Source organism: Leopardus geoffroyi, chromosome B2 (genome assembly GCF_018350155.1).
Source record: "Leopardus geoffroyi isolate Oge1 chromosome B2, O.geoffroyi_Oge1_pat1.0, whole genome shotgun sequence".
NCBI lineage: Eukaryota > Metazoa > Chordata > Mammalia > Carnivora > Felidae > Leopardus > Leopardus geoffroyi.
This window is the reverse complement of record NC_059332.1, coordinates 27,486,977-27,559,065: the sequence shown is the minus strand read 5'-3', so window position 1 is coordinate 27,559,065 and position 72,089 is coordinate 27,486,977.

Sequence of the window (72,089 nt, the reverse complement as noted above, 5' to 3'; positions counted from 1 at the left end):
AATGTAAATGGATTAAATGCGCCAACCAAAAGACATAGGGTATCAGAATGGATAAAAAAACAAGACCCATCTATTTGCTGTCTACAAGAGACTCATTTTAGACCTGAGGACACCTTTAGATTGAGAGTGAGGGGATGGAGAAATATCTATCATGCTACTAGAAGCCAAAAGAAAGCTGGAGTAGCCATACTTATATCAGACAAACTAGAGTTTAAATTAAAGGCTGTAACAAGAGATGAAGAAGGGCATTATATAATAATTACAGGGTTTATCCATCAGGAAGAGCTAACAATTATAAATGTCTATGCGCCGAATACTGGAGCCCCCAAATATATAAAAACAATTACTCATAATCATAAGCAACCGTATTGATAAGAATGTGGTAATTGCAGGGGACTTTAACACCCCACTTACAGAAATGGATAGATCATCTAGACACACAGTCAATAAAGAAACAAGGGACCTGAATGATACATTGGATCAGATGGACTTGACAGATATACTTAGAACTCTGCATCCCAAAGCAACAGAATATACTTTCTTCTCGAGTGCACATGGAACATTCTCCAAGATAGATCACATACTGGGTCACAAAACGGCCCTTCATAAGTTTACAAGAATTGAAATTATACCATGCATGCTTTCAGACCACAATGCTATGAAGCTTGAAATCAACCACAGGAAAAAGTCTGGAAAACCTCCAAAAGCATGGAGGTTAAAGAACACCCTACTAACGAATGAGTGGGTCAACCAGGCAATTAGAGAAGAAATTAAAAAATATATGGAAACAAACGAAAATGAAAATACAACAATCCAAACGCTTTGGGATGCAGCGAAGGCAGTCAGTCCTGAGAGGAAAACACATTGTAATCCAGGCCTATCTCAAGAAACAAGAAAAATCCCAAATACAAAATCTAACAGCACACCTAAAGGAAATAGAAGCAGAACAGCAAAGGCAGCCTAAACCCAGCAGAAGAAGAGAAATAATAAAGATCAGAGCAGAAATAAACAATATAGAATCTAAAAAAACTGTAGAGCAGATCAACGAAACCAAGAGTTGGTTTTTTGAAAAATAAACAAAATTGATAAACCTCTAGCCAGGTTTCTCAAAAAGAAAAGGGAGATGACCCAAATAGATAAAATCATGAATGAAAATGGGATTATTACAACCAATCCCTCAGAGATACAAACAATTATCAGGGAATACTATGAAAAATTATATGCCAACAAATTGGACAACCTGGAAGAAATGGACAAATTCCTAAACACCCACACTCTTCCAAAACTCAATCAGGAAGAAATAGAAAGCTTGAACAGAACCATAACCAGCAAAGAAATTGAATCCGTTATCAAAAATCTCCCAACAAATAAGAGTCCAGGACCAGATAGCTTCCCAGGGGAGTTCTACCAGACGTTTAAAGCAGAGATAATACCTATCCTTCTCAAGCTATTCCAAGAAATAGAAAGGGAAGGAAAACTTCCAGACTCATTCTATGAAGCCAGTATTACTTTGATTCCTAAATCAGACAGAGACCCAGTAGAAAAAGAGAACTACAGGCCAATATCCCTGATGAAGATGGATGCAAAAATTCTCAATAAGATACTAGCAAATCGAATTCAACAGCATATAAAAGAATTATTCACCATGATCAAGTGGGATTCATTCCTGGGATGCAGGGCTGGTTCAACATTCGCAAATCAATCAATGTGATACATCACATTAACAAAAAAAAAGAGAGAAGAACCATATGATCCTGTCAATCGATGCAGAAAAGGCCTTTGACAAAATCCAGCACCCTTTCTTAATAAAAACCCTTGAGAAAGTCGGGATAGAAGGAACATACTTAAACATCATAAAAGCCATTTATGAAAAGCCCAGAGCTAACATCATCTTCAACGGGGAAAACTGAGAGCTTTTTCCCTGAGATCAGGAACATGACAGGGATGCCCACTCTCACCGCTGTTGTTTAACATAGTGCTGGAAGTTCTAGCATCAGCAATCAGACAACAAAAGGAAATCAAAGGCATCAAAATTGGCAAAGATGAAATCAAGCTTTCGCTTTTTGCAGATGACATGATATTATACATGGAAAATCCGATAGACTCCACCAAAAGTCTGCTAGAAGTGATACATGAATTCAGCAAAGTTGCAGGATACAAAATCAATGTACAGAAATCAGTTGCATTCTTATACACTAACAATGAAGCAACAGAAAGACAAATAAAGAAACTGATCCCATTCACAATTGCACCAAGAAGCATAAAATACCTAGGAATAAATCTAACCAAAGATGTAAAAGATCTGTATGCTGAAAACTGTAGAAAGCTTATGAAGGTAATTGAAGAAGATATAAAGAAATGGAAAGACATTCCCTGCTCATGGATTGGAAGAATAAATATTGTCAAAATGTCAATACTACCCAAAGCTATCTACACATTCAATGCAATCCCAATCAAAATTGAACCACCATTCTTCTCGAAACTAGAACAAGCAATCCTAAAATTCATATGGAACCACAAAAGGCCCTGAATAGCCAAAGGAATTTTGAAGAAGAAGACCAAAGCAAGAGGCATCACAATCCCAGACTTTAGCCTCTACTACAAAGCTGTAATCATGAAGACAGCATGGCATTGGCACAAAAACAGACACATAGACCAATGGAATAGAATAGAAACCCCAGAACTAGACCCACAAATGTATGGCCAACTCATCTTTGACAAAGCAGGAAAGAACATCCAATGGAAAAAAGACAGTCTCTTTAACAAATGGTGCTGGGAGAACTGGACAGCAACATGCAGAAGAATGAAACTAGACCACTTTCTTACACCATTCACAAAAATAAACTCAAAATGGATAAAAGACCTGAATGTGAGACAGGAAACCATCAAAACCCTAGAGGAGAAAGCAGGAAAAGACCTTTCTGACCTCAGCCGTAGCAATCTCTTACTCGACACATCCCCAAAGGCAAGGGAATTAAAAGCAAAAATCAATTCCTGGGACCTTATGAAGATAAAAAACTTCTGCACAGAAAAGGAAACAACCAACAAAACTAAAAGGCAACCAACGGAAATGGAAAAGATATTTGCAAATGACATATCGGACAAAGGGCTAGTATCCAAAATCTATAAAGAGCTCACCAAACTCCACACCCGAAAAACAAATAACCCAATGAAGAAATGGGCAGAAAACATGAAAAGACACTTCTCCAAAGAAGACATCCCGATGGCCAACAGGCACATGAAAAGATGTTCAGCGTCGCTCCTTATCAGGGAAATACAAATCAAAACCACACTCAGATATCACCTCACGCCAGTCAGAGTGGCCAAAATGAACAAATCAGGAGACTATAGATGCTGGAGAGGATGTGGAGAAACGGGAACCCTCTTGCACTGTTGGTGGGAATGCAAATTGGTGCAGGTGCTCTGGAAAGCAGTGTGGAGGTTCCTCAGAAAATTAAAAATAGACCTACCCTATGACCCAGCAATAGCACTGCTAGGAATTTACCCTAGGGATACAGGAGTACTGATGTATAGGGGCACTTGTACCCCAATGTTTATAGCAGCACTCTCAACAATAGCCAAATTATGGAAAGAGCCTAAATGTCCATCAACTGATGAATGGATAAAGAAATTATGGTTTATATACACAATGGAATACTACATGGCAATGAGAAAGAATGAAATATGGCCTTTTGTAGCAACTTGGATGGAACTGGAGAGTGTGATGCTAAGTGAAATAAGCCATACAGAGAAAGACAGATACCATATGGTTTCACTCTTATGTGGATCCTAAGAAACTTAACAGAAACCCATGGGGGAAGGGAAGGAAAAAAAAAAAAAAGAAAAAGAGGTTAGAGTGGGAGAGAGCCAAAACATAAGAGACTGTTAAAAACTGAGAACAAACTGAGGGTTGATGGGGGGTGGGAGGGAGGGATGGTTGGGTGATGGGTATTGAGGAGGGCACCTTTTGGGATGAGCACTGGGTGTTGTATGGAAACCAATTTGACAATAAATTTCATATATTTAAAAAAAAAAAAAAGACCCAGCATGCAGCTCATGACCTCTCATGCTTTTGTGCATATACTGGTCTCAGCTGGGTATTTCTCATTTGGGGTCTTATGTGTAGATGTCAGCAAGGACTGCAGTCATGGAACATCTCAGCTGAGCTAGGTGTGCAAGATGGCTCATTCATTGGGCTAGAAGTTGATGGTTCTGGCTGTTGGCTAGGAGTTCAGTCAAGATTCCAACCAGATAGACTACACCAGTGGGAAGCCAAGTTCCATATGAATACTCCCCAAAGCAAGCATTCCAAGGTACCTGGGAAGACCTATAGGGTAGCCTTGAAGTTCTAGAATGTACCCCCACTTTGCATTAGCCAAACAAGCTGCTAAAGCTAGGTCTGACTCAAGGTCAGACTCTTGCTTTGAGGAACAGGTGTATGTGCAATGAGGAAGGCTTTGGTGGAAGCCAAGTATGAAGACTGCCTCATGGGTCCATCTCCTTGCTGGTTGACATCTTTGAGACCAGAGAAACCTGGCTTAAAATCCAAGACCTTAGATCTAACAACCTCAAAAGGCAAAGTGGTCCAGTCACACCTTCAAGTATATGTGATCTCATTTTACACTTGCAATAAAATGTGTTGATTTTCAATCTGTATGATCCCAAAATTGGCCTCCATCTCTCGCCTCCTCTTTGTCTTGAATGAATTCATCTTGGAAAATGGTGACTTTCAAGAGTTCAGAAACTTCCACTCTGAGTAGAGAAGTTCACCTAAAGAAGAATAGTAGTCTCAACAACTCTGTAGAATGCAATCTAGCACTGGCCAAACAAGACTGGACTGTCAAATGCAAAGTCTCCCTGGTGGGTTTCTAGGGAGCTGGACCCATCTTAAGGGGACAGGTGCATGTTGCAAAGCCTGATACACAGGGCTCTGTACAAAATTCTGACACATTCATGTGAAAAAGGAGGGGCATAGAGAGGTAAGGGTAGACTCTAGGCAGACTGAAGGCTACACAGAAACTTGGGAGAGGGTTAAGTGAGTCCAAGATACAAGGTGAAAGGGTAGATCAAGGACAGCAGGATCTTTTCCCAATACTGAACCCACTGCTTTCTTCAGCTTTCTCTCAGGTCCAGGTAACAGCAGCTCACTGCATTTTGAATTTCCTGAAGCACTACAGGGAACTCTGACACCACATTCTTGTCTGTAAGTCCCAAGGCAAGGACTCAAAGTAAGTTTTTTTTCATGCCTGAGACACTGTTTAACACATTATTCAATCAATCTGATAAATAACAAATCTTTGAAATTATATTCTTTTCTTCAACAATATAAAAAATCATTAATAAGTTACCAATTCCTATGACTTAAGGAAAATCCTATTCCTTAATAATTACAATCATTTTTTAAATTTTTTTTAACATTTACTTATTTTTGAGAGAGACAGAGACAGAGTGTGAGCGGGGGAGGGGCAGAGAGAGAGGGAGATGCAGAATCTGAAGCAGGCTCCAGGCTCTGAGCTGTCAGCACATATGCCAATGCAGGGCTCAAACTCACAAACCACGGCGAGATCATGACCTGAGCTGAAATCAGACGCTCAATCGACGGAGCCACCCAGGAGCCCTGACAATCTTTTTTTTAAATACTTATGTCCTAGTCACTGTTAGCTTTTTTATGCCTTCTCCAGCCTTCACCGAAACACTGCCAAACACTTGTTATTCATCCCCATTTTCTGCTGTTCACACCAGCGGAACCCTTTTCTCAAATGTCCTTTTGCATGGAAGCCCAAGTGCACAAGGGAAGAGGAAGAGTGGACAAGGGTGAAGCTGAGGGGCCCAGAGCCCTGCCCTCTCTCTGCACCTCCCAGCTAGAAAGTGAATGACCTAGCAAAGCAACCTGACTTTCAAATAAGAACTTCTTTAAAGTCTGGAACTGTCAAAGAGTGTCTGTGAGAAAGAATACTCTGTCATTCCCACCCTCAACTGGGGCTCTCCCACCAAATCCTTCAGGAGGATGTCCTCTCAGTTTCCCCCACTTTGCATAGGGTTATCCTACGATTGTTGTCAAAAACTGGAACACTTTTGAAAGACCAAAGGGGGGGTGTTTTTAATAATTACACCAGATTCACAGGGATTATTTGGGACTGTCCTAAGCAAACTGGGATAATAGATATCCTACTTATATGGATCAAGGAACCTAAAAGTTTTACCTGTCCTAGGGCTATTTATATCTTAAGAGAAAATGAAGAAACTAATTTATTTTTTTAATGTTTATTTACTTTTGATAGAACACAAGATGGGGGGGCAGGAGAAGAGAGAGACGGAGACCCAGAATCTGAAGCAGGCTCCAGACTCTGAGCTGTCAGCACAGAGCATGATGTAGGGCTCGAACCCACAGACCATGAGATCATGACCTGAGCTGAAGTCAGTGGCCCAACTGACTGAGCCACCCAGGCCCCCCTGAAGAAACTAGTTTAAAAGAGATATTTTCAAAATGTATTCTTAGCATCTGTGATAGGTTGAATAATGGCTCCCCCAAAGATTTCCCTGTCCTAATCCTCGAGCCAATGACTATGTCACCTTACATACCACATGCAGGTGTGGTCAAGTTAACGGCCATGAGATGGAGAGAGTATCCTGGATTATCCAGGTGGCCTCAATGTAATCACAAGGTCCTTATAAGAGAGAGGTGGGAGGATCAGAGCAGAGAAGGAGCTGTGACCACAGAAGTAGGGCTCAGAGTGACAGGAGGAAGGGGCTGCAAGCCAAGGAATGCTGATGGCCTCTAGGAGCCTGAAGAAGCAGGTGAACTAATCCTCCCCTGAAATCTCCAGAATTATCCAGCCCTGCTGACACCTGACTTCAGCCAGGCTAAACTGATTTTAGACTTCTGACATCTACAACTGTAAGAGAATAAATTTACTTCATTTTAAACCACTAAATCTGTGGTAAATTGTTACAACAGGTATAGGAAACTACTACAACATCCCATCAGAATAAAAATCTTAAACACCCACATGGTTCTAAATGAATCTGGATAAGAGCTTAGAGCTTGGATTCTCTCCTGGAGTTAAGTTTCATTCCTCCAACAAACTATTCTTTTGTATTTGAGTCTTAGATGCTGCAGGACAAAATTAGACTATATTCCACCCTACAAATCTATTTGCATCCATGAATTACATATGAGCAAGAAAGCCTCATGCACACAAGAGGCCAGGATTCCAATAATAATTGAGTGAATAATGAATGAATTGTAATCATAATAATAATGGCAAACACTGAAATTTATGTACCAAGTACTGTTCTAAGAGCTTACTGTGAAAAATCATGTAATAATCCTGCAGGGACGGCAGGATTTTCATTCCTGCTTTCAGATGAGAAAACTGAGGCAAATAGAGGTTAAATAGCTTTCTATAATAAATCCACTCACTGGCAAACACACCACTACCACACACCCTTCAAACCACTTGAACCCAAAAATCATAACTGATCTTTAGTGACTGTTTACCATGGCCAGACACTATTGTAAGTGCTTCAGATGTATTAACCCATTTAATCCTCAAAATGATCCCATGTGGTAAGTGCTATTATCATCCCATTTTGCAGATGAAAAAACAGACACACAGAGAGATGAGGAAATCAACCCTAGTTACATAGCTATGAAGTGACAGTGAGTTTCCTACCCAGGTAGATGGACCCCAGAGCTAAAACTCAGCTACTGTGTGATGCTGCATCTCTTGATATAAAAACAGCCTGAGGATGTGAAACATGCACACACCTGCTGGGTGCTGGGAGTGGGGAACAAGGCTGAAAGACCCAAAGAAAGACTTAATAGAAGGGATAGTGCCAGGACCAATGACCTGGGATTAGAAGCCCAGTCAAGGTAGTAGAAGGTATGGTTCACTCAGGCCACAGCCATTGATGGTGTATGGAGCCTATCACCACCTGTCTGCACCCAGCAGGCTTCAGCTGCCAGCCTCCCTGCCCCAACCTGTGGAGGCCATGGAGAAGATGGCTAGTTGTGAGTGAGTCAAAATAAGAATATTATATGGGGCCTGGCAGTGGGAATGGAGAACTGTCACTCACCCCAAAGAACTACTGTGGCTTGAAAACAGCTGAGTATCTATGAAAAAGCCACCAGGCAGTAGTTGGGACAGCACTGCAGAGTGGCTGGATGGAACCAGAGCTGGAAACCAGGCAAGCATGAGGGAGGCCTGCGGGCCCCTGTCCTTCCCTGCTGCTCCACATGTAGTATGTGGGTAGAGTTTGCAGATCACTGGTCCATGTACCATCTAACTTCCATTATAGGTTCCTAAAATGAAAATAAAGCGAGGCTTGAGAACTACTGGTTAAGAAGCCTAAAGCCATCTCTCAAAGTTCTCTAGAGTTTTAGGGATGGCCCCCTCAGGAGTCCTGCATTCTCACCCAGGACTCTTGGGCAGCCAGTTACCTCTTCTGGCCTTAAAGTCCTCATTGTCAAGTGGGGAGTCAGATGAATTCACCTCTGAACTCCTTCCAATTATAGCACACACAGTCCAAAATTTTATAAAAGGAAAACGCAAAGATAGGTGAGAACAGGATAGGAAGAAAAAAAGGAAGAGGAGGGCAGGGAAGTAAAAGGAAGGGAAAAGAAAGGAAAGGGGGAAAAGCTCCCTGTATCTCAAATGCTTTTTCCCTTCCAGCTATGAGTCTATCTATCCATAAAGATAAATCCCTCCTCAGTTTACTATTTGGTTTTTGGCTTTTCTATGTTAGAAAAGTTTGTTCTTATTCCATCTGTGCTTTTATTATGTGACCTTAATACATTTTGAAGTAGGCAGGGTATAAATAAATGAAACAAGGTAGGATCACAAATACCTCACTTCCTCTGTGTGCAATGATAAAGGTACCAAGGGACCAAGAAACAAGGACACAGCTGCTAGCAGGGACAGGTGCTCAAGCAGGGACGATACCAGCCCTGGACAGGAAGTCACTTGTCTCATTGGCCACATCTACATGGATGATGCTACCAGCACTAATGGCATCTTCATGCAGCAAGAACATCTCAGCTCTAAGGGTACTACAAGACCGCCCACAGCCCTTCCCAGGAATGGATTATTCCAGTTTTAGTGCATTGCCCATGAATGTCACATTCTATTATTGGTCTGAAAATTTACTGCTTGTTTGATACTTCTGCTAGAGGTTTAATTAAGACAAGGCTACAAATGACTGCCTGAAGATACCATGGCATTATTCTGGAATCTTCCCAGAATATTCTGGAATCTTCTTCATCATTCCCAATCAGGAATTGTGAATCATGGACTTTTATTGAGGGCACCAGGAAAAGTTGGGGAGTTGGAAGTTTCCAGGTGAGGTATTAATTTCATTGCCAAGGTCCTTCCATCTCCAGTATCCTCGGTGCCATTTACTTTTTCCTAATAATTCTTCATATGCACTAAAGAAGGAGGAGGACATGCATCCTCCGCTTCCATCTCTTTTCTTCTGTGTTCACGACCCCACCCCAATATTTACTACTTTCTAAAGGAAGACATCCCACAGCTGACTGAAGTCTGATCACAATATTCAGATAATAGAAAAATTTCCTGACCTGAAAGAATTCCTGCCTGTCAAGTAATTGATCATGTTTTGGATTCTCCTTCTTCCTCTACTCACACATATTTGAACTTCACCAGAAGAAGAAGGAGAAGGAGGGGGGAGGAGGGAGGGGGAGGGGGGAGGGGGGAGGGGAGAGAGAGACGAAGAAGAAGAAGAAGAAGAAGAAGAAGAAGAAGAAGAAGAAGAAAGAAGGAGGAGGAGGAGGAGAGGAAGGGGAAAGGAAGAGAAGGGAGAGAAGGAGAAGCGGGGAGAAGGAGAAGGTGGAGGAGGAGGGAGAAGGGAGAAGGAAGAAGAAGGACTGTATAAATATCAAAGTTCCATGTGAAAACTGAGGTCCCCAGTGTGAACAGGAACCATTCTGAGGTGAGGGAGAAATGTGCCTGGAAAGTATATTAGTCCACATTCAAGTTGATTCTTGACAAGTTTTATAATACAACCATGATGTGGACCACAGAGAGGAATGTTTCGTGTGTATTTGATAAAGAATATTAATTTTAGGCCATATTGGTTATGAAAGTACAGGGAACATCTGAAATATACCTTAGAAATATATATTTCCACATACATATAGTTCACAAATACTTTGTCATGTTGTGATAGTTTTATTTATGATAAGAGATCTATATCTGGTCTTTGTCCCCATTTCTGGCACAGAGTTACTAAAACCCTAGGAATTTCCTAAGTCATTTGTTAATTTTAATGAGGTGATATTATTTTTTCAATAAAATTAAGCTTTTCTATTACAGTTGCCATTAAGAAAAATAAAAGGCGGGGCACCTGGGTGGCGCAGTCGGTTAAGCGTCCGACTTCAGCCAGGTCACGATCTTGCCGTCCGTGAGTTCGAGCCCCGCGTCGGGCTCTGGGCTGATGGCTCAGAGCCTGGAGCCTGTTTCCGATTCTGTGTCTCCCTCTCTCTCTGCCCCTCCCCCATTCATGCTCTGTCTCTCTCTGTCCCAAAAATAAATAAACGTTGAAAAAAAATTAAAAAAAAAAAAAAAGAAAAGAAAAAGAAAAGGCAAGTTACAAACTGGGAGAAACCAATTGCAGTACATGTATCTGACAAAAGGTTTGTGTCCATACTACATACAGAACTCTACAATTAACCAATAAAAAGAAAACAACTCACTTAAGAAAATTACAATACTTAGTAGCTTCATAAAAAGATATATGAAATGTCCAATTAGTTTATAAATAATTCTTAAGTATCTTTAGTCATCAGGAAGTGCAAAGGATTATGTTTTTATAAGATCTGAACCCAGAGTTTATTAATAACTATATTGTCAACAATCAGAAAGTGATTTAAAACTCATTATTTTATTGTTTGTGCTTCTTCTAACTTTTTTAAAATTCCAGTACAGTTATCATATAGTGTTATATTAGTTTCAGGTGTACAATATTATGACTCAGCACTTCTGTACATAACAGTGCTCATCAAGACAAGTGCACAATGAGGTAACTTCTGAAAAGCTCTAAGGATGAAAACTGGTTGCCAATAGAGTCAACCATGTGATTAGAGTTGGAACTGTTAGTCCCATCCCCTGTCCTCCAGGGAGGGGACAGGGACAGGTGGCTGAGTCAATTGCCAACAGTCAATGATTTAATCAATCATGCTTATGTAATGAAGCCTCCAAAATACCCAAAAGTTGGGGTTTGGACAACTTCCAGGTTGGTGAACACATGGAGGTTCTGGGAGAATGGCACATCAGGAAAGAGTGAGACCATGGAAGCCCCACAGCTTTTCTCCACAGTTGCCCTGTGCATCTCTTCCACCAGGCTGTTCCTGAGTTATATCCTTATAAAATAAACTGGTAATCTAGTAAGCAAAATGTTACTTTGAGTTCTGTGACCCACCTTAACAAATTAATAAACCTGAAGAGGGCGTCTTGGGAACCTCTGGTCCATAGCCAGTTGGTCAGAAGCAAAGGCTATGACATGGGCTTGCAACTGGTGTCTGCAGTTGGGGGAGAAAGGTTTGTCTTATAGCCCTCAACCTATAGAATCTGATGCTATTTCCACATAGTGTCGGAGTTGAGTTGAATTCTCACTTTGCTGTTGTTTGAGAATTGCTTGGTGTTGTGTGGGAAGGGCCCCCTCTCCCAACACACACATTGGAATTGGGTTTGTGAAACCTAAAAAACAGATATAAATAGATAGATGATACATAGATGATAGATAGATGACAGATAGATAGATAGATAGATCATAGATCATAGATAGATCATAGAGAGATGACAAAAGAATTGAAATGTTAAAACTTGTGATTATTTGACTTATTTTTGTATATTTTTTAAAGTTCAAAAAATTACTTTGTTGAGTTTTTCATGAGCTGACTTCTCTCCTAATTTCATGGCATGAGAAGCTACTCTATCCCAAGTAAACACATACACTTTTACCCTAAGTCATAACTTACTAAGGCATCCATGGATAAGCTTTAAAATCAGAAAATCTGAAATAGGATATTCCATGGATCAGAAACCCTTTAAAATAGCATGCCAAGCTCTATGTGCATATGCATTTTTCTGAGAAGGCTATCTATTATCTTTCATTAAATTCTCAAAGGGGTTCATGTCCTTAGAAAGTTCAAGAACAATTCTCTTACATCAACCAACTTAAGACTTTTATTTGAATCATTTTATTATTATTAATAACTCAAGAGGTTAAAATTATCAGAACTTACACTATTTAATGTGATTTGGTTAAAAAATCTTAGGAGAATTTTTTAAAGAAATTCAATTTGAGGGGCGCCTGGGTGGCTCAGTCAGTTGAGCATCTGACTTCAGCTCAGGTCATGATCTCACAGTTTGTGGGTTTGAGCCCTGCATCAGGCTCTGTTCTGACAGCTCAGAGCCTGCAGCCTACTTCGGATCCCTCTTTCTCTGCCCCTGCCTCACTCACACTCTGTCTCTCTCAAAAATAAACATTAAAAAATTTTTTACAAAAGAAATTCAATTTGAGTATATTTAAGAAATTTAAGTAATAGAACTATACTTTGATACTTATGTCTAGCTGTTTAGGAAAATGTGAAAAATGAAATTCTTATTCTTTAAAAGTAAATGGATTCTTATCAAGCTTAAAGAGGATTTAAAATAATCAATTCTTTGTAAAAGTTTTTAAAAAGTTTTTAAATTTTCTTTAACTGTTAATTTATGTACCAAATTCTTTGTTTTGCTTGTAGTTCAAAATGAATCAATTCAACTTCTGTCTAAAATACTACATATGCCAACTGTAAGACTTTAGGTCTGTTGGTTTATATTGCACAAATACAAATACTTAACCAGATACTATGTCCCAAATCAGATAATGGCCAATGTTGAAACTAAAGTTAACATATACATTGGATAATCTCATCATCAAGAAAAACAATAAGGGGAAAAATGCATTCTAAAAACTAGACAGATAGCATCATTAGCCACACTTGGGAGCTGGAGAGGTAGACTTACCACTACCCGAATGCAAATGAATATTAGCCAAGTAATTTTGATACAAGCACACTCAGATTTTAAGCTAAACCATATATATTGGAATATTTGTCATTGCCTTCATACTTCCTCTTCTTTAAAATCTCTGGTATAAAGCCCTCCTTGATTCCACCTCCTCACCCCCACCCTCTCAGTTAAGTGTCAATATGTTGCTTACAGCATTACCTGCCAAGACACTGTCAGTGCTATTTTGTAATTGCCTCTTATTGCTTCTAATTCTAAGCTGCAAGACCCTTCTCAGCAGGATTCTTGTCTTTGTATCTGTGATAAACTGGCACACATTTGGTACTAAATAAATATTGTTGCTGAATGAAAAAAGGGCCCTTTGTAAAGCCATGAACAAATATAAAAGTGTAGAAAACAAAACATGCATTTGAATCTCATCTCATCTTTCTCTTGAAAGTTCTGACTCAAGAAAGGAACGCTGTGTAGTCTGATTTTAGTGGGGACCTTTTATGAACACAATGGAGAGATAATGCAACTGAGCCAAGAAGTTAACGCTCCCGTTTATGAGCTTGCTAGAGATCAGACACGTCACTCACCCACTTTCAACACGACAACATGCTTAGGGAGTGATAGATCTGCAGCTACAAGCCCACATTGCACAAGCCTGTGGGTTCCTGCTGCTTATGTCAACAGGGAGTCCTTTCCCCAGCAAATGATTTGGTATACTTTTCATCTTCCTTGACAATTAAAGCTCGAGTGTGGCATGTTTGTGTTTCAGGTGAAAGGTTTAAGACACTAAGAGAGAGTCACTCTTGTTGCATCATAAACAGCTAATTAGCTAGTATTATTTCCAAATAGCCTTTGATTAAAGCCTTTGAGACAGTGACAGTAAAGAACAACAAGGTCCAAGTCTTCGTTAATCAAACAAATGCCGCCCAAAACAGCCATCTCTTGGAGCTGACTGCCAGAAAAGTAGACCCACCAAAGAACAGACCATCATTCAAGATCATCTGAAAGCAATCTAGAAAAGAATCCAAAGAAAATAACAAGGTGATGCCCCAAACTGCCTAAAATGTAGAGAGGTTCAGAATTACTTTTCAAAGAGGCTACAAGAAGCTCTGGTATCCCTAGCAGAGAATACAGATAATAATAAAACATGGACCACTGTGGCAAGACCAGTTCTCAGGTATCTCCTTCCAAGTTGTATTTTTTGGCCAAAAGCTGCAGATTACAAACTGGAACATGCATCAAGTTGTACCTTCAATCTCTATCTCCTGGCTCTTCATGTTTCTCTGCCCTCAGCCTATTCCTGGACATCTGCCCTGTTCTTTCAGCCCCATGTAAACCTTATCACTTCTTCTCTCCTCTAGCATCTTAGTGAGATCAAAGATTGTGGTTCATCTCAATAAAGTACACCTAATACTAAAAACATTCAGAGGCATTATTGCTTTACCTATATCACCAGAGCTAGGTAATAAAGGAAAGGCTTTGTGCCTGGATAAAGGAGGGTGAGAAGAGGGAGGGCACAGGGCATCTTACTAGTGCCCTTTGAATGGAGTCACCACAGCTTCTGCTGGGACCTGTTCTAAAGCCTCTTCATTCAGTTAAGTATCCATTGAGTGCATGCTCTGTGTCAGGCACCATGCTAGGCACTGAGGATGGGAAAAAAATAATGGGCAAGACATATGCCTACTCTAAAGTTGCTTAGGTCTGTATGGATCTAGGTGTGGGGTTACATGAGTGATCTTGCTATATGAATTCAGAGGGAATGGTCAGCAAAAATAGCCTCTAGTCTATCCTTAGATCTCTTAGAGGGAAGCTTGACTATAGGAACATCTGTTCCAGGCTCCATCTGTCCACCTCCAGCCACAGCCCCAAAATCTCCGCAGAGAAAGGGCAGCTCTGTCTGCCTCTACTCCTTCTCCAGAGTTCATGGTTCCCTACTAAATCCACATCTCCCTCCTGCCTCCTGCTTCCTCTCCCATCAGGAATTCAAAATGTATTTCCCCAAGGTTTGCTTCTAACTCAGATCTTCCCTGATCCCATGTAGTGACAGCATTTCTCTATATTCAGTGGACACAGGCAGATTTCCTTCTTTAATTTTGTGCCAGTAAAATGTATGAATTTGCTTACATTTTCCTTTTTTTTCTAAGTTTATTTATTTATTCTCAGAGAGAAAGAGAAAGAAAGCATGATCTTAGGAGGGGCAGAGAGAGAGAGGAAGAGAGAAAACTCAAGCAGGCTCCGCTGTCAGCACAGAGCTGGAGGCGGGGCTCCATCCCACCAACTGTGAGATCATGACCTGAACTCAAACCAAGAGTTGTACGCTTAACTGACTGAGCCACCCAGGTGCCCTTGAATTTGTTTACGTTTTCCTGAAATCACATTAACAAGAAACTCCAGGGTTGCCCTGCTTCCAAACATGTTAGATAAAATTGTCAGGGTCTTAAATGATGCCACTAATAATTCACCAGGTGCACCGTTTACTAACCAATAATACAAGATTTGACCAAAGAGATCTAGCAAATTAAAATAAAAGAATGAGTGGGGAATCAAAAGTAAGATATTGACCCCCAAAGAGTGACTCATTAGATGTTAAAATATATTTGTCCTAAAATTTAAGACTCAAGTAATTGCTCTGACATTGAGAATCATGGTATAAAATCTTTGCACCTGGGATGGAGGCTTAAAGCTGTTATTTTTGTTGTTGTTTTTGTTATTGCTGATAATTTGGTAGCAAATTTGCAAAGTCTGGGGTTGGATTTCATTAATACACAATTTAAAGACACTGAATTCTTGCCTCTCAATCACAAATTGCTTCCCTCTAAAGCAATGATCCTCAACTGAAAGTGATTGCACCCCCAAGGGACATTGAGCAATGTGTGGAGACATTTTTGCCTTCACAACTTGGGGATGGGAGGTGTTACTGGCATTTAGTGGGTAGAGGCCAGGGGTACTTCTGAACACCTTACAGTGCCCAGGAAGTATAGGAAGCTGCAGGCACCTGCTGAACTCCCACAACAAAGAATTAGTTTTCACAAAATGTCAACAGTGCCACAGTTGTGCAACCTACCCTCAAGGAATCCATTAAGCATGTACAGTACGTCCCTATCACCCTGTCATTCATTAAGTGTCCCTCAAAGAATTACCTAAGGTAAGACCCTTCTAGCATTCTATACCATGGCTGGGGTCTAGATGGCTTTCAATCTTCTCTTCTATAGGAATATGCCTTTTCCTGGTGATGGGGATGCCAGAGTTGGCCAGCAGATTCCCATCAGCCTCATAAGCACTCTAAACCCTTGTAATTGTCAGAAGAGAATTTCAACAAGAGTTGAACAATTTTGTTTGTTTGTTTTTTTAATTTGCTTGTAAGTTTCAGAGAAACAAGTGGAATGGTTTATCTAGCAATACAGGCTTGGCTCTGTATTGCCTGGAATGTCACTACTAATCCACAATGGACAATGTATGTATGTATGTATGTATGTATGGTGTAAACAGACACTTTCTGAAGAACACTTGCAACCTGCCACATTCAAGGCCCCCTGATGAGAGTATTCTTATACAATTACATTTGGAACCTCACCACCCTGGCCATATTGACTGGGCCAAAGATATTGTCTGGCGCAAAGGTGGTCCAGAAGGGAGCCCAGAAAAAGTGTTCTGCTCAACATGAATTCTTAATACAGATAATCAATTGGCAGGAACTACCGTATCTTTTGGTTTGAAGTGTTTGTGCTATGTATAGAGAAGGACACAGACAGTTGAAAGAGAGAAGGCAGTGGATAGAATCCATGAATGGCGTGGGATATCAGCAAGCAGCTACATGATGCAGAAATAAGACAAATCTGTTATGTATTTATGCTTGTGAATCCCTGGTACTTAGAACCATCACTGGCTCATAGGTAGGTGTTCAATAAATACCTGTTTAAAGACTGCATTAATAAAAGAGACATGTGTGTTAGTAGTATTAAGAGATCAAGAGGAGTGGAGTCATATAGGAGAGCTCCTATACCATACTGTCTGAGTCCTAGTACAGGAAGCTGCAGGCACCTACTGCTAATGTGATCTCATATGCTATATAACATCCTTGCTTCCCTGAGGCCTGAGGCTGCCTGTGCTCTTTCCTTTTTACTTATGCAATTTCAAAATAAAATAATAATAACTTGGGTACCCTTGATTGTTTCTTGAAATGCAAGAAAAAGTCCACAAGATCTTGTCAAAGTGAGAGGGGCATTAAGTCCCTAAACCTGGAGAGATTTTTAAATGAATGGAGGGCCACTGAACTTGGAGTCCGAAGGTGTACATCTGCTCTGAAATTAATCTCCCAGACATCTTGATTTTCCTTGTAGTGCAGAGCATAGATTAATAATAGGACAAAATATCTTAGAGAGTAGAAGAAAGAAAAAATATTTTTCAGATGGCTTATTCCCTCCCCTGTTCACAACCACAGTATGCTTCTTGCCAAATCAATTATAAGAATTCTGTACCTTCTCCTGCATGATATAAATAGGACTGAGGATTTGATGAGCCCTATCTCAGCTGAGACCTAAGACAGACCACAACTCTGCCCAGCCCCATTCTGAATGAGTCAACACAAACTGAACCACCCTATAATCAAAGCATGCTTTTTCCTGGAGCCCTGAACCCACAGCAAAACATTAGATAATAACTAGCCTATTAATAAGAGATGAAAGTGTTATTTTAAGATTAGGTTAACCTAGAAAAAAGTTGACTCAATTTTGGCTTACTAAAATGAACCAGATTGTGTATATTAATGGCTCGCCTATTTGTGTGCTTAGCAATGCTCAAATTAACAGGCACATATCTACTCATAACTTCTTGTGGTGTCTGAAGTAATCACACATGATCTAGGTAAGACTTACCTCTATAAATAAATACATTTCTCTTTCCTATTAGAAAACATCTTGAAATCTATTTCAAATGTTGTGCAAACCAAGACCTGTAAGGATATTACAAATTCAATACAAGTTGCGCCCTGACTATAGTTTCACCCTGAATTAACATTTGCTCATTCCATTTTTCAGTTTTCTTTTCTGGGTGGATAGATGGTGAACATGGTCTTGACACAGTGCAAGAATGATTGCTGCTGCTTGTTTTTATAGTAAGATTTTTAATTAAGAAGTCATTTCTCAATTCCTACATTGAACTATCTTATAATGAGAAAGAATAATAAAGTTTTTTTCAGAAAAAAAATCTCTCTATATATATATATCCTTTAAATATTTTCAGTAGCCTTAGTAATTATACTTACTCTCTGCTTATTTTACAGATTTGAGACAACAAGACCCATCATCACAAAACACTTTATTTTTGATTCTGGAATGAAACCCAGTTTTTCTCATTTTAATTTCAGTACTATGACCTAGTTAACTCATTATCTGAGTAGGTTAAATGAGACCAAAGAAAAAAAATAGAATTTCTATCTCAAAATTGTTAATATGTTCATTTCTGGCTCTGATGGGGTAGCTTCGCTTATCAATCCAACCATGCTTTGAGAACAACTATAAAAGCTGGACAAAATACAAAATGAATTGTTGAAAGATAATAAACAACAACCAATTCAGACATGACTTGAGGGCCAGGATCTCAGAGAAAAAGAAAACACAGGTGAGTTCAACATTTTTCCTTGCCTTTTGCCTTGACACATTTGTTGTATCTTTAAGCAACACTCCAGCACAAGCAGAAAGCAGAGACTCGGAGCTTTTATCAGTTGTTACAGCACAGTGGAGATGAAATTGGTGTCCAGGAACTACCAAGGCAACAATACTGGAGAAGCCAAGAATCTAGAGAAACAGAAACCACAGATCAGTGAGCACAACATTTTGTATTGCATTTCACCTTGAGATATTTGTCAGTTCCTAACCTGTGTACAATGCGAGTCCAAAAAGCCAATAGGACGGTGTCAGCTAAGAGGCCACAAAACTTAGCAGAGCTTTCCAAAACTCATGGCACAACAGACAAGAAACACCTAAAGAGCTAGGCCCTTAGTAATAAAAAAACTAGAAATAGACTAGCCCACATAAAGACACAAAGCATTTCAATCCTTTATTGGGTCAATATCATCTGCCCTTATGTAACTGTCTGCTGGAAGAAAAGTAAATTCTTTGTGAGAAAAGATAACATAATTCAGAGAATCTACAATTTTTATAAACAATATCCAGCCTACAATCATAGATTATCAGGATTGCTAATAAATAGGACCAAATGAATGAAAATCAGGAAGCAAATATAGATAAAAGTAGCAGACCCACAGGTAATCTAGATACTGTTGTTATTAGATAGAATTTTTAAGTAACTATGATTAATACAGTCAAAAGAGTAGATGACAAGGATTGGGAGTATGTATTTTTTTAATTGATAAAAAATGAAAATGCTAAAAATGCTAAAAATAATTATTAAAATTAAGAATTACAAATGTACCCAACAATGAACCAAACAAAACAGTAGAGATAATTAGTGATTTAAAAAACAGGTTAGTAGAAAGACAAGTAAAGAGAGAAAAAAAGTGATAGGGTCTAATATATATGTAATTAGAGTTCCAGGAGAAGAGAGAGCAAGAAGAGAGAGAGAGAGAAAGGAGAAGAAGCAATATTTGAAAAGAAATTGTCCAAGAAGTTTTCCAAAATGGTACAAACATTAATCCACAGAATTAAGAAGTTCTACAAAATTGAAACAGGTTAAATACAAAGTGGGAAAACACATTTAGATGCATCAGAGTTACATCATGCTGAAAACAGCATAAGTCAACATGCTGACAATCAAAACCAAAAAGAACTCTTTGAAAAAGCCAGGGATGAAGGCTGGGAGTATTAAAGAGGGAGATACATCACATTCAAGGGAGCAACAATTATACTTAACAGCTAACTTTTCAAAAGAAACAATGGAATCCAAAAGATAATGGAATGGTATTTTTCAAATGCTGAAAGAAATTTTTTCCCAAACTCTAAACCTAGAAAAATATCCTTTTATAATGAAGGCCAAAAAGGTATTTAGACAAATCTATTGACACGTAGCATAGTAGGCAAAGCTGCAAATATAGAAAAACATTGGTGCAATACATTGTTCTGCTAACATATATGCTCCTTCCCACTTGGCTATAGGCTATACCTACAAGGAAACAGACAGGATAGGAAACCATAGATATTTTTAAGGGCAAGCAACTAATGTATCTCTTGTTTTTCCTTGCTCCAATTCATAACTTTCATCCAACTTTTACTTTTGTCTTCAGATATATAAAATGCTGTGCCTAAGAAACCATGTTTTTATGTAAATAATCTTTTGATATTCAAAAACATGAGAAAAATAAATGTAAATATTTTATCTGGCACCACACCATAACTGAGGAAGTGGGATTTACTTTGCCCTCTCTCTTTCTGCATTATGGTCCTAATGTTCCTGCACTAGACAGAAAAGGGTGAGGTGTGAAGTTGAATAGATGCATTATACATCTATTATTAACATGTTTTTAATAATTTTCTAGGAATGTGTTGCCTGATGAGAGGTAAGTTTAGACTCTCTGAAAACAAGATAGCACCTTTTCTTAATTAAGTCATGAAGTGTGAAGGAAAGATCATGGGCTTTGGCATCAAACAGGTCTTTCAGATGAAATCTTCACATCCATCACTTTCCAGCTGAATGACTTACAGCAAAGCACTTAACATCTTTGAGCTTTGTTTTCTTGATCTTTTAAATGAGAATACTAATTCCTACCTCAAAGCGTTGTGAAGATTAAACTAGATCATTAATATGAAGATTGGAGTACGGTGCATGACTTATGGTTGGCACTCAAAATAGTAAGATTTTTAAAAATTATATAGGTATATTGGTCTATCAGGTAGGAAGAGAGTACTGAATGACAAAGCACTAAGTGGGAAAAAGTAATAGATAAATTTATTGTCACTTGAGAATAATGAGGAACAAGGGCTGGGTACTAACAAAAGCAAAATGTTACTCATACATGCTGATTTCCCTATTCTGCAAGCTGTGAAAATTTGTTGCCTTAGAGATAGGGTAGTTATTAGCCACCAGTAAAAATAAGCATACTGCTGAGAATTTATAGGAAAATGCATTTAATTAAGTGCCATCTGAGCCACCCACACTGTGAACAAGGATTCTGGCAACAAAGGGGTTATTGTTGCCAAGTTCCTGCCAAATGTTATTTTCCTAAGTTAGTGGGTTTTTTTTCCCTGACCAAGGCCTGAACAAAGAGTTCCAGATGGCAACATAGAATGAGAATGCCCCATCACCACAGACCAAAAATCTCCCCAAATCCAAAGAAGATTGGAAAAACCTTTAAAAATATTTCCCCTGAATGGATGAAGGGGGTGTGTACCACATGCAAATATAAAGTAGGAAATAATGGTGATTAAACCTTAGAGAGAATTCTTTAAGGATGTTAAGTAGGGTTTTTGCATCTTTGAATGTGCCCTAGTGTGGGGCCCTTTAAAGGACAAGGTTCTTACAAAGTGCTGGTGGGACTGAATTGAACTGCTCACTAGAAAAGGCATTAAAGTTCACATTAACGACATAAACAACAATGACCAGTTTATTGAACCTGTATGTTTCAGTCACTGTGCTAAGCACTTCACAGGTATAATAAAATTTAATCCCTGCTATGACAACCTTATTTCATCCTTAATTTTTAGATGCAGCAACCCAGCTTCAGAGAGGTTAAAGCATTGCCTGTTATCTTGGAGCTAGTCAGCAACAGAGCTGGGCTCCAAATAAAATCTGTCTAAATTCAAAGGTTGTATTCTACCACTGCACTAAGAAACTGGGGCAAAGTTCTACAAATTCCACCTTTCCATGAATAGGTAATGAAAAAAATCAATCTAAAGATTAAGCTTGGCCAATAAAGAAATCCTGACCAATATGAGAATATAAATCAAGAAACTCAGAAAGGTATCTACTGTGTTGGTAAATCACAGGACATTCTGTGTAACAAAGAAGATCAGTATCATGAGGTTAAGAGTAAAAACATTCCAAAAATTCACTGAGATCCAAGTGTTTAACTCAGCCCCCATATTTGCACTAGAGGAGGAGAGTGTACATGTATACAGTTTTAAACCTCACATGGCTGTAAGCAGTTCTGTCATTTGTACACCCTCTTTTCTCCTTAACTAGCAGGAAAATGGGACGTGCAAGTTGCAAGTATAAATATGAAAACTATTTAATTCCTTGTTCAATTTTCTTCTGTGTGTCAGAAGTAGGGACAAAGAGAGATGATAGAAGTCTTATTTTTATTACTGTTTAGAAATAGAAAATAATGAAATATAGATATGGAAAGTAATTAAGTATGGGCTGTGAGTACAGTTTTGTCCCACAGGAGCAACATACTTCCACTTCAGAGTCTCCACCATCATCTAGACCTATCATGTCTTAACTAAAGACCCAGATATCAATCTCACATCTCTATTGATACATGGTCTTTATTACGTTGAGGTTATTATGTTCCTCTATCCCTACTTTGTTGAGGGTTTTTATCATGAATGGATGTTGTAATTTGACAAATGCCTTTTCTGCATCTATTGAAATGATCATATGGTTTTTATCCTTTCTCTTTTTTTTTAATATAATTTATTGTCAAATTGGCTAACATACAGTGTGTAAAGTATGATCTTGGTTTTTGGGGTAGATTCCCGTGGTTCATCGCTTACAAAAAACACCCAATGCTCATCCCAACAAGTGCCCTCCTCAATGCCCATCACCCATGTTCCCCTCTCCTCCACACCACCCCATCTACATTCAGTTTGTTCTCTGTATTTAAGAGTCTCCTATTGTATGCCTCCCTCTCTCTCTGTTGGTAATTATTTTTTCCTCTTCCCTTCCCCCATGGTCTTCTGTTAAGTTTCTCAAGATCCACATATGAGTGAAAACATATGATACCTGTCCTTCTCTCACTGACTTATTTCACTCAGCATAATACCTTCCGAGTTCCATCCACGTTGCTGCAAATGGCCAGATTTCATTCTTTCCCATTGCCAAGTAGTATTCCATTGTATATATAAACCACATCTTCTTTATCCATTCATAGAATTTATCCTTTTTCTTAATGATGTGGTGTATCACATTCATTTATTTCTGAATATTGAAACACCCATCCTAGGAATGAATCCTTCTTGATGGTGGTGAATGATTTTTTTAATGTATTGGTGACTTCAGTTTGCTAATATTTTCTGGAGGGTTTTTACACCTATGTTCATCATATATTGCCCTGTAGTTCTCTTTTTTAGTGGTGTCTTTATCTGGCTTTGGTATCAGAATGAACTTGGAAGTTTTCCTTCCTCTTCTACTTTTTTGAAGAATTTAAGAATAGGTATTAACTTTTCTTCAAATGTTTGGTAGAGGGACACCTGGGTGGCTCAGTTGGTTAAGTGTCCAACTTCAGCTTAGGTCACGATCTCATGGTTCGTAAGTTCGAGCCCCACATTGGGCTCTGCACTGACAATGCAGAGCCTGCTTGGCATTCTGTCTCTCTTTCTCTCTCTCCCTCTCTCTGCCCTTCTCCCACTTGTGCTTTCTCTCTCTCTTTCAAATTAAATAAATAAACATAAATAAATAAATAAATAAATAAATAAATAAATAAGGTTGGCAGAATTTGCTTGTGAAGCCATCTGGTCTTAGACTTTTGTTCATTAGTAGTTCTTTGATTACTGATTCAATTTCACTGCCAGGAATCAATTGGTTGAAATTTTCTATTTTTTTCCTGCTTCAGTTTTAGTAGGTTATATGCTTCTAGAAATTTATCCATTTCTCCTAGGTTGTCCAATATGTTGGCATATATTTTTTCTTACTATTCTCTTAAAATTGTTTATATTTCTGTGGTATTGGTTGTTATATCTCCTCTTTTATTTGTGATTTTTGTTTGAAACCTCTCTCTGTCTTTTGTTTTAAATGAATCTGGCCAGAGAGGTTTATCCATTTTATTGGTCTTTTCAAAGAACCATCTCCTGTTCCTCACAAAATTAGAACTAGAATTACCCTATGATCCAGCAATGACACTACTACTAGGTATTTACTCCAAAAATATAAAAATACCAATTAAAAGGGTTACATGCACCCCAATGTTTATAGCATTTATAGCAGCAGCACCTACAGCAGCCAGGTAAATTATGGAAACAGCCTCAGTGTCCATGAATGGATAAAGAATATACATATAATATTATATACATTATATATTATATTATGTTATATATTATATTTATTATATTATATATAATATTACAATATTACTCAGCCATAAAAAATGAAATATTGCCATTTGCAATAACATAAATCAGCTAGAGAGTATAATGCTAAACATAATAAGCATAATGAGTCAGTCAGAGAACAACAAATACCATATGATTTCACTCATACGTAGAATCTAAGAAACAAAACAAACGAACAGAGGGGGAAAAGAGAGAGGGAAACCAACAAACAGAATCTTAACTACAGAGAACAAACTTATGGTTACCAGAATGGAGATAAGTAGGGGGATGGGTGAAATTAGGTGATGGAGATTAAGGCATGCACTTGTCCTGATGAGCACCTGGTAATATATGGAAGTGTTAAATCACTATATTGAATACCTGAAACTAATATTACACTGTATGTTAACTAACTGGAATTTAAATAAAAACTAAAACACAAAAAAAGCGTAGAACCATCTCCTGGATTCCAATGTTTTTTAGTTTCTACGTCATTTATTTATGTTCTAATCTTTATTGTTTCCTTCCTTCTGCTGATTTTGGGTTTTGTTTGTTGTTCTTTTTCTAGCTCCTTTAGGTATAAAGTTAGGTTGTTGAGTTGAGATTTTTCTTGCTTCTTGAGGTAAGCTGTATTGCTATAAACATCCCTCTAAGAAATCTTTTTGCTGCATTCCAAAGATTTTTGATTGTTGTGTTTTCATTTTCATTTGTTTCCATGTAATTTTTGCTTTCTTCTTTGATTTCCTGGTTGACCCATTCATTGTTCAGTCAGATGTCATTTAACATCCATGTATTTCAGCTCTTTGCAGATATTTTCTTGTGGTTGATTTTATAGTGTTGTGGTTAGAAAAGATGCATGGTATGACTTTGATCATTTTGAATTTGTTGAGACTTGTTTTGTGGCCTCATATGTGGTCTGTTCGGGAGAATGTCCCATGTGCACTAAAAATGAAGCATATTATGCTGTTTTAGGACAGAATATCCTGAATATCTGTTAAATCCATCTGGTATAGTGTGTCATTCAAGGTCACTGTTTCCTTGTTTATTTTCTGTTTGGATTATCTGCCCATTAATGTAGGTGAAGTTTTAAAGTCCCCTACTATTATTATATTACTATTGATTAGTTCTTTTATGTTTGTTATTAACTGTTTTATATGTTTGGGTGCTTTCATATTGGGTCCATAAATATTTATAATTATTATATCTTCTTATTGGATTGTCCCCTTTATTATTAGTGTACTTGTCTCTCGATATAATCTTTGTTATAAAGTTTATTTTGTCTGTTATGAGTATTGCTACTCCAGCTTTCTTTTGACATCCATTTGCATGATAAATATTTCTCCATTCCCTCACTTTCAGTCTGTAGGTGTCTTTAGATCTGAAATGTGCCTCTTGTAGGCAGCATATAGATGGGTCTTGTTTTTTAATTCACTCTGTCACCCTATGTCTTTTTATTAAAGCATTTAGTCCACTCACATTCAAAGTAATTATTGATAGATATGTATTTATTGTCGTTACTTATTTTGTGGTTTTTTTTTTTTTTATTGTTTTTAATGTTGGAACACCTGGGTGGCTCAGTCGGTTAAGCGTCTGACTTCGGCTCAGGTCATGATCTCACAGTTTGTGAGTTCGAGCCCTGCATCAGTCTCTGTGCTGACGGCTCAGAGCCTGGAGCCTACTTCAGATTCTGTGCCTCCCCCTCTCTCTACCCCTCCCCTGCTCATGCTCTGTGTCTCTCTGTCTCTCAATAATAAATAAGCATTAAAATTTTTTAATTTTTTTTTAGTGTTTATTTTTGAGAGAGAGAGAGAGAGACAGAGCACGAGCTGAGGAGGAGCAGAGAGAGGGAGACACAAAATCAGACGCAGGATCCAGGCTCTGAGTTGTCAGTACAGAGGCCAAAGTGGAGCTCGAACCCATGGACCGTGAGATCATGACCTGAACTGAAGTCGGATGCTCAGCCGACTGACCACCCAGGTGCCCCAGTGGTGGTTTTTCTTTTCATTTTCTTTTTTTTTCTTTTTCTTTTTCTTTTTTTGTTTATTTATTTTTGAGAGACAGAAAGAGAAAGAGCAAGAGTAGAGGAAGGGGCAGAGACAGAGGGAGACACAGAATCTGAAGCAGACTCTAGGCTCTGAGCTGTCAGCACAAAGCCTGTTGCAGGACTCAAATCCATGAACTGCAAAATCATGACCTGAGCCAAAGTTGGACGCTTGACTGAGCCACCCAGGCACCCCTATGGTGGTTTTTATACTTTTTCTCTAATCCTTTCTCTTGCACTCTTTCATGGTTTGTTGGCTTTATTTAGAGATACACCTGGATTCCTTTCTCTTTATTCTTTGCATATCTATTACTCTTTTCTTGTGTGTCGTTACCATTAAGATTATATGTAATATCTTCTCCGTATACCAGAAGTTGATGGTTGCTTAATTTTAAAACCATTCTTTACTCTTTCCCCCAACCCACAATTTAGGTATATGGAGTCATATTTTATATACTTTTATTTTGTGAATCCCTCAACTGATTTTTAAAGAATTACTTATTTTTACTGCTTTTGTCTTCCAACTTCTTATATACTCTCACTTGTGGTCTTTCCTTTGTACTTAGAGTCCCCTTTAACATTTCTTGCAGGGCTGGTTTAGTGGTCATGAACTTTAGTTTTTGTTTGTCTGAGGTTTCCCTTGTATGTAACCATAATTTTTTCTCTTCCTGCTTAAAAATTTCTCTCTTTATCATTACTATTTACCATTTTAATTAGTATGTGTCTTGAGGTAGACTTCCTTGGGTTGACTTTGTTAGGGGATCTCCATCCCTCCTGGATTTGGATATCTGTTTCCTTCTCCAGATTATGGAAATTTTCAGCTATTATTTTTTCAAATAAATTTTCTGCCCTCTTTTTTCTCTCTTCTTCTGGGATCCCTATAATGCAAATATTGTTATGGTTGATGGAGTCACTAAGTTCCCTAAGTCTATTCTCATTTTACATAATTATTTTTTCTCTCATTTGCTTAGCTTAATTGCTTTCCATTACTCTGTCTTCTAGGTCATTAATTCATTCCTCTGCTTCCTCTTGCCTGCTATTTATTCCATCAAATGTATTTTTTTATTTCATTTATTATGTTCTTTATCTCTGATTGGTTCTTTTTTATCTCCTTGTTAAAGGTCTCACTGATGTCCTCACTCTTTTCTCAAGTTCAGTGACTGTCTTTAAGATCATTACTTTACATTCTTTATCTGGCATATCACTTATACCCATTTTGCTTAGGTCTCTTGCTGTGGTTTTGTCTTGTTCTTTCATTTGGGACATATTCGTCTGTCTCCTCATTTTTTCTGCTGTGTCTGTTTCTGAGTGTTAGGAAAGTCAACTATGTCTTTTCTTGAAGGTAATGGCTTTATGAATAAGAGGTCCTATAATGCAGTGTAGTCTTCCTTGTTCCCCAAGACCTGGCAGTTCAGGGAGTGTCTCCCATGTGTGTTGTGTGTGCCCTGCTGTTCAGTCCCGGCTGCTTTTTCATTAAGTAAAGTTGTCTGCAGAGGCTCTCTTTGCCCATTGTGGGCAGTGTTTGGTGCCAGACAGGGGTGAGACATGTCTTAACAAGGTTGTGCTGGTCTCCTTGGAGATAATACCTGCTGTGCCACAGCATCACTAGAACTGGGATTCCACAAAATACATGGGTCAGGAGATAAGGTATTGGTGGGGTTTGTGCAGGCCTTCTGTAGTATGGGGCTCACAGCAACAGGACTAAGGCTAATGTGACTGGGAAGGGTGGATCTGCTGAAGCACGGGTCAGGTGGGGCTAGGTATAAGCAAGTTATGTAGCGCATGTGGGTGCCTTGCAGGTGGTTCTGTGTTTATGCTGAGGGGCAGGAGAGAGAAATGGTTCCTGTCAACTCCTTTACTCCTGGAGGGGTTTCCCCACCATTCATGCCTCTCCAGGCCATGCTCTGAGATGAGTAAATAACTCTCCCTTCTGTCTGCCCTTTGTGTTTTTCAAACTACTGCTTCCACACTATATTTCCACTAACTTTTTTGTCTCTTTAAGTGTGGGAACTCCACTTGTAAAGCCCTTAGAGCTTTCCCAGAGTGAAGCTCAGCAATTTTTAAATTCTAGGCTTTAAGCCCCACTGGTTATAAGAACTCATGAGATTTAGTCCCTCTCACTTTCAAAACCAATGTTATGGAGATTTGTCTTCCCTGTGTGGGCTCCCTGATGTGATAGTCTATTTTTCACCCTTCTGTGCCCCCAATTCCCTCTCCACTGTGGACTGCCAAGGTCCATTTCACTCTCAAACCACATCTTCATCATTTCTACCTTCTTTGATTTGGCCTCTTCTCTACCTTTTGTTGTGAAGTTGTTCTGCCAATCTTTTGTTGTTTACAGGGGTATTTATGCTGATGTATGTGCTCTCTAGTTGTATACATTGGTTGAGGTGAGCTTTTTTGATGCCTGAGGAATATTCCATTGTGTGTGTGGATATATGTGATAAATATAGCACATCTTTTTTTTATCCATTCATCAGTTGATGGGCACTGGGGCTGTTTCCATAACTTAGCTATTGTAGATAATGCTGCTATAAACACTGTGGTACATGTATCCCTTTGAATTTGTATTTTTTTTTTTAATTTTTTTTTTCAACGTTTATTTATTTTTGGGACAGAGAGAGACAGAGCATGAACGGGGGAGGGGCAGAGAGAGAGGGAGACACAGAATCGGAAACAGGCTCCAGGCTCTGAGCCATCAGCCCAGAGCCCGACGCGGGGCTCGAACTCACGGACCGCGAGATCGTGACCTGGCTGAAGTCGGACGCCTAACCGACTGCGCCACCCAGGCGCCCCTGAATTTGTATTTTTGTATTCTTTGGGTAAATATCTAGTAGTGTGATTGCTAGATCAAAAGGTAGTTCTATTTTTAACTTTTTGATCAACCTCCATATTGTTTTCTACAGTGGCTGCATCAGTTTGCATTCCCACCAACAGTGCAAGACTCCTGTTTTTCCACATCTGTGCCAATACCTGTTGTTTCTTGTGTTGTTGATTTTAGTGATCCTTACAGGTGTAAGGTGACATCTCATTGTGGTTTTTATTTGTATTTCCCTGATGAGTGATGTTGAGCATCTTTTCATGTGTCTGTTGGCCATCTGGATGTCTTCTTTGGAGAAATGTTTGTTCATGTATTCTGCCCATTTTTTAATTGGATTACTCATTTTTTTAATGTTAAGTTTTATAAGTTCTTTATATATCTTGGATTAAAACTAACCTTTTATCAGATATGTCATTTGCAAATATCTTCTCTCATTCTGTAGTTTGCCTTTAGTTTTGTTGATTATTTCCTTCATTGTGTGGAAGCTTTTTATTTTGATGAGGGAGTGTACCTCAACATAATAAAGGCCATATATGTACCCTTCACAGCTAATTTAATCCTCAATGGGGAAAAACTGAGAGATTTTCCCCTACGGTGAGGAACAAGACAAGATGTCCACTCTCACCATTGTTATTTAACATAGTACTGGAAGTCCTATGCTAGCTATAGCTAGCTAGCTATAGCAATAAGACAACAAAAAGAAATAAAAGTAATCCAAATTGGCAAGGTAGGAGCAAAACTTCCACTATTTGCAGATGATGTGATACTATATATAGAAAACCCAAAAGATTCCACCAAAAAAACCTGCTAGAACTGATACATGAATTCAATAAAGTACAGAAATCTGTTGCATTTCTATACACCAATAATGAAGCAGCAGAAACATAAATTAAGGAATCAATCCCATTTACAATTTTACCCAAAACAGTAAGATATCTAGGAATAAACTTAACGAAAGAGGTGAAGGGCCTGTACTCTGAAAACTACAGAACATTGATGAGAGAAATTCAAGATGACAAAAAGAAATGGAAAGAAATTCCATGCTCATGGATTGGAAGAATATTGTTAAAATGTCTATCCTATCCAAAGAAATCTACATATTTAATGCAATCTCTACCAAAGAACTAACAGCATTTTTCACAGAGCTAGAATAAATAATTCTAAAGTTTGTATAGAACCACAAAAGACCCCCAATACCCGAAGTAACCTTGAAAAAGAAAAGCAAAGCTGGAGGCATCACAATTCTGGACTTCAAGTTATGCTACAAAGCTGTAGTAATAAAAACAATATGGTACCGGGGCAAAAATGGGCCCATAGATCAATAGAACAAAATAGAATACTCAGAAGTGAACTCACAACTGTATGGCCAATTAATGTTTGACAAAGCAGGGAAGGATATTATCCAATGGGGAGAAGACAGTCTCTTCAAGAAATGGTGTTGGGAAACCTGGACAGCAACATGCAAAAGAAAGAAAGTGGACCACTTTCTTACACCATACATGAAGATCAATCAAAATGGATTAAAGAGGGGCGCCTGGGTGGCGCAGTCGGTTAAGCGTCCGACTTCAGCCAGGTCACGATCTCGCGGTCCGTGAGTTCGAGCCCCGCGTCGGGCTCTGGGCTGATGGCTCAGAGCCTGGAGCCTGTTTCCAATTCTGTGTCTCCCTCTCTCTCTGCCCCTCCCCCGTTCATGCTGTGTCTCTCTCTGTCCCAAAAATAAATAAACGTTGAAAAAAAAAATTAAAAAAAAAAAATGGATTAAAGACTTAAATGTAAGACCTGAAATCGTAAAATTCCTGGAAGAGAACACGGGCAGTAACTTCTTTGACATTGGTTATAGCAACTTCTTTCTAGGTATGTACCCTGAGGCAAGGGGGGAAAAAAGCAAAAATAAACTATTGGGACTCCGTGACTGACTTTGACTTCTCTCTACTGTGTTGTGTCTGACTCTTCCACTAGAGTCCCGGGTTCAGATTCTATCGTCCTTCCTCTGAACTTAGCTGACCCAAGTCTCTGTCTCACAGGACCCTGCTGTCCACTACTCAACAGGAGCTAAGAGTTGTGAAAGAATGAATGAGCTCTTTGATAAGACAGTTATATTGTAAGTATTACCTTCTGGAGATAATGCTTTAGACCAGAGACTCCAAGATTGAAGATGTCAGGCACCCTCTGAGGGCAGATAAAGCTGGCCTTTTAGGACAGCTCTCAAGTTGCAAAATTTTGGTAGCTTCCTTTTGACTAAGTATTGGAAAATCCCCTACCAGGTGGAATCCATCAATACTCTAAATTATTTGCCTAAATAAGTCAAAATACTAAGGCCACCAAAAAGAAAGATGTCTTGCAAGGTAAGAAACAAATCTCATGAAACAATATTTTAATCTTCTGGTAAGAAACTTCAATCCAAGGGCAGAGTGTGAAAAGGCACTGGGTGAGTTGATGACTAAAGTGTCTCCTTTATTTCAATGATCTTCTGTTCCTGTGAATAATTAGATTATCACAGATCCTGACTTCATGTTATGACCTGATTGAAATCCAAACCTAAACCTGTCCTGGAGCATATGATAAACCAGATGAGCCTGGAGCTCAGTTGTCACCACCTTTTCAAATGCAGACATCTTAATTAAAAAATTATAAGCTAGACTTTTGCCAAGGAGTCAAATAAAAACATCAAAAAAGTGTCTTTCTTTCAGTTAAAGGCAGTTTCAAAGTTGGGGGTTGGGGTGAAAAATAACTCAGAAAGAGACCTGGGATGAAGACTGACCAAAGGTGAAGCATGTTCCCTGCCAGGGAAACTTTACCATTTGGGGAAGAAATTGCACTATACATATGGCCGTGTGTGAAAACAAGCCTCTTTCCTCCACTCCTAGAGATTGTCTCCAAAAACAGGCCTGTCCCAGCATGTGGGGAAAAACATATAAAGCATGTTGAGCTCAGATATGAATCTGAATGCTATGGAAAATAGCCAAAAAAGTGGCATCTTGTCAGCCACTGACAATACTTTAGATCCCTCTGTTCCTTTCAGATAAATGAGAACTAGAACTTAGCCTTGGCTCCCAGCAAAAAACAATTTAACACAGGGAGCATCTACATTCACATGGCAGTGTTCAAGATCCTAATAGATGCAGGAAAAAAAAAGTCAGATTTGTTAGTAGCAGAGGTCATCTTGGGATGAAACATCAACCTGAAAGCCAAGAGAAAAACATTCTGACTCCAGTAACATACTGACAGTAACCTGATGGTCTCCAAACATGTGGGCATTTAAATATACAGATTTTTGTAAAATGTCTAATTAACAGCTAATGGTTGTCAGTGAAGTCTGGAATATTGAGAAGAGAAATGGCTGCATTTAGTTTGTCTTGAGTGCTCTCAATTTTTACCTCCTCTATCTTTGCCTGTAGAATGACCAACCACATCTTGCGAACTTAAGTGAACCGAAGCAGAACCAGGGACAATGAGCAGATGACATTTAATGAGGGCTCACCCAAAACTCCCTTCACTTTGGTCCCCAGAATTGGGTCTTTTGAAAGATTCAGACATATATGCTTCTCCACTTAGAATTAGCTTTTCCCTTGAGACAGCAAAGATATTCCAGGATATTTCAGTCTATAAATAAACCTAGAGCACATATTCCTGAGCAGTGGTTGAACCAGAAGATTTAGGGGAAGATGGAATTAAATTTTTATTTGGTTTAAAAACAAGTCCAAGGTTTTTTTTTTTATATTAAAGTATGCTGACTTACAGGATTATACATAATTTGCAAGGAATTTTAATATAGAACATGAGATTTTAGTATATTTTACTTTGTGGTCAGTCCTGTGATGTGTCATCTCCACACCTCCTGTTGTACTGGTCCTATCTTTCCATTTAGGTCTAGAAGTCTGATATATATTGTTCTAGATGAATGGAGCAGCTCTGCTCCTGGTTCATTGCTCATTTTTCTTCACAAATCTCAGAGAAACCCATAAGAATCAAGCATCATTAACAATGACAAAACATGGATGGATAAGAAGTGTCCCTCTTCATGGTTTGATCAATTTCCTACCACAAGGTTTCCCAGTTATGTTATGGAGATGTCTCAATGGTAAATTAAATTAAAGATCAAGCAGACATGATTCTGGATGCTCACAGGTTGCCACACTTGATCATTGGTAGGATGTAGAGCAGATGGCAGAGAAATTCAGTCAGAGAATTGTTCTCCTGGGTGTTCCGTGGGCCAAATGGCAGCAGAACCAGCAGGCATAGCAAAGCAGAAACTTCCTGGGACTGCTTCCCAGGATGCCCAGCAGGTCAGACAACCTCTGGGGACTGGCCAAGGGCCAAGTATGACCCAGATCTGTCTCAGGTACTCCCACAGTTCTTCACTGCATACTCCTGTTGCCCTAGCCTCTCAACCCTATCTGGGACTACATTCTGGACCCAGGAGGGCAGGAAGAAAGGTTTCCTCTGCTTATGCCTTCTTTCCCTTTTTATCTATGTCCTCCTATTACTTCCTTTCTTGGTTTCTTCCCAAAATTGGTTTCTTTGGGTGTAAATTCAAAAACAAAAAATGGTATCATGTAACTATAAGAAATCAACATGTAAATAAATCTTCCATTTGGCTAAGGGAGAGGAAGATTGAAATGTTTGGTTTTCCCATTTTCCATTATCATGTGCACAAAAATGTGTGTGTGTGTGTGTGTGTGTGTGTGTGTATTCACTAATCTTTAATAAGTATTCAAGGAGCATCTACTCTGTGTAAGGTATGCATAAGGATGTGTGGTGTGAGTGAGTGTACATACATATTCAAAGATCACAGATTCCCTCTGTATGTCATGCCCTTCCCCACATATACACAGATAACTTCCTCATCTCCTTGAAGTGTGCTCAAATGTCAGTTTTTCCCAATTCCCACTGAACTCTTTCTTTTTCCATAACACTGTCAACTTTTTAATGTAGTATAAAATGCTCTGATTTAGTTTGTCTATTGTCTATTGTTTAATTCTCCTTACTGCAGTTCATATTTCATGAGGGTAGAGATCTTTCTTTTGTTCACCAAAGCACTAGAACAGGGTCTAGTGCATTGTAGATGCTCAGAAAACTTATGTTGAAAAAAATCAGTTTCATATGTTACTTTCCCAAATATTATTTCTGTAAATGAAACCAAAGCAAAGAAAAACACTTGAAAAATCATGAGAGAAATCTTCTCTATATGTTGATGGGATGTATTTAATCCTTGTCCATGATAGTGACAATTGTACATCAGGAAGTCAGCAAGTGCCAACGAGATGACACTAGAAATCAGGATTCCTGGGTTCCATTGTTGGTTCTCTGACTAATTACCTGGGGCAGAAGGCATGCTGGATGAGGTTTCACTTTCCTCATTTGTAAAATGACAGGATTGGAATAGGTCATCTCCAGGGTCCTTTCAGCCCTAACTTAATGTTGCTCCACACATTTCTGGAAATTTCAAGATCACCTGGATACCTCCTTATACTGGTGCAGAGATTGCGAATTCTTCTAACAGATGCTTGTCTGGGTGAACTTTCAGATCAATTAACCAGAACCATTACTGGTGAAAAACTGAGGCTGAGTGTTCAGAGCAGTTTCCAAGAATAAAACACACAACCAGTCTCCATATGCTGTGGAAGTCTGTGAATCCCCAGTGTTGCTTTCCAATGCCCAAAGCATGGGGACCCTCCAAAGAGGGTCAAGTAAGATCCTCCAGCTGAACAATTTCTCAATTCTATCTCCGGAGAATAAAAAGTCACACAACATTCAGGCAAAAAAATTTTTTCAAAGGACTCTGATTGGCCAACTAAATACCAGACAATTTGTTTATAAGTAAGGAAAGTACAACTGGGCTAGCCAGAGCCTTGGGAGAAACCCACTAAAACGAGCCTTGGGGAACCTGGTTAAGGTTAAGTATCCTACTCTTGATTTCAGTCCAGGTCATGATCTCACACAGTACATGAGATCAAGCCCTGAATCAGGCTCTGTGCTGACAGCATGGAGCCTGCTTGGGATTCTCTCTCCCTCTCTTTATGCCCCTCCCCCACTCGCACACACACACACTCTCTCTCTCTCAAAATAAATAAACTACAAAAATAAAAAACAAATAAATAAAAAGAAAGAGGCTTGATTAAAGACCACCTGGAAGAAGAGCCAAGAACACTTTGACCAAACTGGGCTAAAGGTGCAATAATTAATACAGCATATTGGAGTAAGAATTAGTAACAAATAAAAAAAAAGAATAACAAATCAACTGAACAGAATAAATGATAAGATCAGACCACCAAAAAATATATATATATGATAGCTTCACATATGATAAATGGTAAATGCATTATTTAATAAAGTACTTTATTCCTAACATCACACACCAAAATAAATTTCTAATGGATTACAGAGTTACATACTCAAAATTACTAATTAAAAAACTAGAAAACAATGTAGCTAAATATTTATCTGATCACTAGTAGATACAATGTTCCTAAGCAAATGCACAAATTTTATATATATATAGATAGATAGATAGATCTATATATAGATAGATATTTTATAGATAGGTAGGTAGATAGATAGATCTATATATAGACCTATTTATAGATCTATCTATCTACCTATCTCTCTCTATATGTAAAATTTGTGCATATGCTTAGAAACATTGTATCTTCTAGTGATCAGGTAAATATTATACGCACATACATACAAACACACTAAAAGAAAGATCAATGTGCAGGACTATATAAAAATTTGAAATTATTTGTATAAAAAGAGTATAAACTAAATGAAAAGATGAATAATAAACTAGGAGAGAACTTAAAACAGTATGATAGCCAGAATGCTTAAAATTCTAAACAAAGTTCTTAATCAGTTTGCATTACTAGCTGTGTGAGTTTGGGTGGGTCATTTAATCTTCATAAACTTGTATCATTTTAATAAGGATAATATTGAATATATCTCATAGGATTGTGAAGATTAAAAGGGATAATACATGACAGAATTCACACAGTGAAAGATATGTAGTAAAAGCTTACTAAATGTCATTCTGCTGTCATTGTGTCACCATTATTAAGATATTATCATAATAAATAATATTAAATATATATTATAAATACAGTAGAATTATGAATAAAGGCTTAAAAAGCTGGTTCAAACCAGAAGAATACAAATAAATAAACTAAATGGAAACTACTCATCATCTGTTGAAGCAGACATGTTAAAACAATAATATGTTTAAATGACAATATATGGAGTACAGGGAGTATTTTCATACCCTGTTGGTGAAAGTGTAAATTATTATAGTCTTCCTTAAGGGCAAGTTATCAAAATGTGTCAAAGCTTATCAAATGATATAAAAGGATATTTATATAACTTTATCTAATAATTCTCCTTCTAGAATTTTATCTAAGTAAATAATCAGTTATCTTCAGAGGAAAAAGTATATCAAGATTATTCATCATAATAGCAAATACCAGAAACAACTTGAGATCTAATAAAAGAATGCTTCTTCCATCCATGCAATGGAATTCTATACAGCAATTGAAAATCAAATTGTAGAAAATATTTGGAAGCATGGAAAAATGTTCAAAATACTAATTCAAAGGGAAGAAAAGTAACTTACAACTTTGTTCTATATTTCATCTCAACTTTGTAAAAAATAAATACATAGACATATAAATAAATGTACATATATACGTGTTCATATATATATATATATGAAACATAAATAAATACACTTTATACTTAGGTGGTGAAAATGTTATATATTTTTCATATTTTCTTTGCACCTTTCTCTATTTTCCAAAATCTCTGATTTATGTATATCAGCTACTTCCTTATTGGGAAAAAAATGCAATATATATTTCAATAGCCCCTAATATCACTTTCATTCTTATCTCATATTACTTTCCAAGCTAAATTTTTATCTGAAACTGGAAATCAAGAAGGTCCATCAATCACTCAGTTGAGGATCTTATTTCCACCCAACCTATGATATGAGTCCCTTTCTAGAGAGTAGTTGGTCCAGTAAGTTATTTCTGGACCAACACAATCATGTTGGCCACCTCTGCCAGTTCCCTTTTCCCTTTTTGGGAAGTAGAGGCATGTGCAAAGAGCTCAGGATTTGGAGCTTCATTCTCTTGGGATAGAACTCCAGCTTCCTGGCTCCCTTGACCTCAGGCTTAGTGTTGTGGATTGTGCATGTGCTTGGAAAGAACCTTGAGAACTGCAATACAAAATAGAGAAGAGCTTGTGATGTAAAGTCAATCTAGGGAATTTGGATTTTCTTCTATGATCAGTGTGAGCAAATGGAAGTTTTTAAATCAGAAAGGCAGTATAACCACTTGTTACTTAGCAAATATCTCTAGCAGCAATGTGACAAAAAGACAGAAATGGGAGGAGTAAATTGATGACTGTTGAATAGTTTGGGAAAGATAATAAAGAATGGATCCAAGATGCCATAATTAAAGAACAGATGTTGGATAGTGAGTGTATGAGTGGTTGCTTAGATGTGAAAGGAGAGAGAAAGAGGAACTGAGGATGAGTCTTAGATATCCCTCTAAGGAAATTATTGGGCTTGAGGTACTACCAATCTACTATCTACTCTCCCTACCTTCCCTAGTCACAGACCCCCAATTTCATTCAGGGTAGCAATATGCCCAGCTAAAAGATTAAGTCTCCCAGTCTCTCTGGCAACTCAGTGTTACCATGAGTATTGTTAATCAAGCATTAGTAGAAGTTATTAAGTGGAACTTCCAGGAGAATTTCTTAAAAAGACAATTGGTGTGCACATTTTTGGCCCCTCTATTCCTTTTTCCTATGCTCTACTTGGAACATGGACGTGATGTCTAGAGCTCCAACAGCCATCTTGGATCATGAGATAATAGTGTAATGGAATCCACATTTTTTTTTTTTTTGGAATCCACATTTTTAAGAGTGAAGGAACACAAAAATGTAAGTACATTGGTTTCCTGAAGACCACCATACTTTTACACTAGCTCTGTGCTGTCCTTATTCAAATGTCTTTTATATTCAATGTCTTGTTTAAGACAACTTATGTGGCTTCTTTCAAGTGCTAAATTAGTCACTGTGAACTAATATGAAGAATACAGGAAGTGGGCAAATTTAGGGAGATGGCAAGCTTGGTTTGTGTAATGCTGTATTTGAGACACTTATATGATACCCAATTAGACTTATCCAAAAAGAAGTTGGAAATGTGAGGTATTGATTACAACTGAAATTTTAAATATGATTATATCAGCCAGAGATGGTATATGCAGAAGAAACAGTTTAACCCCTAGAGATCACCAACATTGCAGTATAATTCTAAAAATGTATTCCTCTAATAAGAGAGATTCAAAATACATACAGTAGCACTGCAAAGAGAAACATACAAATTTACAATCATACTCAGAGATTTCAGCACTGCTCTCAATAATCAGTAGAACAAGTAAACAGAAAAGCAGTAAGGACATACAGGATTTTAATAACATTGTCAACCAACTTTACCTAATTGATATTTATAAAACACTCCATTCAACTTCAACAGAATACACATTTTTCAAGTGCACACAGAACATTTACCATGATAGACCATATTTTGAGCCATAAAATAAGTCTCAAACAAAGTATATTCTCAGACCACAATGGAATTAAATAATGAAAAAATAATGGAAAGTTATCTGGAAAGTCACCCAATACTTGGAAACGTGGTAACACGCGTTTAAATAACCTGTGGATCAAAGAAAAAAAGGTAATTGGAAAGCATTTTGAACTTTAAATAAAATAAAAATAAAAGTACATTTCAGAAATAGCAGGATGCAGATAAAGAAATATTTAGAAGAATATTTGTACTACAAAATTGCCTAAAGATGAAAGGTCTCAAGTAAAAAATTTCAGCTTCCTGCCTAAGAAACTAGAAAAAGAAGAGAAATGAAACTCAGAATAAGCAGAAGAAAGGAAATAATAAAGATAACAGAGGAAATCACTTAAATAGAAAATAGAAAGTGATAGGGAAAAAATTAATAAAACAAAAAGATCATTTATTGAGAAACTCATCAGCCAAGTCTCATATTAAATGTCTCCTTCTCACTAAATGCTTTCCCTTAGTGTAAAGCAGGTGTCCTCCTACTTTTATTCTTCCTCTAATTCCCTATTCTTTTGTTTTTATCATATATTTTAATTTGTAATTTTACTGTCATTGGTTGTTTAAGATTTGTCTCTTTCATACTCTAGACTCCATGAAGGCAGGAACTATACCCAGTTTTCTCATTACTGTATACCCAGCACCTAGGACAGCTTTTGACACATAGTAGGTACTCAATAAATACTTGATAAATTGATGACAGAAGAGTAATTGCTCAATTATGAGAGTTGTGAGAAGAAGAAAAAGAAGGAGAAGGAGGAAGAGGGGGGAGTTGAAGGAGAAGAAGAGGAAGAAGAGGAAGAAGAGGAAGAAGGAGAGGAGGAGGAGGAGGAACTGGCAGAGGAGGAAGAGGTGGAAGAGAAAGGTGGGAGACCCACGAGATGGGGAGGGGGAAGCTGAGGGTGAAGCTGAGGGGGAAGAAGGAGTGAGAGGAAGTGATGGAGAAGGAGGAAAAGAAGGAAAAGAAATTAATGAACATGCATAGAGGAAAATGAGGCAAAAAAGAGTAGCTTTTTTTCACCCTTTCAAAGTGGAGAGTCAAGAAGAATGATTTTCTTCAAGAGGCTAGGACTGATTGTCCTGAAACTATATGTCACTCATATGTGGAACTTGAGAAACTTAATGGAGGACCATGGGGAAGGGAAGGGGAAAAAATAGTTTCAAACAGAGAGGGAGGCAAACCGTAAGGAACTCTTGAAGGTGGAGAACAAACTGAGGGTTGATGGTGTGTGCGGGGTGGGGGGAGGGAATGGATGATAGGCATTGAGGAAAGCACTTGTTGGGATGAGCACTGGGTGTTTTATGTAAGTGATAAATCACAGAAATCTACCCCCAAAACCAAGAGCACACTGTATACACTGTATGTTAGCTAGCTTGACAATAAATTTTAAAAATTCAAAAAAAATATGTCAATATATGTAAGGAGATGGGATAAGAAATGAAAAAGAGAACATACTTAGAACAACATATACAGGTTAAAGAGGAATAACAGAAAATTACACATTTGAGAATATGCCGGTAGTTGGACATGGCTAGAGAACAGAATACTAGAAGGGAAAATAAGACAGGATATGGTCTAGGTGACATAAGTGAGATTTTGAGCTGTGTACTATAAGGAGTTTGGATTTCATCTAGTATCTCTTTGGAGTCTATGGAAATTTTTAAGCACGGAGTGATGAACAAATTTGTATTCTAGAAAGTTGACTCTTACACTCTGTGGAAAATAGCTTGGAAGAAAGGGAAAAAATGTGAAAGGGAAGAAGAGATAGCTTGACTGATGCATGTCAACTGAGCAAATGGACATAACTTCATGAGAGTTTAGACGGAGGAAAGGGTGTCATGAGGAAGAGCCAAGGTTGACTCTCAGTTATCCAGCTTAGCCAACAGAGGAGATGGTGTGCAAAGCAATAAAATAAGAAAAATAGGATAAGACTTTCTAGGAGAAAAATATAATGAATATCTTTTGGATAAGCTCAAATGCTTCATTTTCCATTTCTGAGCCATTTTCCATTTCTTTAGTCTACCCAATGGCACTATGAAGGAATCCTATCTGACCTTACCTGAACCACCTGACCCTCTCATCAGACCAAAACTCATCTCTTCCTAGGTGCCATCCTCTTCAGGCCCAGAAATCTACTCAGCAGCAATGAAATAACTGGATGAATGACCCTAGGCAACACATCTAGGTGTTATCACCCACCAGGTTTCAACTGGGCCTTGTTAAAAAACGAGCATGTTAAATAAAATTAGCTTAGCTTGTTGGGACTACCCAATTACAACTGTTTTGGTTTTTTTTGAAGTTTACTTGCATTAATACTTTATTTTTTTTTCAATATCTGAACTTTATTGTCAAATTGGTTTCCATACAACACCCAGTGCTCATCCCAAAAGGTGCCCTCCTCAATAACCATCACCCACCCATTCCTCCCTCCCACCCCCTATCAACCCTCAGTTTCTTCTCAGTTTTTAAGAGTTTCTTATGCTTTGGCTCTCTCCCAATCTAACCTCTTTTTATTTTTTTCCCTTCCCCTCCCCCAAGGATTTCTGTTAAGTTTCTCAGGATCCACATAAGAGTGAAGCCATATGGTATCTGTCTTTCTCTGTATGGCTTATTTCACTTAGCATCACACTCTCCAGTTCCATCCATGTTGCTACAAAGGGCCATATTTCATTCTTTCTCATTGCCATGTAGTACTCCATTGTGTAAATAAACCACAATTTCTTTATCCATTCATCTGTTGATGGACATTTAGGTTCTTTCCATAATTTGGCTATTGTTGAGAGTGCTGCTATAAACATTGGGGTACAAGTGCCCCTATGCATCAGTACTCCTGTATCCCTTGGGTAAATTCCTAGCAGTGCTATTGCTGGGTCATAGGGTAGGTCTATTTTTAAGTTTTTGAGGAACCTCCACACTGTTTTCCAGAGTGGCTGCACCAATTTGCATTCCCACCAACAGTGCAAGAGGGTTCCCGTTTTTCCACATCCTCACCAGCATCTATAGTCTCCTGATTTGTTCATTTTGGCCACTCTGACTGGCGTGAGGTGATATCTGAGTGTGGTTTTGATTTCTATTTCCCTGATGAGGAGCGACGTTGACCATCTTTTCATGTGCCTGTTGGCCATCTGGATGTCTTTAGAGAACTGTCTATTCATGTTTTCTGCCCATTTCTTCACTGGGTTATTTGTTTTTCGGGTGTGGAGTTTGGTGAGCTCTTTATAGATTTTGGATACTAACCCTTTGTCCGATAAGTCATTTGCAAATATCTTTTCCCATTCCATTGGTTGCCTTTTAGTTTTGTTGGTTGTTTCCTTTGCTATGCAGAAGCTTTTTATCTTCATAAGGTCCCAGTAGTTCATTTTGGCTTTTAATTCCCTTTCCTTTGGGGATGTGTCAATAAGAAATTGCTACGGCTGAGGTCAGAGAGGTCTTTTCCTGCTTTCTCCTCTAGGGTTTTGATGGTTTCCTGACTCACATTCAGGTCTTTTATCCATTTTGAGTTTATTTTTGTGAATGGTGTGAGAAAGTGGTCTAGTTTCATTCTTCTGCATGTTGCTGTCCAGTTCTCCCAGCACCATTTGTTAAAGAGACTGTCTTTTTTCAATTGGATGTTCTTTCCTGCTTTGTCAAAGATGAGTTGGCCATACGTTTGTGGGTCTAGTTCTGGGGTTTCTGTTCTATTCCATTGGTCTATTTGTCTGTTTTTGTGCCAATACCATGCTGTCTTGATGATTACAGCTTTGTAGTAGAGGCTAAAGTTTGGGATTATGAAGCCTCCTGCTTTGGTCTTCTTCTTCAAAATTACTTTGGCTATTCGGGGCCTTTTGTGGTTCCATATGAATTTTAGGATTGCTTGTTCTAGCTTCGAGAAAAATGCTGGTGCAATTTTGATTGGGATTGCATTGAATGTGTAGATAGCTTTGGGTAGCTTTGACAATATTTATTCTTCCAATCCATGAGCACGGAATGTTTTTCCATTTCTTTGTATGTTCTTCAATTTCCTTCATAAGCTTTCTATAGTTTTCAGCATACAGATCTTTTACATCTTTGGTTAGATTTATTCCTAGGTATTTTATGCTTCTTGGTGCAATTGTGAATGCGATCAGTTTCTTTGTTTCCCTTTCTGTTGCTTCATTATTAGTGTATAAGAATGCAACTGATTTCTGTACATTGATTTTGTATCCTGCAACTTTGCTCAATTCATGTATCAGTTCTAGCAGACTTCTGGTGGAGTCTATAGGATTTTCCATGTATAATATCATGTCATCTGCAAAAAGTGAAAGCTTGACTTCATCTTTGCCCATTTTGATGCCTTTGATTTCCTTTTGTTGTCTGATTGCTGACGCTAGAACTTCCAACACTATGTTAAACAACAGCGGTGAGAGTGGGCATCCCTGTCGTATTCCTGATCTCAGGGAAAAAGCTCTCAGTTTTTCCCCATTGAGGATGATGTTAGCTGTGGGCTTTTCATAAATGGCTTTTATGATCTTTAGGTATGTTCCTTCTATCCCGACTTTGTTGAGGGTTTTTATTAAGAAAGGGTGCTGGATTTTGTCAAAGGCCTTTTCTGCATCGATTGACAGGATCATATGGTTCTTCTCTCTTTTTTATTGTTAATGTGATGTATCACATTGATTGATTTGCGAATGTTGAACCAGCCCTGCATCCCAAAAATGAATCCCACTTGATCATGGTGAATAATTCTTTTTATACGCTGTTGAATTGGGTTTGCTAGTATCTTATTGAGAATTTTTGCATCCATATTCATCAGGGATATTGGCCTGTAATTTTTTTTTTTTTTTTTACTGGGTCTCTGTCTGGTTTAGGAATCAAAGTAATACTGGCTTCATAGAATGAGTCTGGAAGTTTTCCTTCCCTTTCTATTTTTTGGAATAGCTTGAGAAGGATAGGTATTATCTCTGCTTTAAACGTCTGGTAGAACTCCTCTGGGAAGCCATCTGGTCCTGGACTCTGATTTCTTGGGAGATTTTTGATGACTGATATCATTTCTTCACTGGTTATGGGTCTGTTCAAGCTTTCTATTTCCTCCTGATTGAGTTTTGGAAGCGTGTGGGTGTTTAGGAATTTGTCCATTTCTTCCAGGTTGTCCAGTTTGTTGACATATACTTTTCATAGTATTCCCTGATAATTGTATCTCTGAGGGATTGGTTGTAATCATTCCATTTTCATTCATGATTTTATCTATTTGGGTCATCTCCCTTTTCTTTTTGAGAAGCCTGGCTAGAGGTTTATCAATTTTCTTTATTTTTTCAAAAAACCAACTCTTGGTTTCGTCGATCTGCTCTACAGTTTTGTTAGATTCTATACTGTTTATTTTTGCTCTGATCTTTATTATTTCTCTTCTTCTGCTGGGTTTAGGCTGTCTTTGCTGTTCTGCTTCTATTTCCTGTAGGTGTGCTGTTAGATTTTGTATTTGGGATTTTTCTTGTTTCTTGAGATAGGCCTGGATTGCGATGTATTTTCCTCTCAGGATTGCCTTTGCTGCATCCCAAAGCCTTGGGATTGTTGTATTTTCATTTTCATTTGTTTCCATATATTTTTTAATTTCTTCTCTAATTGCCTGGTTGACCCACTCATTCGTTAGTAGGGTGTTCTTTAACCTCCATGCTTTTGGAGGTTTTCCAGACTTTTTCCTGTGGTTGATTTCAAGCTTCATAGCATTGTGGTCTGAAAGTATGCATGGTATAATTTCAATTCTTGTATAGTTATGAAGGGCTGTTTTGTGACCCAGTATGTGATCTATCTTGGAGAATGTTCCATGTGCACTCGAGAAGAAAGTATATTCTGTTGCTTTGGGATGCAGAGTTCTAAATATATCTGTCAAGTCCATCTGATCCAATGTATCATTCAGGGCCCTTGTTTCTTTATTGACCGTGTGTCTAGATGATTTATCCATTTCTGTAAGTGGAGTGTTAAAGTCCCCTGCGATTACCACATTCTTATCAATAAGGTTGCTTATGTTTGTGAGTAATTGTTTTCTATATTTGGGGGCTCCCATATTCGGCGCATAGACATTTGTAATTGTTAGCTCTTCCTGATGGATAGACCCCGTGATTATTATATAATGCCCTTCTTCATCTTTTGTTACAGCCTTTAATTTAAAGTCTAATTAGTCTGATAAAAGTATGGCTACTCCAGCTTTCTTTTGACTTCCAGTGGCATGATAAATAGTTCTCCATCCCCTCACTCTCAATCTGAAAGTGTCCTCAGGTCTAAAATGAGTCTCTTGTAGACAGCAAATAGATGGGTCTTGTTTTTTTATCCATTCTGATACCCTATGTCTTTTGGTTGGCGCATTTAGTCCATTTACATTCAGTGTTATTATAGAAAGCTACGGGTTTAGAGTCATTGTGATGTCCGTAGGTTTCATGCTTGTAGCGATGACTCTGGAACTTTGTCTCACAGGGTCCCCCTTAGGATCTCTTGTAGGGCTGGTTTAGTGGTGACGAATTCCTTCAGTTTTTGTTTGTTTGGGAAGACCTTTATCTATCCTTCTATTCTAAATGACAGACTTGCCGGATAAAGGATTCTCGGCTGCATCTTTTTTCTGTTCATCATATTGAAGATCTCCTGCAATTCCTTTCTGACTTGCCAAGTTTCAGTAGAGAGATCCGTCACAAGTCTTATAGGTCTCCCTTTATATGTTAGAGCACGTTTATCTCTAGCTGCTTTCAGAATTTACTCTTTATCCTTGTATTTTGCCAGTTTCACTATGATATGTTGTGCAGAAGATGGATTCAAGTTACGTCTGAAGGGAGTTCTCTGTGCCTCTTGGATTTCAATGCCTTTTTCCTTCCCCAGTTCAGGGAAGTTCTCAGCTATTATTTCTTCAAGTACACCTTCAGCACCTTTCCCTCTCTCTTCCTCCTCTGGAATACCAATTATGTGTATATTATTTCTCTTTAGTGCATCACTTAGTTCTCTAATTTTCCCCTCATACTCCTGGATTTTTTTATCTCTCTTTTTCTCATCGTCTTCTTTTTCCATAATTTTATCTTCTAGTTCACCTATTCTTTCCTCTGCCTCTTCAATCCAAGCCATAGTTGTCTCCATTTTATTTTGCAGTTCATTGATAGCATTTTTTAGCTCCTCTTGGCTGTTCCTTAGTCCCTTGATCTCTGTAGCAAGAGATTCTCTGCTGCCCTTTATACTGTTTTCAAGCCCAGCGATTAATTTTATGACTATTATTCTAAACTCACTTTCTGTTATATTATTTAAATCATTTTTGATCAGTTCATTAGCTGTTGTTATTTCCTGGACGTTTTTCTGAGGGGAATTCTTCCGTTTCGTCATTTTGGATAATCCCTGGAGTGGTGCGTGACTGCGGGGCACTTCCCCTGTGCTGTCTTGAATAACTTGCGTTGGTGGGCAGGGCTGCAGTCAGATCTGATGTCTGCCCCCATCCCACCGCTGGGGCCACAGTCAGAGTGGTGTGTGCCTTCTCTTCCCCTCTCCTAGGGGCGGGATTCACTGTGGGGTGGCGTGGCCCATCTGGGCTACTTGCACACTGCCAGGCTTGTGGTGCTGGGGATCTGGCTTATTAGCTGGGGTGGATCAGCAAGGTGCACAGGGGTGGGAGGGGCAGGCTCAGCTCGCTTTTCCTTCGGAGATCCGCTTTGGGAAGGGCCCTGCAGCACTGGGAGGGAGTCAGACCCGCCGGAGGGATGGATCCACAGAAGCACAGCATTGGGTGTTTGCGTGGTGCAAGCAAGTTCCCTGGCAGGAACTGGTTCCCTTTGGAATTTTGGCTGGGGATGGGCGACGGAGATGGCGCTGGCGAGCGCCTTTGTTCCCCGCCAAGTTGAGATCTGCCGTCTGGGGCTCAACAACTCTCCCTCCCGTTGTCCTCCAGCCCTCCCGCTCTCCGTGCAGAGCTGTTAGCTTATAACCTTCCAGATGTTAAGTCCTGCTTGCTGTCAGAACACACTCCATCCGGCCCCTCCGCTTTTGCAAGCCAGAGGGCCAGCAGGCCGCCCCTCCGCCCTTCCTACCCTCTTCCGTGGTCCACTCGTCTGCACTTGGCTACAGAGACTCCATTCTGCTAGTCTTCTGGTGGTTTTCTGGGTTATTTAGGCAGGTGTAGGTGAAATCTAAGTGATCAGCAGGATGCGCAGTGAGCCCAGCGTCCTCCTATGCCGCCATCTTTCCAGGATTCCCTCATTAATACTTTTATGTAATAAATAAAAATCTAAAATGAAAATCATGATAGGAGGACAATAATAAAAATTAAAAACTGTATAATAATGACAATTTTTTGAAAAAGAGCACTTTCAGTGGTGAAACTATAGAATCCGTGTGAGAGATATTAGAGCCATTCAAGACATGGATTGTTTTCTCTCCTGACTCCTGTATCTAAAATCAAATAACAGAAGACTAGCAATGTAATTACTGTAGTAACTAAATTAATAAGATGTCTCTGGGATCAAAATATACCTAGGCTCATAGCATAGCACTGCCACTGCTTAAATCTGTGACCTTGATACTCATTGTGCCTCAGTTTTCTTTGAAATTATTATCTGCAAAACCATGATAATAATTTTTACTTAATTAAGATTGAATGAGACTTATGTAAAGCACCTGTAAGTCCCAAGAGACGTCAGCTATTTTTAGTAGTAATAATAAGGTTTCCAGGGAAAACTTACATTTTCATGATTTACTATATCTATATGGTCAATTTCCTCATGTTATGATAGGCTGATAACTGTTACATTTCTTTGTCTCATCCTCAAAGAGTTGGAGGCAAATTGTAATCCTGAGTGAACAACGCAATCCCTAAGGAGCAGAAAGTAAACAATGTGAAACACAAATAGAATCAAACATCATGTAAACAACTGCACAAAACTCACAATGCCTTTAGTGATCCTTGTAAAGACAACAGGAACAACAATTATGGCAGTGAAGCAACAATTATGGCAATTAAGTTTAATGGAGATAATTAAGCCAACTTAAATAAGTGAGCATTCTTTAGATATCTTGCTCACTTCTTCCACTTAATGTTCCTAAGATTCAAAAGAGCAAAGCAAACATACAACACAGAGTTTCCATACAGAAACTTTAGGAAGAAACCACCAAAGCTGGCATATGTACCATCTGTGCACACACACCCTCCTAAGGGGGGTATAGTGCTAAAGATGGGGAGATGGGTTAAGAACTGGATACTGGCTGTTCATATGGAGCTCCCAGGCAGTGGTCTGGGATCTATTAATAGTTTCCTTGTGTTTTCATACCTAGAGAGCTAAATAAGAATTGCAATGCCAAAGTCTCTGACAATGACCATGGGATTTCTAACAGGGTAAAGACCTTGCTGTTTAATCTCCTGTTCTTCTCAGCAGATTCTCCTCTGAAGCTCTGCCTGCCCTGAAATCACCTGGATGGAGCACAGAAGGAAGCTTTGGTGTTTACAACAAGAAAGAAAGATAAGACTAACCTATCTCAGATGACAACCAACCTTTTATTGATGAGGCTTATGGAAAAACATGGAAATTAACACATATAAAAGGAAGGAAAATAGTATCTATGATCTAAAATGCTTCCTCACCTCACCTCCAGAGTCCTGCCTGTGTTTAAAAACAGTCGAATAGGATGTCTAGCTTCACAAGAGATAGAAGGTAGTGGGAAATGCAAGGACTCGGATTGCCTGGGTCCAAATTGTGACTCTGTCACTTACTCATGTGTCTGATCTTTGTCAACTTACTCAATTTTTCTTTGTTTTTATTTCCTAATCTTTTTTTTAAAGAATTAGCTTTTTTTGCTTTTTATTTTATTTTTTATTTTTTTTCAATATATGAAATTTATTGTCAAATTGGTTTCCATACAACACCCAGTGCTCATCCCAAAAGGTGCCCTCCTCAATACTAGAATTAGCTTTTTTTAACGTTTATTCATTTTTGAGACAGAGAGAGACAGAGCATGAGTGGGGGAGGGTCAGAGAGAGAGAGGGAGACACAGAATCTGAAACATGCTCCAGGCTCTGCACTGTCAGCACAGAGCCCGACACGGGGCTCGAACTCATGGACTGTGAGATCATGACCTGAGCCGAAGTCGGACGCTTAACCGACTGAGCCATCCAGGCGCCCCATCATTTCCTAATCTTTAAAAAGGGATTAATTATAATACCTACCTTATAAGATCATTTACAGAATTTGAACCAAACTAATCAATGTAAGAACAATCCCTGATGTATACAGAGCACTCAGTAAGTGCTACAATGGAATTACATGTATATTGGTAACTTCACAGTCAGCTGGAAGCTTATTTCATCCTCTTACTACCAAATTATATCCTTTCATGGGAGCTACTCAGAGCATAGGCAAAACTTCCCATTGTTGTTATTGCTGCCTTGGGGAAGGGGAGTTCTTTTAAATCTAATTCATCAAACACATTATGTATTTGATTTAGAAAGTTCTCTTAGATGACAGAATCTGGGATTCTAGCATGTTTGCTTTTGATTATTTGATGTACATTATCTCCTACCCCAGTCATGTCTTTAGCCATATCCACCTTTTTCTAATTGTGTCTCCTATTCTTGACTCTGAGCATAGCCCATGTTATATGCAACTCTTGGAACAAGTTTCCCACTTGCTGTTGAGTGACAATCATCCATGGATATTTTCGTGTTCCTACGTGGTCAGAACTCTTTGAGCAAAAGATACTGGCATGCTGGGTTAAAGGATGATTGAATGGCAAACAAGTTTAGAAGCTAAAGAAACTTCTGGAGGGAGGTAGAAACACAGCCCAGACAGTGAATGCAAAATTGGCCAGAAAGCATTAAAAACATAGGCTTTCAGATGAGTACAGATATGGCCCCATGTGTACTAAAGACCAGTGAACTCTCTCACCTGCTAGCAAGTGGAAGAAGAGAGGAGCAAGCCTAGACACGGCTGATGCCATTAGGGTCTCAGAAACCAGATCCTGGGACCTTGCCTGACTGTGCAGCCAGAACCATGTTGCAGGGGCCAGCTGGGACTGCAGAGAAGATGTAGACTGAGTTTCTGGCTTCCCTGACCAAGTGGGCACTGACTCAGTGTCAGAGAGATTTTGATGGGGAGATGGGCAAAATGAGTGAAGGAGAGTGGGAAGTGCAGGCTTACAATTAAGGAATGAATAGGCCATGGGACTAAAAGGTGCAGTATAGGGAATATGGTCAATGATACTGCAACGGCAATATTTGGGAACAGATGGTAGCTACACTTTATACATTCATAACAAAATGTATAAACTTGTCAAATCACTATGTTGTACACCTGAAACTAATGTAACATTGTGTGTCAACTATTCTCAAATTAAAAAAAAGAGACTTCTGGCTTAACCTTAGGATGCAGAAAGCTGGAAAAAAGAAGAAGAAAGAAAAATATTATGATTTTTATTGTGAACTGTGGTGGTATAAAATGTAGTCCTGCTTCATGAATACACCTCCAAGGCATTGACCTGTAAATACATTTCAATAGCTCGTTTTATGAACAGGGCTGTAGTCATTTCAACAATTAACAACCTGGAATCTCCTTTCTCCCTAATTCCATGCAAAGGAGGAGTCATGCCTTGGCCTCTTATCTCCTATCTACCTCCTTTGAAGGCTTCTGCAAGTCCTCGAGTCAGTGACACTGTGGCAGTCCTATTGATGACAGATTGGCTCAACCTGCTACATTTTCAACCTCCCCTCTGCTGCTCTGCTATATGGGACAGAAAGAAATTATAAAAACATTCTTGGTCATGGCCAACAGCAAGGAAACAAAAGGTGCAGAGTTGCCCCAACTCTTCTCTGATTTGAGAGCATTCTCTTCCCTCTCAGGAGCATTAGCAAAGTCAGTTCCAGCCTCGTGGAACAATTAGTGGGTCTCTGTTCTTCAGAGCTCTCCTTACCTGTAAACTTACCAAGTCATGGCCCCCAGCCAGCTGCCCGGTGAACTCTGTTATTCATTCCTACTTCCTCCTCAGGAGGTTTGCCACTGAGTATTTGGAATTGCACAACACACAAAGTTGGAGCAAGTTCAACTCTGTAACTAGTTTCGGTTGTTTTATTATCAATACCTCTTGCCTCAGGCTCCAAAGGAAAATTACAACCAAATAAGTCCTGTGTTTGTTTAAACTGTGTGCAGCTTCCCTCTGCCTTTGATCCATTCTCATATGACACAGTAACTGGGCATGGTGATGGCCAAGTAGTAGTATTCAGAATAGGATATTAATGATGGGTCACACCCTATGCAAATGACTGCCCAGAAGGCCTCATTCCAATGGGCTCACCTTTGTTGTCCTAAATTTACCAGGAATCTTTTGTCTGGATTCTCATTCTTGCACTTGTATGCTTCTGTATGTTCCATGTTCCTGGATGCTACCTCCCTCTGAAATGCCATGCTATGGTATTAGAAGGAGTGGGAAGGAGGCTGCTGGGGCCCAGAAGTGGGACTTTGCTACTCTGAGGCCTCAGAGATTTTGAGTGTGGTAATTTTTCGCTTTAAGTACAAAGTTCCAGAAAAAGATATTGTCAACTAATAATAAAAGTTATAATCCTATAATCCTTTGAGGGTCGATGAAAGTGTGTGTGTGTGTGTGTGTGTGTGTGTGTGTGTACTCATTCAATTCTCAAAAATGGAGATAAAGAAACTGAAGGGCAGAGAAGCTCTGTGTAACTTGCTCACGGGTCCTGTCAGCTAGCAAGTGGAAGAGGAGAGGGGCAAGTCCAGATGCAGACATGCTGAACTGTCCTGCTGTGCTGCCTGATCAGCCAGAGTGAGCAAGCAAGGAGAGCAGAGTGATATCACTGTGCTGAGTGGTAGGGCCCAGAGCAAAGCAGGACCCAGAGTGGCCCAGCTCCCCCCACCTCTTCCAGTACATACTTGCAGATAAGGGGAGTCAAGCAGCTAGTCATCTAGGGCAGGTGGCCATGCTTCCACATCCATGGTGCTTTATATCCTCTTTGCTTCTGTAAGGTTCCATCTGAGGTTCTCAGAAACCCAGATGGCATAATAGCCTTGCTAGAAGCATGGCTTTCCCTGGCATTTCCTAGCAACAATACTCTTGGGAATCAACTCGCCTACTCCAGAGTTTCACACAATCTCTAGACAGGTGGTAGACCTGTTCCTGATGCATCAGAAGACAGCCCTTCTCCTCCTCAACCTGCATCTTAGATACCATATGAAAAACTGATAGAGGGCCTGGGTGGCTCGGTTGAGCTTCCAACTCTTGATTTTGGCTCAGGTCATGATCCCAGGGTCCTGGGATCAAGCGCTGTGTCAGGGTCCATACTGAGCATGTAGCCTGCTTAGGATTCTTTCTCCCTCTGTCCCTCTCCCCGACTCATGCATTTTTTTCTCTCTCTCTCTCTCTTTCTCTCTCTCTGTCTCTCTGTCTCTCCTTCTCTTGCTCTATAAAGAAAAGGAGAAGGAGCAGGAGCGGAAGAAGAAGAAGAAAAGAGGAAAAGAAAAACTGGCAGCATGTAGATCTTTCCCACCAATTTTGATTTGGGAGCAGAACCTAAACTATGGCATTCAATGAACTTTGGCAAAAGAGATGTCCCTAAATAGGATTTTTAAACATAACAAGAGAAAAAAAAAATAAATCACATATTTAAAAGAAGTGATCATTTCTTCATAATAATACTCTAAAAATCTCTAAATAATACTCTAAATAATAACAATCTGCTGAAGGTCAATCTTCTATCCCTTTGAAGCCCTGTGGTCGGTGAAACCCATAACCTTCATCTATGACTCATTTGATCTCATACTCCCTTTAAATCTCCTGAGTGATTAGTCATTCATTCTAAATGTATCTTCTGTGATATCTCATAATTCTTGGCTTATGTAGAAGCCACATTAAGATATAAAGACTACTGATGTCAGTTGTATCTCTATGCTATCCACAAATGCTCCCCAGCTTTCCATCTCAGCATCTCCCCAGGTAGGCTTCTCATCACCTCTCACTGGGAATTTACTGCTGCAGGTGTCTGGCTGATCTCCCACCTCATTCTAATTATAAAAGTCACAAGATCAGGACGTTGTTACTCAGAGTTCTGGTCACCTAACACCAAGGGCTCTTCACTCAAATAAAGCAAATACAGATTCCTTGTCTGACACAAGCTACCTTCAAGAATTACCTCACATATGTCCCCACCAGGCAGACTTGATTGCTCATTCTTTCCCTAAACAAGTGCTAAGTCTTTCCTCATTCAGTACTTTCTATTAAAATTCTATACACCTCATTTCCTCTTATTAAGATTCTGTGGTTTTTAGTCCTGGATATCCATTGGAGTCATCTGGGGCATTTTTAAACAGGTGCATTCCCATAATCACAACTGTTCAACTGAAACAACACCTCTAAGGGTAAGGATACCATGATTTCATAAAAGCCTCTCCCACGTGACACTTAGCCTTGGCCAGGTAAAAGCTATTGGAAAGGCCCTTCAAGACCACCTCCAGGTGCTCCTCCATAAGGCATCTCCTGAGCCTCACCCTCTCCCCTAAAGCCTGTGTGCTTTGGGCCTCTTTGCACACACAAGGGAAGCTTGTTATCTCCTTTAAGAGCCTTCCTGAGGTCAGGTGTATACTGGCTGTGTCTGAGTTTTGCCATATTTTCTCAACTGGACTGTAAACTGCAGCAGGGCTGTGCTCCCATCTCATACCCCCTGAAAGTGCCAGCACAGGGCTTAGCCTGGGACAGGTCCCCAGAATGTGTGCTCAGTCATATGTGGAGGATGGATACATGCACACACACATGGAAAACTTCCTGATGTGATCTTCAGGGCTTATTTCTTACCCTGCCTCCCATAAGGTGTCAATTAAAACTGTTATTTTCAAACTTCACTTCCATAAATGTGATTACTGACTAGTTCCTCTAACAAGAATACTAGGCAATAACAGCAGTATTGATCTTAAAAATTAGATAACTTTGTGGCATGCATCTCAGGGTAGAAGCTGAAAGTCTGACATAAACCGAAAAAGAGTTCAATATTTCAGAAGAATAGGTGTGAGTGGAAGAGATAAAGTTTGCTATAAACAGAAACGAGACCATTAAGGCCTAGCACCACTTTTAGGATTTCTGCCTTTATTCTAAATGCCATCAGGGGTCATTGAAGGCACTCAGTTACACATTTTAGGAGATGCCTGAAGAGTGACCTCCAGGGTAGAAACACTGGAAGCAGGGAGAGAGGAAGCAGTTGCAGGTATCCAAGCAAGAGGTAACCTCTGCCAGAACTAAGATAGAAGAAGAGATAGAGAAAGGCCAATTGATTCTTAGCAAGTACCTGATTTGGAGATAAAGAAAATAGGGATAAAGAAGAAGAAAGACTTAAATGCCTTCCCATCTTCTGGTTCTGTCAGCTATCTAGGTAATGATGTCATGCAGTGAGGCCCAACAGCTAAAGGAGAAGCAATTCCAGTCAAGTAGCCAGTTTTTTATGCCTGTGGGATGTCCGGTGGCATGTGTCCAGCAGATAATCAGATGCTTGAGCCTAGAGTAAGGGAGCCATGATCATGTGGGTGCTCCCTGAAGCCATAGGAGAGGATGTGGCCACCCAGGGGAGAGAGGAAGGTAAGAAAACAGGAAACAGAGAATGAAGCTGGAGGGAGGGCCAACATCTTAGAGATAAGACACCAAGGAGGAGCAAACAGCAAGACAAGCAACCAAACAGAGGAGATAGAAAGGGAGACTGTCACCATGCTAATAAAGACTCTGGGAGGTCATGCTGGGACATCTCAGAGGTGAGAGAATAGAGAAGACAGCACAGAAAGAGGTTGACAGTGCAAAGGGAAAGTGTGATGCAAGGTCCCGGCTGGTCTGCCCTGGAGGTCTCCGTTTCAGAGCAGAGTGTACAGTTCAACACAGACCTTGGAAAAATGAATGCGTGTAGCAGGAAAGCTGCATGACCAGCAAGCAGCTGCTGAGAGAACCGCAAGACAGAAGGGGGTGTAGGATGCATAAGGTGGAAGTTACCAAGAGACAAGTGCAAGAGGGGCTCCCCCATAATCAGGTGGTGAGCCTGGGAAAGGCAGTCCCTCCTTCTGTCACCACTATGTGCCCGAGGCACCCTGAGAATGCAAGTGTTGGCAAACTCAGTTCTGTCTGACTTCAGCCTCCAGGCTGGGTTTGCAGCTCCCCTTGAGTCCCCAGGATGTGACAGTGAGAGGGATGGGGAGGCCCAGTTCTCATGTTCTCTGTGCTCACTTGCCCACACCCTCAGCCTTAAGTATTTCTGTTCCATCAACAGTTCTCCCTCTGAGGACCAGCCAGAAGTAGTGTAAAATCACCTCACATGGTTTGAAACACTAGAAAGTCAACAGCCAGAATTTAAATTGATCAGATTATACTAGGTCTACAAAGAGTATGGGCTTGATATTGCCCATGGGTAATCATGAAAATCTTGTAGCATTTAGGAACTAGGTCAATGCTGAGGCCAGGTACATCCCTGGTGTTAATTATCTAAGATGTATTGATTCTTTTGGTACTCCTATTCACATTTAAAAATATTACAAAATAATTAGGAGCAAGCATTACATGAACTGAAGTGATATTTAATTTGTTTGGGAGTAGATTTAATAAACACATCTATGCATTGTCCTTTGCACATGAACAATACTTAACATTTATTATGACCTACATAAATGTCATGCTTATCATGATGATGAGCCCTGCACACTAATGATCTCATTTAACCCCTTAACAATACTATTAGGTAGGTTCATTTTACTCATTTATTTTTATGATGAGTAAAGATGTGTGCCCAGATGAGCCTAACTTCTAAATCCAAATGCTTAGCCACTGTGCTGATCTACCTCTCATGACTTTGGAGGAGACAGCATTAATGATGAACCCTAAATAGCTTTGCTTTTGACACTAATGAGAGTGGTAGTTGCCAAAAAAAGAGAACTCTGTTCACCAAACAAAACTTAGCAGTTAGCAACTTGAGATTTTTAATGAGAGAAAAGTGGGAATAAGTGTAAACTCTGTTGTCATGGTGCCCTGATTAAAATCCTCCAATGATTCTTGCTGCGAGATGGGTTTCTAATTCTTCAGCAGCGTAAACTGGCTGCCTCAGGACTGCCCCACTTCCTAGCCAGCTCCAGCAATCAGGCATTCTCTCTGTCCTCAGAAGATGTCATGGCCTCTATGCACCAGCACTTTGCACAGGCTATTCCTGCTCCCTGGCACTCTTCCCTGCTCCAGGCTTCCAGGACCCTCTCCTACCCCTTCTATTTTCAAATTATGCTATAACCCTTCCTGGCACCTACCCACCCTATTAGGCTAGGTCCCCTAGCCTAATAGGTCAAGATAAAATCGATTAATTTTGTAATTAAATACTCACTTGTTTAATCTTGGCCTCCTCTTTCTTCTGCTAAGCTCTCAGAGTATGAGAACAAGAGCCCTGTCTGCTGTAATCTGCTATATTTCAGCCCCTGGCATTGTACTTGACTTACAAACACTTGTCAAAGGAAGGGAGGGAGGGAACACAGCCTTTCTGCATCTACCACAAGACCATGGCACAGGCTGCCCCATATGGATGTGCACACTGGGCCCAGACAGGGGTCCCTAAGGATAAGTGGAGCTGAAATCCATCCAGGCTTCTTATCTAATTTACAGTCAGTGCCATCTCAGCCAGTGGTAGCCCCATTAACCATCATTCATGTACTAGACACCACAATTGTTGCTTTAACGTCTGCTATCTCCTCTCCTCCATGATCCCATGACTTAGGTCTGATTAAGTCCATTTCACAGGAAAATGGCCCTCAGAGAGATCAATTTGCCTAAGGTGTTCCTAGCCTTGTTCAAGTTTCAGTGTTTTCACATATATGCATAGTGCTGCCAGATAAAACACAAAGCATCCCATTTAATTTGAATTTCAGATAAACAATGAGTAATTTATTTTAATGTAAGTATGTCTTACACACTGCATGAGACATACTTATACTAAAAACAAAACACAACACAACAAAATAAAAAACTTTCATTTAACTTGAAATTAAAATTTAACTAGGGGTCTTATATTTTGATGTGCTAACACTACTAATGCTATTTTCTCAGTCACATTACTACACTGAAGTAGAAAGGCTAGGAAAGAATGAACATTCAGTTTATTGGACCACTACTAACATTCAAATGGTTTGTCATCACTCACCTTCTCTCCCTGAGTCTCCAAAGATGTCTAAAACCCTATGGTTGACCAGCTGGATGGCCAGCCTTAATATGAGAGGTTCTCATCTCCTCTGGAAACTGAGACACTTCCTTCCCTTTCTTCCAGCCCTGGCAGGCTGGGTGATAGGAGCATTGTCAGCCCATGGCCTCTTCCTCATGACTGACTGCTGGAACCTTCATCAACACTACTGCTTTCAACTCCCACCTACCTATTACTTCCCTCAAAGACACTGAAAATATCTGGAAACATCTCTTCCCTAGAGGGTGGTAGTATTGTGTAGCAGGAGTTATTTGTCATTTCTTCTTGCTTTCCATTTTAATCATCTTTTTATATCAGCCAAGTGTTTACCTGTTTTTCTAAATATCATGAAATCCTACACCTTCCCATGGCATTTGTTTTATTATCATCCATTACTCTGTACATATATAATATGCATGTTCCTTTTCTCTTATTTGTTAGTGAAAAAAATTAAAATCAAAACAAAACAAATACACAAACAAGCCCAAAACATTGTCCTGTATGAGACTTCTGTGTTGCTTTCTAGGCCATTCCCATCCCCAGGTGTTTCTGCAAAATAGTGGCTAGACTTCCTGTTTCTGAGAAGAAATGGAGTTGGGAAAAGGATTATTTAATTGCTGGAAGTAGAAGGGGGAAGGGAGGGGACAGAGAATAAGGAAAAGGAGAAATACCCTTAGCCATAAGTTAACAACTTAACCTTTCATCCAACCCATTTATTAAGACAGTCTTTTTCTTACTGAATATATTTGACATATAACATTGTGTAATTTTAAGGTTTACAACTTGTTAATTTGATGTATTTATATATTGTGGTATGATTGCTATTGTAGTGATAATTAGCTGCTCTATCACATTATTTATCTTTTTTTTTTTTTTTTTTAGTTCCAAATGGATCAGAGACTTAAACATTCAGACCTGATATTATAAAACTCCTAGAAGAAAACATAGGGAATAAGCTTCTCAACACAGCTCTTGGCAATGAATTTTTGGATATGATACCAAAAGCACAAACAACAATAAAAGCAAAAATCAATAAATGAGACTACATAAAACTCAAAACCTTCTGCACAGCAAAAAAAAAAAAAAAAAAATGAAAAGGCAACCTACAGAATGGGAGAAAATTTTCACAAACCATGTAGCAGATTAAGGGGTTAATATCTAAAATATATAAAGAACTCATACAACTCAATAACAACAACAACAAAAGATAGTCTTTTATATTTATAAAGTATCTTTTTTTTTTAAAGAAAGGATTTGAGTACAGCAAATAACACTCATGCCCATACTTTACCTGTTCTCTATGTAACTGGGAGGTCATTGACTTCTGTGGAAACACAAGGGCCAGCAGGCTCTCAGCCCTAACAACAAGGCCCCGGGGCACCACCTCCTCATCTACCCTCTGTTCAAAAGTCACCTGTCCAAAGAACAGGATTCCTCTTCTTATACATCTTAGATCTATGGCTTTTCTTTTATCCCACTACAATGTTATTGGAGCTCCATTTACTACTGTTGGTGTCTCCAATGAAGCTATTTCATGTTGCAGAGAGTGTAGTGTTTAAGGGGACTATGAAGGATAAAAGTTTGCCTCAACCACATACTGGATATATGACTGACCTTGGGCAAGTTATTTAACTATGCCTCAGCAACTCATCTAATACAATAGGAGAATTAGGGTGATAGTGAGGGGTCAATGAGGGACAGAGTGCTTGATACAGTGCCAAGCACAATAGGCACTAAACGAATGTTCATCATTTTCTTCTTAGTACACTATCACTCAAATCAAACTTCACAGAAAGGCATTTAAAGCTAGTTTTTCAGACTAATATTTTCCTGTTTAGATGTCAGTAGTTTTCCCCAGTGTGAAATAATGGCCTAATTAGACCTGTAGCCATATAAATTAAATCCTATTAAAATTTGGTAAATGTAATGCAAGACAACCAAACAGATTCAAAATGCACATGTTCTAGGTTCCAAGTCTGAGAAAAACTAGCTGTCAGTTCTTAAGCAGTTGCTTCTATCTTTAGTAGTCACCTTAACCAAAGGAAGGGAATTTAAATCACTTTTCCTGATCCTTCCAGCATTAAAATTTAAATTCTCTGAAGTGTCAGGATATACAGACTGAAACTACACTGGATGTGTTAAGTAGAGATTGTTAATAATGTAGAGAATGTACATATTAAAAAGATTACTTACATCAAGACCATATTGCTTTTAAAAATAAAAACAAAATACTGTAATTAGAAACTTAAAGTAGTGCCTAAATTGCTAAAAAACAACTAGCAAACCACAGGAATGAGTTTGTGAAACTTTTTCATCGAATAGTTCGTGTTATTCTGTAAGGCCCACTCGTGTCGTGAGGTGGGACAGCTGGTGTAAACAGGAATGTAGGCCTCTTTCTGTACTTAGCCTGAGGAATAAAACATCCAAATTCCTGTGGCATGCAGCTGTGTGTTCCCAGCTCCTCATCCAGTGACACTACATTGGTAGCTTGAAGTCAAACCGTATTTACACCATAGAAATTGGCAAAAGGACAAATCACCGGCTTTTAGCTCCACTGTCTCCTCTCCAGCTGGTTATTAAACACTTACCAGCACACCTTAATAGATGTTTAATTGGGTCCATCTAACCCACGCAATTTCAAACCAAAAACTAGAACTTATCTTGAATTAATCTTCTAATTCACGGGATCCTTTACAGAGACTGAGCATCCAAGTAAAGTAGAATTTATACTACTATTATTTAAAAACATGAATGCATATACATATATACATGTGTGTGCATATGTACATGTATTTAAAATTAACATTTTGTAGGAGAACAGAGGCCTGGTCCAACATAAGAAGCAGGATAAATAAATGATGCTTCAGACTTCAGCTCAGGTCATAATCTCGCGGTTCGTGAGTTTGAGCCCCTTGTCGGGCTCTGTGCTGACAGCTCAGAGCCTCGAGCCTGCTTCAGATTCTGTGTCCCCTTCTCTCTCCATCCCACCCCTGCTTGTGCTCTGTCTCTCTCGGTCTTTCAAAAATGAATAAACATAAAAATTTTTTTTTTAATAAATGATGCTTACCACAGAGAATATTTAATTATCTTCCTTATACATGCCTTGCCTGGCCCTATGCTTAAATCTCTAAATTTTTCCTCTTTCTTTCTTTCTTTTTTTCTTTCTTTCTTTTCTTCTTCCTTCCTTTCTTTATTTCTTCTTTCTTTTTTTTTTCTTTCTCATTCATACTCCTCCTTGTTCTGGGAAGAGTTTATGACATATATCTGTATGTTAAATTGTTATAATATTGACATACAAGGCTAGCCTTCAAATGTGGACAGAATTCACGAGCAAAGATAGAGCAAGGTTGACAGAGATATTAAGCAAACAATATAAAAGCAAGAGCTAAAATATTAATATTAAAAAGATCCAATTTAAAGGTAAAGATTTCTTTAAAGCATTTAGCAAGATAAAGACTATGTATAATAGCCACAAACATGTATTCACCAAAAAACAATTAACAGCAGAATTTAATATACTCCTTACAGAATTAGACAGATCTAATAGAAAAAAAATAAGTTAGGATATTCTCATAATAATCCAATAAAATTAGAAAAATATAATAAGAATAACAATAAAAATAGTTTAACTGCTTAGAAACTAAAAATATACCTTTCTAAATAAGCTATTTAATAAAATTTAAAATCAAGTTAAAATTAAATCTATCTAGAAGCACTCAAATAATATTTTATACCAAAACAGAGATATAACTAAAGTAGTATTAACTGTTTTATCTTACATTAGAAATAAAACTTAAGAAAATAAAATTTAAAAAAAGAAAGGAGGAAGAATCAATAAAGATATAAGTATTGAGATTAATAAAAATAAAAAAAAAGTAGAAAAGGTAAAATAAATCCTAAACTGATTATTTGCTTTAACCATTTCATTAAATATAGATAATCACTTCATGGGCCCGATTAAGGAAAAAAGAGAGAATAAAAAATATACAAAAATCAAGGGCCCCTGGGTGGCTCAGTTGGTTAATCATCCAACTTCAACTCAGGTCATGATCTCACAGTCCGTGAGTTCGAGCCCTGCGTCAAGCTCTGTGCTGACAGCTTGGAGCCTGGAGCCTGTTTCAGATTCTGTATCTCTCTCTCTGTCCCTCCCCTGCTCATGCTCTGTCTCTCTCTGTCTCAAAAATAAATAAAAACATTAATTTTTTTTAAATATACAAAAATCAAGAAAGAAAAAAATACTGATATAGGAGGAATTATAAGAATAAGTAAATAGTATCTAACTATGGCAATGAAGTTGAAACCTAGAGACAACTTAGTGATTGTTGTAACAAATATCAAAAGTCAAAATTTCTCCATGAAGAAGGAAAAAAATTGAATATACTGAAAGAGTGATTAAAAACCTACTATTGAAAAGGATCATAGGGCCAGCTGGCTTCGAAGCTGAGTCCTATTTAATATTTATTTAATGTTAATTTTAATGTTATATACATTTGCCTATAAAAAAAATGGAAATCTCCTTTATTCATTCTCTAAAACTAGCATATCCTGAATGACAAAACTTTATACTCAGAAAACCCTATAAACAAATAAAATGTATAATTTAAAATACACTTTAATTCTAAATAAAAGATTAACAAGTGAAATCCACGCTTTCAAAAGAATAAAAGGGCATGATCAAATCAGGTTCAACATAAGAACGAACATGTATATACTATTTGAAAACATAGCATCATGATTCATTACATCCACAAGGAGAGTCATACGAGCACACCAATTGATACAGCAAAGACCTTTTGTAACAGTTCAGCAGCTGTTCCCCCCCCCCAAAAGTTCAGTTAAGTAGAAATAAAAATTGAATACTTAATATATAGTAGAGGATCCTTATTAAAATCCAAAAACAAACATCACTCTGAAATGAAAATATGCTAAAGTCATCTCCACTAAAACCAGAAGAAGCAAGGATTCCCACTATCACCTATATTATACCACATAGTTTTAGTGATCTGGCAAACGAAATGAGAAAAGAAAACAGTCCATATAAATACTGGAGGAGTAAAGATTACTTTTCTTTCCTTGCAGATAATATGACTGAATACATGTAAAGTTCAAGACATTTTAGAAAAAAATTAAAATAAATCAAAGAACTTGGTAAGGTGTTTATTATCATACAATATAAACGTACAAAAATCCATAACTGTTTTTCTATACTGATACTAAAAACTAAACATGGGTATTAGAGAAATGTTTAATTCATAATAGGGATAAGTATATAAAATAGGAAAACATCCAATAAGAAATATTATTCAGGCCATCTAAAAAAACTATAAAATGTTATTAAAGGACATAAAACAAGGTCTGAACAAAGGGGAAAATATATCACATTCTTGAATGAGAATATTTAATAGGATTATAAATTATAATTATAAAAATTATAAATTATAAAAATTACAAAAAAATTATATAAAATTTATATATAAGTTATATATAAAAATAATTAAAATATATCATAAAAATTTATATATAATACAATTGCAATCTTGATTCTATTGGATTTGGGAAGAATGTGAATAATTTGGGAATTTGAAGGTTGAATAAAGTTATGGTAAAATTCATATCAAAAAATAAGTTACCAAAGATAACAAAGAAAAAAATTTTAAGTATGTGAAGTGAGGGGACAAGGAACTTGCCTTACCAGCTACTAAGGCATACTATAAAATCACCATAGCACTAGAATCAAAATAAAATGGTATTTATTGGCATAGAGATAAATAAGTTAATGAAACAAAACAGAATTCTAGAAACAGATCTTAATTTATATGATAATTTAATAAATGACATATTTGGTATTTCAATTTGGTGAGTAGAGGTTGATTTATTAAATTAATGATGCTGGCACAAATGGCTATCCTGAAGAAAGGGAAGTTGGACCACCTCATACTACATATAAAATTAATGTCAAGTGAAGTAAAGATTTAAATGTGAAAAAATAAATCATTAATAATAATAACTTAGGGTAAATTTTAGGAGAATACACAAATGACTTACAGGATAATCTGTTAACAGCCAGAAAAAACAGAAAAAAGATGGGGACTCAGAATGTATATAGAATATATTTATACATCTGTCTCTATAGATAGATAGATAGATATAGATAATTAACCACAGAAAAAAATTTTAAATATGCAATTAAATATATTGTATAAATAAATCAAAAGATAAATGACACACTGAGAGCAAATATCTATAATGCATATTATAAAGGAAATTATCTGTAGATAAAGGCAATTATCCATAATATACACAGTGCTTTCTCAAATTGTTAATATAAAGAAAAGACCTACAACCCAAATTGAAGAAAAAGAGGTTATTCACAGAACATAACCAAATGGCCACCACATATACCAAAAGATGCTCAACCTCACTGTTAGTCAGGAAATGAAATAATTAACAACAAAATACCACCCTCAGTGAGGAAAAACATTTGAACATGGTAATATCCTACTAGGGGAGAAGTTGGTTAAAAAAAAAAATACTTGCACACTTTTGTTGGAAACATAAATGGTTGCAGCCTTTCTGCAAAGCAGTCTGACAATAGTTGTTAAGTAAAAAAAGAAATGAATGTCCTTCAACCTAGGAATCTAGCTGCCAAAAATAAATACATGGGTGGGTTAAATACTTTTTTAAGTCAACTGTAGCAATGTTCATAGTGACAAAAAGCAAAAGAGAGAGAGAAAAAGAAATGTCCATCAAAATAGAACTATTTGAAAGGTGATGGAAATTAAGGAAGGCATTTGTCATGATAAGCACAGGGTGATGTAAGGAACTGTTTAATTACTATATTGTACACTGGAAACTTATAGCACTATATATTATCTAACTGGAATTAAAATACAGACTTTTTAAAAAGAATACTAAGCAGCCAAAAAAAAACTATTTGGATAAATTTTTGTAAATGTATGCAATGAAATATTACAGTCATTAAAAAGAATGAGTTGCATAGCAGCTTTCTATATAATAGCTCCAAACTGGAAACAGCCCAGGTGTTGGCCAACAAGAGAATGAGCAAATTAAGGGTGGCATATTCATAAAATGGACCACTGTTCCAAAAACTCAAGAAGAGGAAGGGGTGAACAAACTACTGTAACAGTCTGGATGAATTTCAAAAACATCATGCTGTGTGAAAGAAGCATTACAAAAGAGTACATGTTGTAAAATTCCATGTGTGTGTGTGTGTGTGTGTGTGTGTGTGTGTGTGTGTGTGCTCTTTAGAGTAGGCAAAACTAATCTATGGTGGGAAAAATAAGAACACAGGTTGTCTCTGGGAATTGATCGGGAAGGGATGTGGAATACATAGGTGTATGCCTTTGTCAAAACTCATCATATGACACACTCAAGGTTAGTGGGTTCAATTGTGTATAAATTATGCCTCAAAAAAAAATTACTGAACACTGGCTAATGGCATGGATACAAAATATTTAGGGGGATCTATACTGATGTCTGCAGCTTACTTTGAAGTATCTTAAAAAATAAAATAAGATGAAATGATGGACAGTTAGAAGTAATGGAAAATGGAGGTTAACTACTGGAAGGTTAATGGTAGAATCCATGTAGTGGGCACAAGGTTGTTGTGTTTAAAATTCTTACCACTTTTCTTTGTGTTAAGATGTTCCATTAATCAATATGGGGTTGGAAGAATGAGTTAGATCTATACCAAATGGCTGAAGGGATTGCTACAGGGAGACAAGCAAGCTGTAGCAAAAGTGTACATAATAAGGTTCTATTTTAGTAAAATAAACAATGGCAAAAATACATTTCTGTGTATCTACTGAAACTATATGCTGTGTATAGTTATAAGGACATGAAGACAATTATATAAAGATGCTCAGTTCCTCAGGGACACAAGCGGGGAATGAGAGGTCAGTTCATGGTGAGAACAAAATAGAAACAGGGGGAATATTTCTGTATACAAAGAGAGACAAAGATGGTCACCAACACAATGTTGTTAGATCAAGGTGGTAGAACTCCAGACGATTTTAATTACTATCCTTACAATTTTCTATAGGGTTTAAAAAATCTTTTCTACACTGATCAATTATTATGTGTGCAATTTAAAAGCTATTTTTATTTTAGAAAACCATAAAACCAAACAAAACAAGAGAGCAAGAGAGACACAGATGAGAATTTTTATATCTTAATTCTTTTTTTTTTTTAACGTTTATTTTTGAGACAGAGAGAGACAGAGCATGAACAGGGGAGGGGCAGAGAGAGAGGGAGACACAGAATCTGAAACAGGCTCCAGGCTCTGAGCTGTCAGCACAGAGCCCGACGCGGGGCTTGAACCCACTGACCGTGAGATCATGACCTGAGACAAAGTCAGACGCTTAACCGACTGAGCTACCCAGGCGCCCCATACCCTAATTCTTAAATGGACCCCCAAATCACTTCAGCCTCAGGCCCCCAAGAAACCCTAGACAGTTCCTGCCTACAGGACGCAAACAAGTTTATCCTCTGCTCTCAGCTCTGAGGCCAGAACCAGCACAAATTGCACAGGATGAGGTACCACCAAGCTTTGTTCTCTGTGGTCTCCAACCTGCCAGAATGCAGACGGCCAGGAAGACTCCAGAAAGCTTGCTCTTGCGGCCTCTCCAAGGGCATCTAAAAGTCCCAACAGTCCTCAGAATTGGCAGCAGCATTCCGAGGGGCTTGTTCTGCAGACCTGGCCTGTGCGTGGTCACACCTAAGGCCTCTGCAGTGCTCACTGTCCCCGGCTCATCAGAGGGTCATCGCAGCCAGGAGACTGTGCACAAATGCGGGCCCAGGAAGGACAGTTCTTTGAAGGAAGGCTGTGGGGTTCGGGCATGGGGTTTTGCTGTCACCCATAGGCCCAGGGTCAGGGGACAAGCATTCCAGGTGGGCCACTGAGAGGAGAGGCCTCCACAGAGGGTACTTAACAGACCTGCACTGAAGAAAGCACCCCTTTCCACCCCCCAGAATCCTTCCAGGAAAGAGCAGGATCAGCAACGCCGGTGCTCTCAACCCTCAGGTCAATCACTTGCCCTAGGGCATCAGGCCTGGTAGAGAAGGCTAGAGAGTGGACCTTGAGAAGCCCAGGGAAGCTTTCCAGGGCTTCAGTTTTCTAGAATCTCCACCAATGGCAGGTGTCCTCCACATAAGTGAGACTCCAAGGAGCCCAGCAACTGCTCTCCTTCCCTCCCAAAAGAAAGGGTCACAGAAATGCTGTAGGCATCTTTAGTTAGAAGAATGCTCCTTGCTTTCATACTTTCTGCCTCTTTGTGAATTCCTAGCCCCTCTAATATGCCCTAGAAGGTTCAGGAATGGTGAGTGAAGCAGCAGCTGAGGGGCAAAGTTCAAGCAGGTGGCATTCTCAGAGTGGCACGCCTCCCGTTTCACTCTCTTCCTGGCAACAGATAAATACATCAATGTGGATTTGGGGACGCAGTCAACGTTAAGTACCTTTGCCAACAAAGTTCTTTATGCCCAGGCGACACCCTAAAACACATGTCACTGTGACAACTGGCCTTGAAATGGCTTTGCTTTGGCATCATTCTATAAACACCTTTCACCAGCACAATCTGAGTGCCAGTTTTCCCTGGTTCAATCAGCCCAACACTTAAAATAAATGTCTCAAATGACACTTATAAAATGGAAGTGAAACCTGACTACCCAGAGTAGTTAAGCTGTTCATCTTGCTGTGCTGTGTGGCATAAAGGTTAAGACCCCACCTTCAGGATGCAGATTGCTAGATCTTGTTATCTGCTTAACCTTGGGCAAGTGACTTACCTAAGCCTCATCCACAAAATGGGAGATAAATGACAGAGTAAGCCTCAGGGGGTGGTTGAGAGGCTTAGGCGAGGTAATACAAATAATGACTGAAAATTAGAGAGGAATCAACCAATGTTAACACTTTTATTATTGTTGATTATTTGTATGCATATTTTTTAAACTTTTTTGTCATTTTTCTAATATGTAAACTGGCTATCAGTGCTTCTACCTCCAATTAATTTCTGTCAGAAGATGATGGAGTTGTTTGAAGTCCTTTGGCCCATTGGATGGGATATTCTTAGATATGATAGAAAAATAATGAAAAATAAATTAAAGAATGTAACGCACAACATAGGTTTTCACAGAAAATATAATTTCTTAACAAGAAAATGGTATTTGTAGAACTTAGGGGTTTTTTATTGCAATTTAGTTTTTAACTATACCAGGTAAGAGGAATTACAAAAGGGGGAAAAAAAAAAAAAACTTTGGAAGCATGAGTTGCATTCCTTTGTCACTAATTAACTGTTCCGCTTATCTAAACATGCTCTTGCCTTTGAACCTGCACCATTATCTGGCCCTCGTTGTTGAAGACCTGACCCCATGTGTTCTCAGCTTCCACTGCAGCTGTGTGGAATGCTCAGTCCCAGCAGGGACCACATCTTATTCCATTCTATCTCCAAAGTCAGTGACACAGTAAATGTTTGTAAAATTTAAGCTAAAAAAATGGCTAAATGGGTGATGGGTATTAAGGAGGACATTTGTGTTGAGCACTGGGTTATATATAAGTGATGAATCATTAAATTCTACTCCTGAAAACAGTATTACACTATATGTTAAATAACTAAAATTTAAATAAAAATCTGAAGATAAATACATACATACATACATACATACATACATACATACATATGTACATACATAACCCTTGTTATCCTTATTTATTTTCCCCCAGCCATCTGGAACTCTGAGCTTCTGAAACACCCTCTCCAATGTAACATCCCTCTGTGAGTTACTCACACTTAAGGAACTAACTTCACCATCTGGCTTCAAAAGGAGCTGTTTAAGGGACTAGAACTTTTCTCTTACAGTATTGAAAACTCTACACCACATAATGTTCTCTGATAGGATGTTTTAAACATGGGTATTATCAGAGCCTACAAAGCAGGGCAAGAAATCTTTGAAAGGGCCAGAACTTACAACAAGCTCATCACAGGGAGGTAGAGAGGAGTTGCGGGGGGTGAGGAGGGGAGAGGCACATACGTGCCCCTTGGCAGGTTTTAGGGTTGAGTTTCAGTGCCACAATTCTCACACCTACAACAATAATTGGTGACAGCCTCAATCCTAAACCTATCTGGATCCTAGGAAGATTCTAAAGATGGACTCAGACATGGGGACCATAACCCGATCCCATCACTATAACCTAGATACATGGGGACCAAGGAATAAGTCTACTTATCAAGTCTGATATATGTCACATCTGCCACCTCAAGTGTGGCTTGGCCTCCAGTAACAGACTATTGACCTCAGTCTACATATTAAGTCAGAAATCCTAAACATATCCTTTACATTTAATGAATATCTACCCAACCATTTGTGCATGATGTAATAACAGAGAAAAATAGTTATTTTCATTGAAAAGATTTATGATGTGCAAATGTACATTGTACTGGGAAATTTGTAATGTAGCTTTATATAATCTCTGCAAACACTCAGGGAAACATTATTGTCGAAATAAAGAACTAGAAAGTGGTGGAGCTGAAATTCAAACTCAGCTTTATCTGAATCCAATATTCATGTTCTTTTTATTACATGACATGGACTCTCAGCTCAACTATTCCTGTGCATGGCACATTTGTCTTTGTACTTGTATTTTAACCTCCAAAGGGACAGGATTGTGTCTTAAGTTGAATAGTAAGTACTCTTTGCAGTACCCACACTAGTTTTTAATACAAAGTAGGTTTAGTAAATATATTTCAATTAATGTATGAGTCCATGGCCATCAGTTTCAGTAAAGCAATTTTGATGGAAAGCATGACCTCACAGTACCCATCCTACTTCCTTAAGTATGGGTTCACAGGTGAAAGAGTTTGCTCCATGTAAGAAATGCAATGTTGCACAAATTATGGAAACTGCCATCCAAACCAATTCACTGCTTCAGATGCCTTGTGCAGAGTCACAGTATAGTTCCACTTTCATTGGCTGACCTCAGCACAGGGAGTAGCCTAGAGTAACCACATAATGAGAAGTGTAGCTGATAGCTAGTTACATGCCACAGGGGACTGGGTTGGGCCTGAGTGGTTGGGCCCAAACTTCCTACCCCACTTCAACCAGAGCAATTCCACTACATTTGTCCCCAGCTAAAAGTTAACATTTATTGTGGTGTTACGATGTGCCAGGCACTTGTCCAGGGCTTTGTAAGTATTTCAATTTACCACCTTCCAACAATGCTATGTGATAGGTACAATTGCTCTCATTTTTAAAATGAGAAAACTAGATCTTAGAGAATTTTTGAAATGTGCTTCTCAGAATAAGTAAAGTGGTGAACCTGGGCTTTGAGCCCAAGAGTGTACTCTATATAGCATGTGCAAATAAAATTTCTTTCAATTACATTGAGCCAAGGACTTCTTTTGTGCCACTTAATTCCTTATTATGTTAAATCCTCTGACCAGAAGCCACATATAAGGGCTCATCCATACAATTTCTCCGGCCTTTAAAAATAAATAAATAAATATGGGCAGACAATGCATACTAAATATTATAACATTACCTAAAGAATATTTAATTATTTGGAAAGACATTACAGTATATATTTTTAATACTTCTATGGAATTTACGGAACAGTGTTGGGAATAGGACATTATTATGGAGCTATATTGGAGGCAGGAAAGAGTAGTGGTTCTTAATGGGGAGAGGGAGGAAGATTTAGTCCCCACCCACCCACCCAGGGATAGGCATTTGGCAATGTCTGGGGACAATTTTGGTTGTCATCACTGAGGAAGGGGGTGCTACTGGCATCTAGTGGATAGTGGCCATGATACTTCTAAGCATCTTGCAATGCATAGGACAGTCTTCCATAACAAAGGATTATCCAGTCTAAAATGTCAATAGTGTCAAGGTTGAGAATCCCTGAGAGAGACAGAGATGTAGGTGGGTCATTCCATAGGTAAGCAATTAAGTAGGTAGCTAGGTAGGTAAGTGGATGGATACATGGATGGTTAGATAAGACTGTGCCCTAGAAGTTACATTTGAATCAAAAGGCTGACTCAAAGTATCATGATTATCCTTCCAGTTTGGGGATGATCTTGTCTTCTGACATCATTCAAATTTAATGTCTTTCTAAGCATGTAATAATATTATCAGTAATATTTAGAAACAACTTATCAGTCATCCTATGGAGTAATGTGGAATCTTACAGAATTGACAAGTACTTATCATCATCCAAGATGTATAGTTATGTGAGAATAGAGGAAAAAGAAAATATAAAATGTTATTTAAAGCGTCTGAAACTATTTAATTAGAAAAGTAATGATGCTATTCACGGAAATAAAGGAGTTGGAAAATAAGACCAATTGTGTTATAGTGGCTTTGGACATTTTGAGTTTGAGATGACCATGGTATATCCAAACAAAGATGCTTGGGAAACAATTCAAAACATGGGACTGAAACAGAATAGTTCTAAGATGAGAGTCTCAGCTTTGAAGTAATAGCTGAAGTCATGAGACAAGAAAATTGTTTACTGGGGGCAAGAAAGTGGCAACACTGATGGGAACACTGGCTTTGGAGAGCATCCCTAGGGAAGAACCAAGAGGAAAGGAAGTCACTAAAGGATTAGAGGATCAAGAAGCTTTGATGTCACAAAGGCTCAGGGAGGAGAGATTTTAAAAAACAGGGTATGGTCATCAGTACCAAATGCTACAAGGAGTTCAAGAGAAAAAAAAAAGGTGGAGGAAAGATCAGATATTTTGAAATATCAGAGGAACAACAGATACAGATAATTAAGGAATAGGTAATTTTTAAAATGGAGACATTCTAGGTAGACCAATTGTTTCATAAGTGTAACAGTGCTGGGAAGCCAATTTGGATGATATTCTTTCCCTAAAATGTAAGCTATTTAAATGTGTTTTTTAAAAAGGTTGGGGAGACTCTTAAATATGGGGAACAAACAGAGGGTTGCTGGAGGGGTTGTGGGAGGGGGAATGGGCTAAATGGGTAAGGGGCATTAAGAAACCTACTTCTGAAATCATTGTTGCACTATATGCTAACTAACTTGGATGTAAATTTAAAAAATAAATTAAATTTAAAAAATTAAAATAAAAAAGATAATAAAAAAATAAAAAGGCAGGGGAGGGTGTAGTCTATAAAAAGTAATCTCAATTGAATAAATTGTTCTTCTATGAATAGAAGGAGAAAGAAAAGAATGATTATAACTATTTGAAATGTTAAACTAACAAGGAAACTTTACCAAATATACATTAGCCAAAAATGATCAAATACCTAAAACAATCAAAAATTTTTGGGTCTATTTCCAATTACCAAAAAAAAATGTTGTAAAGATAACTGGACCAAAGAAAGCTATCTCAGTGTGTATTATATTAACATCTGTAAAAGTTGTTCCTATTTTCCTATTCAGATTAGATTTTACAGCTTCCAGGAGAAACTTACGCAAGATGTTTGGCATGAGCTTGCCAATCAATGCTTATATGTTAAAAGCAAGAGTAATGTATTAGCTTAGTAAATTTGCTTTAATTCCAAGGGGGAAATGGTAGCACTGACCTGAAATGGTTCCAGTGCATGATAATCTATATAAAACAAAAGTGATGCAATATAATGACTATTGGTGATAAGAATAGCAGAGTAACTTGTTTGCTGCTTGGCAAGACATGGCCCTAAGTTCAATTACATAAACATCCTTTGTAAAACTTGTTACAGAGTCAGGAAACACAAATCCAACTACTGTAATTACAAAAGAATTTTCCACATTCTTAGCAAAATCCAGAAATCTAGGTCAAGGATAGTTGTCATCCAGATTTAACTTAAAATAAAACTATATCTATTCATTTTTTGATACCCACATTAAATAAACATTAAATTAAATTAAGTTAAAATTAAATTAGCTTAATGTACTTTATTTTCCTTATAATTTTATAGCTATCTTAAAATTCACAGTATAATATATGACTAAAACATGAGGACACATAGCAAAAGGAAACACACGCTTACATTTTTTGGGGCACCTAGGTGGCTCAGTTGGTTAAGCGTCTGACTCTTGGTTTTGGCTCAGATCATGGTCTCACAGTTCATGAGTTTGAGCCCCATGTCAGGCTCTGCAGAGCCTGCTTGGGATTGTCTCTCTCTTGCTCTCTTTCTGCCCCTCCCCAGCACACGCTGTCTCTGTCTCTCTCAAAATAGATACGTAAACTTAAAAAAAAAAAAAA